This window comes from Astyanax mexicanus, chromosome 16, assembly GCF_023375975.1.
Source record: "Astyanax mexicanus isolate ESR-SI-001 chromosome 16, AstMex3_surface, whole genome shotgun sequence".
Taxonomy (NCBI): domain Eukaryota; kingdom Metazoa; phylum Chordata; class Actinopteri; order Characiformes; family Acestrorhamphidae; genus Astyanax; species Astyanax mexicanus.
Genome location: NC_064423.1, coordinates 1,715,478 through 1,777,622, shown reverse-complemented (window position 1 = coordinate 1,777,622; position 62,145 = coordinate 1,715,478). Strand labels below are relative to the sequence as shown.

The 62,145-nt window shown below is 40.0% G+C and overlaps 1 protein-coding gene and 1 long non-coding RNA gene across 2 annotated transcripts; both read right to left on the bottom strand.

The window, feature by feature from the left end:
- Window positions 1-3,503: 3,503 nt before the first annotated feature.
- On the bottom strand, window positions 3,504-28,928 carry LOC103029039 (NACHT, LRR and PYD domains-containing protein 1 homolog). Its single transcript, XM_049465757.1, has 20 exons — window positions 28,881-28,928; window positions 28,746-28,786; window positions 27,263-27,331; window positions 26,534-26,587; window positions 26,418-26,449; window positions 24,356-24,423; window positions 20,953-21,167; window positions 20,614-20,858; window positions 20,417-20,533; window positions 19,501-19,636; window positions 18,251-18,415; window positions 15,611-15,648; window positions 14,707-14,762; window positions 9,898-10,112; window positions 9,572-9,819; window positions 5,863-5,997; window positions 5,656-5,782; window positions 5,308-5,343; window positions 5,163-5,192; window positions 3,504-5,018 (listed from the first exon to the last, which is right to left on the bottom strand). Exons 4-20 carry the CDS (start codon window positions 26,559-26,561, stop codon window positions 4,765-4,767), a joined length of 2,145 nt encoding a protein of 714 aa, XP_049321714.1. The 5' UTR covers window positions 26,562-26,587; window positions 27,263-27,331; window positions 28,746-28,786; window positions 28,881-28,928; the 3' UTR covers window positions 3,504-4,764.
- A 960-nt stretch (window positions 28,929-29,888) lies between these two features.
- On the bottom strand, window positions 29,889-44,190 carry LOC125782250 (uncharacterized). Its single transcript, XR_007424861.1, has 4 exons — window positions 44,114-44,190; window positions 36,711-36,756; window positions 33,799-33,848; window positions 29,889-31,061 (listed from the first exon to the last, which is right to left on the bottom strand). It is a non-coding gene; the product is annotated as an uncharacterized LOC125782250 (long non-coding RNA).
- Between the last annotated feature and the right edge of the window lie 17,955 nt (window positions 44,191-62,145).

Here is a 62,145-nt window from a genome sequence, read left to right as displayed (position 1 = left end):
TAGAGGAGAACTCTGGTGTAAAATGGACTTTTGTTGTAGTAAAACATGATAAAAAGTTCTTATCTTTGATGAATAGCACACCTCCGCTCTCCCACAGCGTTCTGAGATCCAGAAATTTTAACAGTTTATCCAACAAACACCCTTCAGACTGAGTGATACGGGGCATAATTTACCCTGATAAATCACTTTTTACACCGTTATCCAGCTCAAAGTAGCTCCACACCTCCTTGCTAGAATCCAGAGAGCCCTGACATTTAAAACAAGGCATTAATAACTTAAAAAGTGCAGAAGAAGCTTATTAAAAACCACTGTTGACATCCCATAACGCTAGCTTCAGCTCCGTGCGCTTCCATGTTTGTATTTATAATGTCATAGACATATATATACATAGACTCCTGGCACCACCTGCTATGCTATGCGGGGTCTATGTATATAATGGTGTAAAAAGTGATTTATCAGGGTAAATTATGCCCTGTATCCCCCTGTCTGAAGTTTTTTTTTGGGATAAACTGTTAAAATTTCTGAATCTCTGAACGCTGTGAGAGAACGGAGGTGTGCTATTCATCAAAGGCAAGAACTTTTTATCATGTTTTACTACAACAAAAGTCAATTTTGAGTAAGTACACCCTTAAAAAAAGGTGATAAAACATGGTTGTGGGCTACTTAAAGAGGGCATTTGATCATTTACCACCCCTCACAAAAATACAGATTTTTGTCACTTTAATGTTTACTTTATAGGCCTGTGTTTTATCCAGGCTAAGGTCCAATCCCATTTCCTACCCCTTCTTAAGTTTGTGTCAAAATAAATAAATAAAGAACTTCTTCATTAGCAGGGCTCTGCACGCAACCCAGCCAGTCTGCTGTGATGCATAGGAGTGAAAAAGAGTGATTTATTATCTTCACCCTCCAAATAAGTCCCTGTTCACCCTATCCAGCCAATCCCTCTATTGAAACATCCTTTCACATGAACACGGAAAATAGAACGTTTGGGGTGGGTCACAGTCTTTATAGGCAAGTCAGATCTTTAACCAGCCCCCTATCTGTTTTAACCCTCCTGTTATTTTATGGGTCAATTTGACCCGTTTTAAAGTTCGAAGATCTAGGAAAAAAAGCTAAAAGTATTTTTTCAGTACGAAATGTCTTCTGCTTGCCTTAATTTGTGTAATCAACATATAATATAAAAATGGTTCATCTCACATATCTCACTGTAACCAGACCCTCCAAAAAGTAAAACAAAATTATTTGAACATGAATTTTTGTATGAAAAATGAGAGAATTATTCGAATTGAACCATTACCTGTTAGAGGTAAGGAACACCATTGCACTGAATATTGATAAAATAATAAGCAATGGAGAGTTAGTAATGAAATATTTACACTGCTTGTTAGGATTTTTTTTGGATGGTTAAACATGCACCAGGTCAATATGACCTGGAAACAGCATTGCTGTTCCTGACAACTGAACATAATAGGAGGGTTCATGGGGAAAGAACAAAATTCTCTTAAAATACCACTGAAGAACATATTTTAAATCATTTATCAATCTGACAAAATACTCAGGAACAGTTTGTAGCATTTTGCCCATAATGCACACATACATGGTGTTTGTTTTGGTAAGGCTTCTGCACTGTCAGTGCAGATCTGTCAGTGGCTGCTCTCCTTATAAATAGCGTATCTGTCTATATTGTAGAGGCAAGGGGTGAAACGGGATTGGCCATGAGTCACTAAGAGTGACCTTAGACCTGCCTGCCTTAGGCTCAGTGTTGCCAAATTATCACAAAATGCTTTAAAGCACAAACGTTTGTTTATATTCAATAAATAATATATTATAAATTTATTTATTATTTTAGCTTTAAAATGTAATAAAAATCATTAGTACAGAAATGTATCCAGGGTCTGCGTTAATAATCAATAATCAATAAGAAATAATCAGGATATATGCAGATATGTGGAAATATAATTTAAGACCAACTTAAATCCATTTTTACAATAACAAACTTTTTTCACAGTAAGCTTGCTATTTTTGTATTTTTAATACAAACCATTATTTAAATAAAAAAAAACACTGAACATGTAAAAAAAAGAATTATTCATATTCACTGAAAATTGGACCCTGAGAGTATGATTTAATGCAAAACAGGAGTAAGGCCTGAAAATAGCACCATCTGAACCATGAATAACACTGCTGGATACATCTAGCTCAGTCTACAGTTTAATCTGTAAGCTAACTCACATGTCAAAACTGAAAATGACTAAATATGGAAGTAAAACAGTGTCACCAGACTTTGACATTTAAAAGCACTTGAATTTTTAGCACTGAATTATTTTACATTGAATTACTGCATGTGATTTTTTTGCCTCTGAATTAAACACTTTAATTTTTCAGTATATCATTTTCACTTATTTTATTTTAATGTAAAAAAATTCAAAAGCAAAAATTCAAGTTTTAAAAATTCAATTAAAATAAATTCAGGTTGCTCAAATTCGACCTGTCAAATTCGACTGCTAAAATACAACGCTCAAAATTCGCTGTAAACATCCGGGACACACAGGATGAGCAATCGATTCAGTCTTCAATCGAGCCAACAACCAGCCAATCACATCACGCTCCGAAGATCACGTGACAGGTAGCGCCTCAGTACAGCAGAGCCGCTCAACGCGAGTCACAGCCCCCTCCGCTGCTGCTCTCCTTTATTTAATGAGAGGACCAGCCTGAGAGGGGTACAGTAAGTGTAATATAGCTCAATATATTTATTTAGACAGTGGCCAGTACACTAAGCAACATACTTTGCAGCAAAGTGTAAATAAGGTATTGCTAAACAAACCGCTAACTAGGTAGTATCGTGTCTATAATCGCACAGTCCCACAGCTAACTAGCAAGATAGATAGCTATAATTTAGCAAACTAAGTTACTATCTCAGATTCTACAGTAGTAATTATCTTCCACACAGTCTGGCTGTATTTATAAATAATTGATCTAGTGTTCGTGTTTGAAGCTCTTTCTGAAATGAACAGAGGAGCTTTATTTATTTATTTAGTTAGTTTAACAAGGTATATCTGGATATCTATCTTAATTTAATATGTTTACAAACCACAGAGCAAACCCTGGTTAAAGTGAGGATTTCTACACCGTTTAAGTGATATTACATGGCCACAGTGGTGAGGTAAATGCCCTGTTTTCAGCTGTTTTACACTCACCTTTTCGAGAGGAGCAGCGGAGGGGGCTGTGACTCGCATTGAGCGGCTCTGAGCCGTGAGGCGCTACCTGTCACATGATCTTCGGAGCGTGATGTGATTGGCTGGTTGTTGGCTCGATTGAAGACTGAATCGATTGCTCATCCTGTGTGTCCCGGATGTTTATAGCGAATTTTGAGCGTTGTATTTTAGCAGTCGAATTTGACAGGTCGAATTTGAGCAACCTGAATTTATTTTAATTGAATTTTTTAAACTTGAATTTTTACTTTTGAATTTTTTTACATTAAAATAAAATAAGTGAAAATGATATACTGAAAAATTAAAGTGTTTAATTCAGAGGCAAAAAAAACACATGCAATAATTCAATGTAAAATAATTCAGTGCTAAAAATTCAAGTGCTTTTAAATTTCAAAGTCTGGTGACACTGTTTTACTTCCATAGTTGTACTCTGAAAGTAAGCGGATAGTGTATTTTATAGAGCTGACTGTTCCGTTTGAAAACGAGGTAGATGGAGCTTATGAAAGGAAAAGGCTGAAGTATACAGACTTGGTGGCTGAGGTAAGAGAGCGTGGGTGGCAAGCCTATATTAGGCTGGTGGAGGTAGGTACTAGAGGCTTTGTTGCGAAGTCTGCCACAAGACTGCTGTCTGAATTCAGAATTAGAGGTCGTGTGTTGAGGACAGTAGTGAAGGAGTTGTCAGATGTAGCTGAAAGATCTAGTCAGTGGTTGTGGTTCAGAAGGGCTGAGGCTACGTGGGGAAGGGAATGAGTTTGTGTTTGCTTGGAAGGGGGTGGGTCTGGGACGCCAGACTTCACTGTTGAGCCTTCTGGAGGTGTCGTGGGCCTAATTCAGCGAAACACTGACGAAGGAAGGTGCCTGCCTGATGACCCCTGAGAAGAGCTTGCACTGAAGTTTGTGTTAGAGTTTGGATGAAGGGGATTGGTGTGGTCCTGCTCTTGTAATAATTTGTCTCATGAGTTTTGTAGACGTCTGAGTACTTGGCAGTTGAGGCACGGACCATGAACATAGTTCGCTATGCTTCTGGATTCTTGTCGAGCCAGTATCAGATGGTAGTGGTTGTTCTGCTCACGCAACTTATAATGTCATTTATTGTGTGTGATTGTGCTTAGGTAAGTGTGTTGTTGCCATAGGTTAAGGAAGTGAGCTTAGATTAAGGAGGGATTCTGTTTGTTCATTGGTTATTTTTCGGTAGGTCTGTTACTTGGCAGTTGAGGCAATGGACCATGAACATAGTGTTAGGCTGTGCTTCTGGATCCTTGTCGAGCCAGTATCAGATTGTGGTGGTTTTGCTATTGTTGTTAGTTGAGTGAGTAGTAGATCCTGGCTGAGCCCTATGCATAACCCCAGCTGTTAGGTGCAGGATTTGTCAATTTCCTGTATTATATTACTTGAGATATATATATATATATATATATATATATATATATATATATAAGCTATATATATAAGCTATATATATATACATATAAGATAGCCTGATCTCTGTGTGAACTGTGCTCTGCTGCATTTCTTCTTAGTTTAAAAGGCTGAATATTTACATACACAAGCACTAATCTGCTCCGGTCAGATCTGCAACAAGGTGAGGCTCGTGCCTTAGCAGACTCTCATAGAACTTCCTCTTTATCTCCTGCCCTCCACACAGGAAGGAGTAGATCTTCCTCATCTGCTTCTGTGGCGTTTTACATTCTGTGATGATGGAGTACTTCTCCTCTCCTATCAGTTCATTCAGATCATCTGCAATAGGGTTCACTAATGAGACCCCCTTGATGAGGGCGTTCCTGTGTGTGGTCACAAACCAAACAGCTGAAAATAGAAAGATTTACATATTTTAAATTCCATTACGTTCATCTTTTCTATACATCATGTTTTTTATATGATTTCTTACACTAAAAAAAAGAACTTCTGGTCATTATGACTGGAAATTAAATCTTAGGTTCATAAACTTACCATATTCTGTGGATGGACCACTTTGTCTGTCTATTATAATAACAAACACAAAAACACATCAGTCTGTTTACTGTGCAGTATGTTTTTATACAATATACAATAATTGGACATTTATCTGACTCTATATCAGTTTATTGACACTTACCATTGGATGTGAAACTGGATGATCTCCTGTATTCGTCTACAATCAAAATAACAGACAAATATTTACATTTGTATTAATAATAATAATAATAATAATAATACATTTTATTTTTATAGCGCTTTTCAGGATACTCAAAGACGCTTATTATTCTTTTACATCTGGACAAATATCTTTTATTATTTATGCAGAGCTGGTAAATGTAACAGCGGTAGGAAAATGGAAAAGTTCTACACTAGGACTCTTATTATTTACAGGGTGTTCTTGTTCTTCTTGCCCAGCTGGGCACCAACTACTCTACACCAACCAACAAAACCTGAACCTGTTTGTTATTGACTGGATTGGATTTACCTGTTCTAATGACACCATCCCATATGGACTCCTTCCTCTCGTTAATCAGATGCAGTTCAAAATCATCATCTGGGTTTTTGGTGTACACCTCACAGTACTTGATAGGAGAATATCTCAGCTTTAATCGCTAAAGGAAAAGCGACAAATGTGAATTTAACTTTCTGTATAAAAACACAACAACAGCTGTTCTGCTCATCAGAAACCTACCTTAGGTTTAATTGTGGAAGAAAAGTTTTCACTTTTAAATTTGGTTTCAATGTTGTACCAGCTCTTCATCGGCAGGGATCTTTCTGGACCTGGTTTCAGGATTTTTACAGCATCTTTCTCTTTCTTTTCCACCTCCTGCAGCAAGAACAGCAAAAACAGGTGCACTTTGTTAAATGATTTTAAAGGCACACTATGCAACCTTTAGTAGGTTTTCTAAGGGGCTCCCCCTACAGGCAGGAAATAAATGTTTACTGTTGTAAAGATGCGCTTGTGTTTCTGTGGTTTCTCCCTCTGGACATGTGTGAATATTTAGTGCACAGCAGATTGACTGGCGAGTGCAACATATATTTATGTTTACAATGCAATCAGAATAAATCTAAGCATTCTAGAGTTATCAGTAAACGCTAGTCTAGACAGACACTTGACATACACTAAATCTCGTACCGGTTTCTGATTTATGATGGTAAAACTCACTTTCAACTAAATCTGCGCCAAATAACAAGCTATGTAGTAAATTAAATACAAAAACCTGTACTCCATTTCACAAATTAAGTTTGCTAAATAACAAACGATGAAAAAGAAAGTTAGACTAGCTATTACTAAAACAACAATCTTTAGCCAGTTAGCTAGTCAGCTATTTATCTAAACCAGAGACTGTAAAAAAGATGGACGCCGTGTCTCCGTTCCCATTCACTCAATGAAAATGAAGCCAAAATCGATCCTGAAACCCTAGTCTGCGCAGTAGAGACCAGAGGAGGGAGACAGACTGTGAAGAGACAGCCTACTCATTTAAATAACCCCGCCCCTGAGGGCTGCCTCGAGGTCACAGGCTGCAGAGCGGAATGGAGCGGAGCTGACGGTCTGTTATTGGTCCCGCCCATAACCAGCCCTTTTACAATAACCACACCTTTTTTGAATAGAGCTGAATAACGTTTTAAAAACTAATTCTGTGGGGATATAAAAATTTAACAATATAAGCTGTTGCATTTAAATAATGGAGGTAGAATTACAGCATATTAGATTAAAATATATGATTGAAAATTTGTCTGTTTTGCCATTGAAACCTATGGGGATGGGTGGGGTTACACAGCTTTCTGAAACCAAACAGCAGGGGGCGCCCAAACTGTGGTGGCTTCACTTTTGAGAGACGATGCTATACACAGTCTATGATCTAAACAAACAAACATCTCCACTAGACACTTAGCTTTCCAGCAACAGACCACATCCATTAAAACAGTAGAACAAACACAATTTATTTACAATGACTACTATAGTGAAAGCACAACCATGCACAGAAAGAGAGAAATCAATCCAAGTGTTTCTTACAATCATTCTTCTCTCAAGTTTTAATTAGGAGAAGGCTTGGCCGAAGTTTACCAGTGTGCTAGTCTATTCTCTTTGACTGGTTTCTCACTGGCTCTGTCAATATATACCTACATGTCTTCAGCTATCGCTAGGACTGGGCAATATATAGAGATTTTAAAAATATCGATATATTTTCATATGCGATATAAGACGAGACAATATCGTTTATATCGATATAGACTACGCTGCGTTACAGTGAGCCCCGTCAGTTCTCCCACTGTGTCTCTGTACAGCCTCACCTAGCCCCGCCTCCCTCCCTCATTATACACACTACCCCTCACCTAGCCCCGCCTCCCTCACTAAACATACTACCCCTCACCTAGCCCCACCCCCCCACTAAACATACTACCCCTCACCTAGCCCCGCCTCCCTCCCTCATTATACACACTACCCCTCCCTTAGCCCCCGCCTCCCTCCCTCACTAAACACACTACCCCTCACCTAGCCCCACCTCCTCCCCTCACTAAACACACTCCCCCTCACCTAGCCCCGCCTCCCTCTAAACACACTCCCCCTCACCTAGCCCCGCCTCCCTCTAAACACACTACCCCCACCTAGCCACGCCTCCCTCACTCACTAAACACACTACCCCCACCTAGCCCCGCCTCCCTCACTCACTAAACACACTACCCCACCTAGCCCCGCCTCCCTCACTCACTAAACACACTACCCCTCACCTAGCCCCACCTCCTCCCCTCACTAAACACACTCCCCCTCACCTAGCCCCGCCTCCCTCTAAACACACTACCCCTCCCCTAGCCCTGCCTCTCTCCCTCACTAAACACACTCCCCCTCACCTAGCCCCGCCTCCCTCTAAACACACTACCCCTCACCTAGCCCCACCTCCTCCCCTCACTAAACACACTCCCCCTCACCTAGCCTCGCCTCCCTCTAAACACACTACCCCTTCCCTAGCCCTGCCTCTCTCCCTCACTAAACACACTACCCCTCACCTAGCCCTGCCTCTCTCCCTCACTAAACACACTACCCCTCACCTAGACCCGCCTCCCTCCCTCACTAAACACACTCCCCCTCACCTAGCCTCGCCTCCCTCTAAACACACTACCCCTTCCCTAGCCCTGCCTCCTCCCCTCACTAAACACACTACCCCTCCCCTAGCCCCGCCTCCCTCCCTCACTAAACACACTACCCCTCACCTAGCCTCGCCTCCCTCTAAACACACTACCCCTCACCTAGCCCCGCCTCCCTCCCTCACTAAACACACTACCCCTCACCTAGCCCTGCCTCCCTCCCTCACTAAACACACTACCCCTCACCTAGCCTCGCCTCCCTCTAAACACACTACCCCTTCCCTAGCCCTGCCTCTCTCCCTCACTAAACACACTACCCCTCACCTAGCCTCGCCTCCCTCTAAACACACTACCCCTTCCCTAGCCCTGCCTCTCTCCCTCACTAAACACACTACCCCTCACCTAGCCCTGCCTCCCTCACTCAGTAAACACACTACCCCTCACCTAGCCTCGCCTCCCTCTAAACACACTACCCCTCACCTTGCCCCGCCTCCCTCACTCAGTAAACACACTACCCCTCACCTAGCCCCGCCTCCCTCACTCAGTAAACACACTACTGATCTTTAGAGCAGACACACCCACTCTAACCTGAACTGACCAATCAGCTCCTTCACATGGGTAAGAGAATAGACCTGACACCATTTCAGCCCAGATTTACAGAAAACTCAAACTGCACTTTTAATTTACTTTTTTCAAAAGCACAATGTAATTTTTATATATCCCTTGTTTTAAGCCTACTTTAAGTGGAAAAGATGTAATTTGAGAAATTGTTTAATAATGTTTATAATTAGTATAATTTTAAATAACTTTCAGTTGTTGAAGCTACTCTAATATACAGGATACGGCACTGAATTATAAAAAGTACCAATATAAAATTTGAAACATGTAGCTTTGTCTCAAAAGTATTTTTTTGATATTACCTTATGGATGAAAAAAATATCGAGATATATATCCTATATCGCAATTCAGAAAAAAATATTGAGATATAGTTTTTGATCCATATCGCCCAGTCCTAGCTATCACCATTGTGATTAAAGAGCCAATAGAAACTAGCCTGCCTTTTACTCTCTGCGGGGTTGGAGAGTCGTGAGCAGATGGGCGCGGGCTAAGAGCTTCTGAACTAGCAAGAGTGATTTTTGCTCTACAGACCACAAGGGCAGCCGAGAAAACCTCCATTCACCCTGTAATTAATTATTTTATCATCTAAACGGTATGAAATAAATCCATTAACTGAAAAAAAATACATAGCATGCAAAAAATAAACTATTTATTTTTTTTACTGAATAACCATTTTTTGCGAACATGGATTTTACCTGGATTGAATTCAGATCACAGGTCACCAAATACACATGAAGGGTCAAGAGAGAGGTTAAGGTTTGGTAGATCAACACCTCACAGTGGACTTTCACAGGGAATCCACTTCTGATTAGGAAACCTTTAGGTGAGAAGGTGGGGTGGAGGAGCTTGGCATGGAAGCGGGTCAGCTCACACTTCTCCAAGAACATTCCATCATCCTGCACGTCTAGAACCCTGACCACGTCAGTTAGAGCGGGGCTCGACCCTGTGGATAAAAAGTGTTTTATCACAAATCAATCACGACTGAAACTGAGAAGAAGATCCTCCATATCTATGACCTCACCTAAACAGGCAAAATGTGGTAGATGAACCTCCACAATACGACCGGAGATGACGGTGATGTCCATTAAAGGCCCACAGGGTTCAAACTGCATCCTCCTGAGGTCTTCACTATGCGGCTTCCAGTCAGCAAAATTATACTTCAGGCTAACGTCACCCTCCGTGACCCAGCGGAGACCAGATACTGAACATTCATACCTCCCAGCAGACGAGCTGACCCTGAGATACACACCAATACAAACACCAGCTTTACAAAAACACTTTAAATACACAACTGATTTCTCAATTCAATGTTTTCTAATCCTATATTACTATTTTAGATTGGATAAACAAAGTTTCTGAAGTACAGATACTCCATATTACTACTAACATTAATGAATTTCAGTAGCTAGCCTATCTTAACAACAATATTGTTCATATGTAGCTATACAGTTTATACAATCGTCTGTATTTACATAGAGCCAGTACAACAAACCATTAAGAACTTTAAAACCCAAACAATCACTGAATTAACAGAAACATTGAGGATTAGGGAAAGAAAAAAGTGCTGATTCTCCTGTGTGTTTACTAATCAGTTACTCCTTTGTGCTAATTTACACGTAAAGAGACTTAAAGGAGAAATCTGGTGTGAAATGGACTTGTGGTGAACCATGATAATATAATAATAATAATAATAATAAATCAATTTTATATAGCGCTTTTCTTGGTACTCAAAGCCGCTTTACAGAAAATTTCACATGCACACGTACAATATGCACATGTGTCAATGTTCATATGCAAACTTGAAAAAGGTGGGTTTTGAGATGACGTTTGAAGGAGTGCAGGGACTCAGAGTTTCGAATGGTAAGGGGGAGGGAGTTCCATAGGGTGGGGGCAGCGACGGCAAAGGCCCTGTCCCCACGGGTCCGGTATTTGGTGGAGGTAGTTTGGGTGAGGAGGTTAGCGTCAGCAGAGCGGAGTTGACGGGCGGGGGAGTGGCGGTGAAGGAGGTCAGACAGGTATGGGGGGGCAAGGTTGTTAAGGGCTTTATAGGTGATAAGGAGGATCTTGAAATGTATGCGTTGTTTTATGGGAAGCCAATGGAGTTGACGGAGGACAGGGGTAATGTGCTGTCTAATGGGGGAACGGGTGAGCAATCGAGCAGCAGAGTTCTGGACATATTGGAGTTTTTGAAGAGCAGTAGAGGGGAGACCATACAGGATGCTATTGCAGTAGTCGAGTCTGGAGGTGATAAAGGCATGAATTAATGTCTCTGCAGCAGGAGTGGGAAGAGTGGGTCGCAGGCGTGCAATATTACGTAAGTGAAAGAAGGATGTTTTAACTATGTGGTTGATGTGTGATTTGAAGGAGAGTGTAGGGTCCAAATAGATTCCAAGGTTTCTGACAAGTGGGGAAGGAGTGACAGAGTGACCGTCAATACAGAGAGTGAAATTTTGACAGGTGGAGAGGCTGGATTTTGGACCAAAGATAATAATCTCCGTTTTATTACTGTTTAGTTTGAGAAAATTATGGTTCATCCAGTCTTTGATATCCATGAGGCAGCAAGTGAGGGTGGAGAGGATGGCAGGGGAGATGGTTTTAGTGGTGATGTAAAGCTGGATATCATCAGCGTAACAGTGGAATTTTAGCCCATGGCGGCGGATGATATGTCCAAGAGGAAGCATGTACAGAATGAAGAGAATGGGGCCCAAAACTGAACCTTGAGGAACACCGTGTAGAACAGGGGTAGTGTGGGATTTGTGTTGATTGATGGTGATGTAATGGAATCTGTCAGACAGATAGGATTTGAACCAGGAGAGGGCGGTGTTGGTGATGCCGATGGATTCTAGACGGTTTAGAAGAATGGAGTGATTTACCGTATCGAAGGCAGCACTGAGGTCAAGGAGGAGGAGGATGGTGAGAGAACCAGAATCAGAGGAAAGCAGGAGATCATTCGTAACTTTGAGTAGGGCCGTTTCAGTGCTGTGGTGGGTGCGAAAACCAGATTGGAAAGTTTCATACAGGTTATTTGAAAGAAGGTGGATCTTAAGTTGATTTGCAACGGCTCTTTCCAGTAGTTTTGACAGAAAAGTGAGGTTTGAGATAGGTCGGTAGTTGTTCGGATCCTCGGGGTCAAGACCAGGTTTTTTGAGGAGAGGAGTGATGGCTGCAAGTTTGAGAGGTAACGGGACTATCCCAGAGGTGAGGGAGGAGTTTATAATGTCAATAATGAGTGGAGCAAGGGGGGTGAGGCAGTCTTTGATAAGCTGAGATGGCATGGGGTCCAGGGGAGAAGTAGAGGATTTCATAATGGAAAGTATTTTGGAAAGGTCGACAGAGGTTATGGGTGAAAAAGTTGATAGCCGAGTGTCAGATGGAGAAGAAAAAAGCGTGGGCTCATGGTGTGGGGTAGTGGAGGTGGAGGATGCGAGCAGGTGGTGGATGGTTTCTACTTTTGAATTGAAAAATGTCAAAAGCGTATCACATTTCTCTGGGGTGATTGATGATGAGGTGTTGTCATGGGGTTTAAAGAGCTTGTTTATGGTAGAGAACAGGGAGTGTGGATTTGAGGAACCAGAGTGAATAATGTTAGAGTAGTGAGTTGAGCGGGCTTTGTTTAGGACTGATTTGTAATGTTGCATGTGATCTTTGTAAGCGAGGGTATAGACAGTGAGACCAGTTTTCTTGCATAATCGTTCTAGCTGTCGGAGTTGTTTCTTGAGTTTATGAAGTTCTGGGGTGAACCATGGGGCTGAGTGGGTAAAAGTGACTGTTTTGGTTTTCCAAGGAGCTAGTGTGTTGAGGGAGGTAGACAGAATGTTGTTGTAAGTGTTGACAAGGTCAGTGGGGGTTGGATTTTCAGGAAGGGTGGAGCAGGAAAGAGAGTTTGATATACAGGTAGAAAGAGCGACTGGGCAGATGGACTTGAAATTACGAAAATTGATTGTGCGATTTTGTTTTGGTTCGGGGGTGGGAATGTCAATGTCAAATGGCATTGGATATGGTAAGGTCAGAGCTGGAAATGTTATGGATATGGACGCCAGTAGAGCAGACCAGGTCTAAGATGTGTCCGCGAGTATGGGTGGGAAAATTTATGTGTTGAGTGAAACTGGAGCAATTTAGGAAGTCCATGAAGTCCATAGCATGTTTACAGTCCGGGGAGTCAATGTGCAGGTTAAAATCACCAAGAAGCAGAATAGATGATGAAATTGAAAAAAGTGCGGTGATGAACTCAGAGAGGTCAGATATGAAAGATGGGTTGGGTTTGGGGGGGCGGTAAATAATAGCACAAATGAGAGGTTTAGGTCCAGGAAGTTTAAAAGCCAGATGTTCGAATGATGGGGCTAAGGGGAGGGACAGCGCACGGGGTTTAAGGTTTTGATTAAAAATAGCAGCAATGCCACCCCCCCTGCCCTCAGTACGTGGGTTGTCAAGATAAGAGTATCCTGTAGGGGTAGTTTGATTTAGTGAGAAATAGTCCTGTGGTTTTTGCCAGGTTTCATTTAGGCAGAACAGGTCAAGTTTGTTGTCAGTAATGAATTCATTTAAGATAAGACTTTTATTGTTAAGGGATTGTGTGTTGAAGAGGGCGATTTTCAGGAGCTTTTGTTTTGAAGCAGTTGAAGAGGAAGTTAGGATAGTCCGGAGATTGAAAAGGTTCGCAGAGGAGGAGTTCTGATGACGTGTGTTGTTTTGATGACGTAGGGAGGAAGTGCGGAAGCCAGTGTGTAAGTATAACAAGTATAAACTTTGGTTTAATAGCCCACCTCCAGGATTTCAGTACTAGTGATAGGGGCATAGCGTTGCACATTAAAAGAAATGACGTATTTTAAAAAGAAATGACACCATTAACTCAAACTCAAAACTCAAAGTAGCTCCACACTTCATTGGTAGAATTCTGAGAGTCCTGACATTTCAAACTTTAAAAGTGCACAGGCAGTGCAATATTTTCCCCTATTCTACTTATTCTCAATATACTCAAAGGTTTGTACTCGTGATCATGTTTCATTACACTCCAAGTCTATTTTACACCAGGTTTCACCTTTAACATGGCTAACGTGCATTACCCTTATATGTAAAATGCAGTGAAGGTCATAAGAACTGTCTCAAAGCTCGAGTTTTAGAGGAGTTTGAAACTGATCTGCTGTTTGGTATTTTGCACTGAATTTTGTTTTCCCTGGAAGCGCAGCTGAATTATAAATCATAAATCATAAAATCATATAAATCATTTTATTACACAAATCTACGTTATTACATAATATGTCAGTCTTTGATATTTTAATTAAGTTTTTATTTGCTGATGTGTATTAAAATTTGCCATAGTTTTTCAATTTTTACTTTTATTTAGTTCTCATCTTGTTTTCATCATGAAAAATAGGTTGACAACCAATATTTTTCATCATTGAATGAAATTAACACTGCTGACTACCCAGTGATTCTGCCGCAGTTGGAAAAACAACATTACTAGGGATACTGTCCTTCCCAATTGGAGAAAAAAGTGGGATAAGATTAGATAAAGCCTGTTAATATTAATAACATTAACATCCACACAATGTGAGATTCTAATGTTAAACTGACAGGTTTTGTATTTATTTCTCAACTCAATATTTGAGAAATGTGTAATTTAATTTATCTTTACAATGTTGGGTTTTGCCATCAACTCAATTCTAGTTTCCAACTAAAACACAACCTTTGTAGAAGATTAGAGTCCAACATCTTTCTAATGTAAAGCTAACTGTCTGCTAGGGATTTTACTTGGGGGAGATTAACAAATAAACCTGAATTGTGCATATACATTTACACATATATTACTTACACTGTTTAAAATGCATACCTGTAGTGTAGATTTTCATCAGCTTCAGGTTCAATGTGTTTCCATTCAGCTGTATCCTGGACCAAAAACCATTAAACAAAAATAAGGTTTTCTGTTTTAAGGACGGTCTTGGTTAATGTCTGAATGTTCTGGTAATAGCTGACTGAAGGAGCTGTAAAATCCCATATGCTGAGTAAATTCATAAATTATAGAGTACTAAGTTTAACTTACAATACACTGTATTTAAACTACAGCTGTCAATTGATTGAGATTTTTTTTTATTTGCTTTGATTAATGGTAATAAATCACATTTTACCTTCTTAACACTGCAACCTTTAAATCATTTTAATGAGAAATAAAATAATCAATGTGAGATCAAAACAATGGGATTTTATTTATATTCAAATTTCTTTGTTTAATTGTATCTTTTTAACTTTGAACACAGATTGAAGTTTTTTTGTGCAGAAATAAGCTAAATTTCCAAAAAAATTAAACATTAATGGATAACATGAAAAAAAGGAAGAAGGAACGATTCTCCTTAAGGTTCAGCTCACTCTTCCTTTACATTCAGCCAGTTACTGAAACACACCAGTTTATTGTACTGGTAGAAGCTTAAATGGAAATAAACACTACCCCAGTGTCCAGCTCTCAGCTCAAACTACTTCTATTATTAAACTCAATAATAGAACTCAATCAACACATCAAACAGAGATTAAACAAGGAATTAAACAAGTAGGAGAGAGAATGTGTGTGTGTTTGTAAGAGAGAAAAAGATAGAGAGAAACACAGAGATGTATTACACTGAGAAAGACAGTGAGAGTTAGTTATGAGATTGCTCTGAAATTTAAAACATCTTAAATTTATAATCTAGATGATATTTCATTTACAAAGGTTTGAAAATTACAGACTGTGACTCAGAGCTTACCTGCACACTGGAGCAGGATCTACAGCTGCTTTTCCACCCTAGAATGTATAAATTCAAGGAGATTTTATTGTCATTCGCATCACATGTGGTGCATGAGGTGAAACGGAATTGTGACCTCACGATCCAGTTTACACCCAAGAGCAGTTGTTAAAATAGATATATAGATAAAACAAGATAACAAAATTAAAGAACACAATAAAAATTGAATATAACAAAATATATAAAGATTAATACACAAAAAAATTAATAGGGAGAGTAAGCAGGTAGCAGCAACAGAGTGCAAGTTTTGCTATAGCAGCATGATAATGTGAATTAAGAGCAGTCAGTACAAGATTACATTACATGGCATTTGGCAGATGGTTTTGTCCAAAGTGACTTACAATAGTCAAGTACAAAAGTAATAGAAGTTAAAGGTAAAAACATCTTTAGACAGGGCTTAAAGTAGGTCAAAGGGAAATAATGGGATAGAGGAGTGAAGGAGGGGAAGAAGGAAATGGGCTTAGAAGTAGTTAGTTAGTTAGAGGTGTTAGGAGAGTAAGAGCTCTTTGAAGAGCTCTGTCTTCAGGAGTTTATTAAAGATAGTGAGAGATTCTCCTGATCTGGTAGTAGAAAGTAGTTAGTTAGAGGTGTTAGGAGAGTAAGTGCTCTTTGAAGAGCTCAGTCTTCAGGAGTTTATTAAAGATAGCGAGAGATTCTCCTGATCTGATAGTAGAAGGTAGTTAGTTAGAGGTGTTAGGAGAGTAAGTGCTCTTTGAAGAGCTCTGTCTTCAGGAGTTTATTAAAGATAGTGAGAGATTCTCCTGATCTGGTAGTAGAAGGTAGTTAGTTAGAGGTGTTAGGAGAGTAAGTGCTCTTTGAAGAGCTCTGTCTTCAGGAGTTTATTAAAGATAGTGAGAGATTCTCCTGATCTGGTAGTAGAAGGTAGTTAGTTAGAGGTGTTAGGAGAGTAAGTGCTCTTTGAAGAGCTCTGTCTTCAGGAGTTTATTAAAGATAGTGAGAGATTCTCCTGATCTGGTAGTAGAAGGTAGTTAGTTAGAGGTGTTAGGAGAGTAAGTGCTCTTTAAAGAGCTCTGTCTTCAGGAGTTTATTAAAGATAGTGAGAGATTCTCCTGATCTGGTAGTAGAAGGTAGTTAGTTAGAGGTGTTAGGAGAGTAAGTGCTCTTTGAAGAGCTCTGTCTTCAGGAGTTTATTAAAGATAGTGAGAGATTCTCCTGATCTGGTAGTAGAAAGTAGTTAGTTAGAGGTGTTAGGAGAGTAAGTGCTCTTTGAAGAGCTCTGTCTTCAGGAGTTTATTAAAGATAGTGAGAGATTCTCCTGATCTGGTAGTAGAAAGTAGTTAGTTAGAGGTGTTAGGAGAGTAAGTGCTCTTTGAAGAGCTCTGTCTTCAGGAGTTTATTAAAGATAGCGAGAGATTCTCCTGATCTGGTAGTGGAGGGTAGTTTGTTCCACCATTGGGGAACTCTGTATGAGAACAGTCTGGATTGCTTTGTGTGAATGTTTGTTTGGTAAAGTGAGGCGACGTTCACTGTAGGAGCGCAGTGGCCGGGAGGTAGCGTAAGCCTTCAGGAGTGATCAGTGCAGGTAGGAAGGAGCTGTTCTGTCATCACCTTGTAGGCAATTGTAAGAGCTTTTAATTTGATGCGAGCATCAAGTGGTAGCCAATGGAGCTCAATGAACAGTGGGGTGACATGTGGCCGTTTTGGCTGGCAATAAAGTGTCTCAGTGCGGGTAAAGTGACAGTGTTTGTAAACAGTATTTGTCCTTGTGTGTCAGTGCAGTGTGTTGTTTAGGTGGAGTTTAAGAGTCTTACAGCTTCTGGAATGAAGCTGTTTCTGAGTCTGGTTGTTTTGCACTTCATGTTCTGCCGCCTCCGGCCTGAGGGGAGCGGGGCTGAAAGTGCGTGTGTTGGGGGGTGGGATCCAGGGCTGGACTGGTAATTTGGAGTATATATAATATAAAACACTAAGGCTTTAAATTAAGGCTTTGAGTAGTATTGGGTTTACTTTGCCCCACAAAATATATGAGGTAATCAAACTTTATTAGCAGAAAAACAGATAAATAATGTAAACAACAGATCCTAAAAAGAGATACGCCAGCAACTTTAACACGATTTCCTTTACAAAACTAAATATTTTAATAAATAATTTAAGCCATTAGAATCAGTAATAAAAATCAGCCACAATTCCCTTCTTTTTCGCAGCTAGAAACAGCGAGTTAGAGTGACAGTATTTGAACACACAGCATGTTTCTTTGGTGGTGCTGTTCTAGGGTTCAAAATTGCGCAACGGTAAACCGTATGAATCAGTATACTGCCCAGCACTACACTCACCTTCTTATATTTAATATGTTGATGATACATTATGCTTCTCTGTAACCTCACATACATGAATTACAAGTCTGTAGTGCTCCGCTAATAGGGGCCGGTCTAAACCAAAAATGCCAGGGCTGATTTTTTGTCGCAGTCCAGCCCTGGTGGGATCCTTCCTGATGCAGGCGGCCCTTTTCCTGTGTCTGGAGGTGTAGATGTCCGTGAGGTGCTGGGGAGGCTGACTCTGTGCAGCCTTCACCATTATTTCTACATTATCTTGTTCTGAAAGAGAGAGGCTGACTGCATTTTAAAATCAATACACAGTACTTACATTTGCCGAACTGTTCAGAAGCTTCCATTACTTTTTTCTGGTCAGCAGCTCTTTCTGACCTCGCCTCCGATTTTTCTTTGATCTTAACCACCGGTGTCTCGTATCCTTTTGACCGTTTCAGGACTGCAGGTGAGGATTCAGAAACTGCAGGGCCTTGGATTATGTCTGAAACATTTAAAATTTATATTTTCTGCAGGATTTGCTTATGCTACTTTATAACAATACATAGTAATGCTTTATTTTGCTTTTAAGTGCTTTATTAAATTAATGCTTACATAATGAAGAAAAGCATTATGTTTATAATATGATATTTTTCTGCTTATATATATATAAGATATATATATATATATCAGCCAAAAATAGTGCAAATACTTTTGGATATAAGTTAACTTAATGGATTAACAACTTATAAATCATGATATTAATGAACATATTATCTTTTTAAAAATGTAATTGTAACATAATCTCAAATATTACTATTTTAAAGTAACATCATCTGATTAATTTTGGAATAAAAACAAATGAAAAATATAATTTATATAACATATATATTTACACAAATCCATTCGGTGTCCAAATACCAAAAATATCCTGAAATAATTCCCTGTATACGACATTACACTTTGTGAAGATTTACATTGGTCAATTCATTATAAATTGATTAGACATGTAGCTTTTAAAACAGCTTAGACCAGCAAATATATATCATTTTCATCCACAGTCTAAAGTGGCCTGGTTTTGGATGGATTTTATTTATTGTTTCTTGTAAGGCAGTGTAAAATCTGAATTCAGATTCTTACAGCTATGCTTCAAAATCAAGCAGAAACCTTCCCTGAACAGATAAAACAGTGATTCCAACAAAAACAAAAACTCTTTTTAATACTGTTAAAAAAAGAATTTGTACAAATACTTTTGTATACATAAAAATAATCGCAAATTTGACTTGCCTAAATCTTGCCAATCTCTTAATGATGCTGCACAACCATCTGTGGTGAAACGGCCCTCACCCTCAGCTGATCAGATTATTAGATTATAACTCTTTAGGGTAATGGCCCATGACAAGCTAATTTACTTTTTTTATATTATCCACTCATTATTCAATTAAAATCTACAGGGGTGAAAAATATACATTTTTTTAAGTCTGCTGGATGTGGAGGTTCCAGCCATATAATAAATCTACTGTACTTTTCTGGCCACATAGAAACAGCAAACTGTGGAATTATTAGGAGTATTAAGGTGAGTAAATTTACCTGATTGTATGTAAGCTTGCCGCACTACAGTCTTCTTTTCAGACAATAATTGCAAATCAATGCTGTGCTTTGTGACCTCTTTAATATTCACCTTGAAAAAGTTTGGGGTTTTGCTGGTGTATCTCAGCTTCAGCTTCTGCAGAGAAAAAAATGATAAAACCTGCTATATAATATGACAGAAAGCAGAGATAAAATAAAGAGATAATTTTATTTCAGTTTCAAACTAAATAAAATCAAATCAAATTAATAACTTAAAAAGTGCACAAGAAGAAGCTTATTAAAAAACAATGTTTACATCCTATAACACTAACTTCAGCTCCGAGCGCCGCCATTACTATATATACACATAGACTCTGCATAGCCAGCCTCCTGGTGCCGTCTGCTACGTCAGGCGCAGGCTATGCAGAGTCTCTCTCTCTCTCTCTCTCTATATATATATATATATATGTCATTATCAACACAATGATGGTTATTAATGCCTCGTTTTAAATGTCAGGGCTCTCTGGATTCTAGTAAGGAGGTGTGGAGCTACTTTGAGCTGGATAACGCTGTAAAAAGTGATTTATCAGGGTAAATTATGCCCCGTATCACCCAGTCTGAAGGGTGTTTGGAGGATCTGTTAAAATTTCTGGATCTCTGAACGCTGTGTGAGAGCGGAGGTGTGCTATTCATCAAAGGTAAGAACTTTTTATCATATTTTACTACAATAAAAGTCTTCTATAACACCATAAATAAATTGTAGATTTTGTTTACACTGTAATTTAAAGGAACAGTTATTGTAACTGTATTTGTATTTGTATATTGTATTTGATCATGTAGTCTCTGATTTAGGATTTAGGATTCAGATTTAAGGACTTTAGCACTTCAGGAATGCTCCAATAAAAATGAGAGTTTTATAATGAAATGTTAAATTTACCTGAGGTGTGATTTGGGAGGAGCAGGATGTGCTGAGAGTGTAGTGTTGCTTCATCTGCAGACTGACATCTGGCCATGTACAGATCTTTACGCTGCCTTTCTCTCTTTTCTCTACAGACTTGAGAGAAAACACGTCTGATTACAGAGACAGAACTCTTCTCCCAGTGCAGCACAGCGCACTGATCATACCACCCTCACCTCTTTCATTTTCACATCCCCTGGAATCAGGTACACATGAAGGGTCTGGTGAGCAGTGGAAGAGAGGTAGATCAAAATGTCACAGTGGGCTTTCACAGGAACCCCACTACTGACCAGAACTCCCATCGGTATGAATGTATGGCAGAACTGAACTGCGTGGAATTGTGATATTAAACAGTCCTCTAAAGAGACTCCAGTGTCTTCTGCACACAGCATTCTGAAATCCCTCCACCTGTGCTGAGTATCTGTGGAGGGACATCAATCAGAACCTCTTTAAATGTCCTGTAGTTTTAGGTATCTAATAACTGTGACTTAATTAATGATTTTAGAAGACTTTACCTAAACAGATGAAGTGTGGAAGATGGACAGCAGCAAGTTGTCCTGAGATGACTCTGAGGTCCATTAATGGCCCACAAGGAACAAAACCCTTCTTTTCCAATAAATCACTATAAAGATCCCAGTCTCCCAAACTATATTCCAATTCAACGTTACAGAAGCTCTGCCAACGAAGACCAGTGACTCTGCACTCGTGACTCCCACGTGTAACCGAGATCCTGAAAAAAGAAGCATAAAAAACATGCAGAATTCTCAAAATAACACCAAAAACTGATTATTTCAAAGCATCATTTAAAAATAATGTATTAAAAAAATTATGTTTTATGTTTTGTTTTGTTCAGATTTAGATTCAATTTAGATTAGTCTCTCTATAATAGCATACTAAGATAAAATAATAGTATTATTAAAATATTCGGATTACTTTAAGTTGCAAATAGATTACTTGCTTTTTAAATATACAAAATACAAAAACACATAAAACTAGAGCTGCAACTAATGACTAATTTAGTAGTCGGCTAATCTGCCAAATATTTTTTTCCGTTAGTCGGTTAGTTGTGATTACTTTTCGTCATGCCTTTCATTTGTTCTTCCTACTGGTGAGGACAGCTAAACATTTAGGCCCCAAGATCAGTTTTGTAACCCCTCCTGTCTCATTTGTAACTCCACCCTCCTCATTACCTCCACAGGTGTCCCTAGTGTGTGCCTGTGTATGAGAACCTCATGTGCTCCTTTGTTCTCGGTCACGCTTTATGTAACAGGGAGGAGGCAGGATGCAAGCGCAAGTCTGTTTTATTTTCCATATCGGAAAAAGTAAACATAAAACAAAACACTATGTAATAATATAAAGAAAAGGTAAGTGAAACAAAACACTATGAAACAGAGGAAAAACTAAAAGACTGAAACAAACAAGCAAAAATAACAAACAAAGAAACAAACTAAATAAAGACAAAAAACACAGCAGGTCTGAGGCAAAACAAAACAGATAAACAAGATCCAGACAGAGTAACAGGACACGGTCAAACAAAAAGCACGACACAGAACAAAGGAGCACATGAGGTATTTATACACAGGCACACACTAGGGACACCTGTGGAGGTAATAAGGGGGGCGGAGTTACAAATGAGGAGGGGTTACAGATGACAAGGCGGGGCTAAGGCGGAGACAAGACCAAAACACAACAGTAGCACATGGCTGGGAAACATGACAGGTAAACAATAACAGGACAGGAGCAGGAAGGAACCAAAAAAAAGGAAAGACACTGAACAGACACAGGCTAAGGTGTGACAGTTATTTTCAGGAGATTCTAGGATAATTGTTTTCATTTTTTACTTTTTTTGTATTTTTTTCCAAGGAGATTCCTTCCTGAAATGATTGTTTGTCTAAGAAAATAAAGTTTGTTTTTCTGCAGTTACTTTAACAAACAACTTCATTTCAAACAGGTTTCTTTATGGAAGTGAGGATATGTAAGATTTAGATTTTTTCAGTTGTTACAAAAATCAATTACAATAACAATATCAACTAAAATATGTGTATACCTCTGCTCTCAGTAAACAACGGAAAGAAAGATATATTCAGATAATCAGCTAATCATACAGCTATGGCCCAATGTGCTTGGCAGAGGCGGTTCTTTAATTAGGCAAACCTAGGGCCTCGACCAAATCTGTCCTCCATAGGGGCCCCCAAATCTGACCATCCCAGCTACAGTAAATACACCAGAAACAATGTTAATTGGTTACTTATGTAAAGTAAAGAAAAAACATATTTCTATTTAAAAAAAAACCCAGAAATTTCAGTAGAATACCGAATTAATGTCTAAATACTAATTGTCCAAACTCACATACCCCCCTCCGTTGCTTGCATTGAACTAGTCCATAATATGATGACGTAGCTGTAGATGTAATGATGTAATGCTGCAGACCGGAGCCCCAGTGGGCGTGGCTAAAGGGCGGAGCATTCAGCTTCATCGCTGTTCAGAAGCTTAAATCGCGCTACGTTTAACCGGTAGCACCGCAGTTTCTGCCTTCTTTTGACAGATCTGTTAAGGTGATTGGCTGCAGTAAAAAATGATGGACAGCTTGGTCTGTCTGTGGATTGGCTTAATAAAAAGAGATTGACAACAAAAGTGTAGTATCTGATTGGCTGCAGTCGAAAATGATTGACACATGCTCCGCCTTTAAGCCACGCCCACTGGGGCTCCGGTCTGCAGCATTACCCTTCTCGAAACAGCGGGAACTGTACGCGACTAGAGTGAACTACAGCTGTCACAGTGAAAATGAAGGGGAGTTATGAAAGTGGTTCTGCTAAACGAAAGAAACGGGCAGAGAGCAAATGAATCGCAGATGCACTGCCAAAATTCACCTCCTTTTTTACACCTCCTGGACCGATCAGTGTTTTTGGGGTTGATTCCGATCACCGAACGCCTTTCACCACGATTGGCAGATCGCCGATACCGATATTGGTCGGGGCCAAATGCCACATTAATGCCACACAGGTGCCAATCAAACCTGATACAGATTCCCCTAATTACATCCATGCCAAAGCATACACTGGTAATCTACGCTGATAGTAAGTAAACACAAGTGTTACTGACCAAAATAAACGCTTTTTAGGAGAAATATAAGTTATGTGTAAATATTTTTACAGTTTTAATGACCTTTATAAACATCACTGTGACAGCGCTAGTCGCAGTTTCACCGCAGCAAAGTACGAGCACGTGAATCACTTATCTAACCAGCCTTTACTGATTTCTGCCCCCAATAACCCTTTCAATAACCTCTAATAGCCTTTAATAGTCTTCAGTAGCCTTCAACAGTCTAACCTTGCAGCCGTGGTGTGTTCACTAAACTCCGTAGTTATAAACATCCTGAGGTTAGCAGCGCGCTAACTGACCTGTTTATAATGTAATCCCAGCAGTGACTCCGTGACGGCTGCTCTAAACTGCTGCTGTTAGCTGCTTGGGCTGAAAGATGAACTGTAGAGAGCTGTATTATCCGGTTAGTGGGGTTAAAACCTTTATTTCATACACTAAACAACTCAAACATTTTAAAAACGCTCCAGACTGGCTCAGCTAGAGCCCTGTAGCCTAGGGCCCCAAAATGTCTAGATCCGCCCCTGGTGCTTGGGCAACTGCCCTTTTGCCGTCCTTGGCTGATATTGCCCTTCCGAGGGAGAGGAAAAAGATTTTCTTTATAATTCGTAAGTTTCGTAAAACAAAGTTTTCAGAGTCAATCATTCAGATTCAGATTCAGCCCTTTCTTCGTCCCTGATGTTACATATAATCTAACCAGTAATGTCAGTAATAAACACTTTAGATTGTAGCACTTTGACTGTAGATTCTGTAATAATGGTCATGTTTTAACTTTTAAGTTTTTAAATCAAAAGTAATTGAAATGTACAGCAGCAGTACCTGTACTTTACAGTTTCATCTACTGCAGTGACTCTAGTTGGTTCAAAAGGCTGCCAGTGTTCATGGTCCTAAACAGAAAAAAATAAAAATAAATAAATCTGATTTAAAAAGGTAACATTTGGATCATTTAAAAATTAGGTGATAGAAATCACAAAATATTTATTAATACACACAACTCCATTCGCTACCATTCAAAAGTATAAGTTGTTTTTATTTGTTGCAGATAAATATACAAATGCTTAAAATTATTTTAGTATGTGAGGAAAACAATTGGTAAGAAACATCAAGGTACCTCAAGGCATATTGCATATTGTTAATCAATTAAGAATTTCATCAACAACCTTAAATTATACATAATGTGCTAAATAATTCCACAATGTTGAATGGTAAGACTACACAATATACACATTATAACAACAAATGCATACAATTGGTACTTTGAACTGACCTAATTTAATGTACAGTATCAGTGAAAAGTTCATGTTTTACAGTAAAAAGTCCTGCACTCATTACATAAATGTCTGTGGGTTTTAAAGAAGTGTTTACAGCAGGGGTGTCCAAACTATGGCCCACGGGGTATTAGGGGCCCATTTTCTTTTTTGGAGCGGCCCACAAAGTATTTTAGAAATAGAATGAAAGTTGGCCCGCTGTTAAGCAGGTTTTAATAATGTGAGATTCAAAGTTTGAACACTAGGTCTCAGAAACAGGCCAAAGAGTCGGAGAGGGTGCGCATTTCTAGCGCAGAAAAACTGGGCAAAAGAGTCTAAAATCGGAGAGGGTGCGCATTCCTTGTGCATTAAATGGGCCAAAGAGTCTAAAAACGGAGAGGGTGCGCATTTCTAGCGCAGAAAAATGGGCCAAAGAGTCTAAAAACGGAGAGGGTGCGCATTTCTAGCGCAGAAAAACGGGGCAAAAGAGTCTAAAAGCGGAGAGAGTGCGCATTTCTAGCGCAGAAAAACGGGCCAAAGAGTCTAAAAACGGAGAGGGTGCGCATTTCTAGCGCAGAAAAATGGGCCAAAGAGTCTAAAAACGGAGAGGGTGCGCATTTCTAGCGCAGAAAAACGGGGCAAAAGAGTCTAAAAGCGGAGAGGGTGCGCATTTCTAGCGCAGAAAAACAGGGCAAAAGAGTCTAAAAACGGAGAGGGTGCGCATATCTAGCGCAGAAAAACTGGGCAAAAGAGTCTTAAATTGGAGAGGGTGCGCATTTCTAGCGCAGAAAAACGTGCCAAAGAGTCTAAAAACGGAGAGGGTGCGCATTTCTAGCGCAGAAAAATGGGCCAAAGAGTCTAAAAACGGAGAGGGTGCGCATTTCTAGCGCAGAAAAACGGGCAAAAGAGTCTAAAAGCGGAGAGAGTGCGCATTTCTAGCACAGAAAAACGGAGCAAAAGAGTCTAAAAGTAGCCGTAATTAAGGAGTTTAATATTAAGAGACATCATAAAATGAAACATCAATTTGAAAAATCTTAGTTTACACAACACTGTCAGAGATAAGTCAAGTAAAATGGGGTAAATGAAAATAATCAGGAAAAATGTATTATTTAAAGTGGTATATTTCATTATTTGTTTTATTACAGAGTCTGTGGCCCGTGACTTCAAATATATTTCTCCTTCTGGCCCCCAACAAAAAAAAGTTTGGACACCCCTGGTTTACAGGGTACACGCTTGTGCTGTAACCTGTAATATTCAGGTTACATTAAAAAACTGGATGTGGAAAAAAAGCATTTGAGCTTGTTGTAGTCAGGTCGTATTAATCAGTGGTGTTAACAGATAATAATTAATCTAAAGTAGAGTTTCTGGTATCTTTGCTCAGCTCATCTAGATGAGCAAATTTCTCACTTTAATTCATTTATTTCTTTTTTATTGCTTTTAATTTTGCTTTTAATTGCTTTTACTTTTCTAAAAAATATAAAAGTAAATAATTTTCTAGTAATTCTACTACTGCATGACTCACAATAACTATAGCCTAAACATGACACTCTGGTGACGTAACCTGCAGTCAACACACGTGACCGTTAACAACTTTGTTTATGAATTGCAGCCAGTGACTGACATTCAAAACTTACCACAAAAACTGAACAGAATTCACAAGTACGCCCTGGTGAAATAAAAAGAATTATGTAAATAAAAATAAACAGGTCTAGTTCTATATTATGGAATATTATTTCCAGCTTGAACTTACAAGAAGATGTCCACAGAGAGCTTGACATGGAGTAAGGGTTAAAATTTGGTGGATCTGGAATACATACATCTACAAATTACTCCACAGATCAGGGACAAATTACTATCATTACACAGCATTTACAACATTTACCTCAGGTTTAGATCTAAAGATAAAGTTTCCATTAGGTAATCTGAATGTCTAATCCAGCGGCGTTGTCTGGGTATGTAGAGATCCAGGGCTCAGCCCAGTTTATCATTTATTTTACAATAAGTAATCATCTGTAGCTGATACGGTGCATCGGATTCTTTTTCATACATAATGAATGTGATTATTGCTAGACTAGACAATTTTAGATTTTAAATTAGTAAATTACGTTTACAAGAAACTTATTAATTTGTATGTATTTAGGTGTATTAACTTCATCATTTTGTTTAAACAAAGACTAAATGGCCGCATGTAGTGAAATGTACATGAAAAACATTTTAAATTGTTATTTTATAGAAGAAACACAATTGGATTTGACCTGATCTATAACATAATCCTTAACATACTTCCATAACATAATGTAACAGTACATTTTAGTTGAACTAGTACTGCGCACATTTAAATTTATTGTTTCCAAGCTTTTTTCTGACAGTGAATTTCAGTAGGAAGTATGGAAAGTTTACTTTCTGCAGGGCTGGCTGCATTCAAGTGTAAAAAGTGTGAACATTTTAATTATCAACATTATTATCTGACTTATCTCACATGAATGTGCTGCTGCGCACAGATAAAAGGGTGTTTTTCCTGGCTTCGTCTGAAAATGATCCTCTGCACCTAAAAAATAGGCAGTCCATCAGTACACACTACACTCTAAAAAACTGTACCCTCAAAGGTACAATATTGGTCTTTACAGGGTCTGATTTGTTCCCTCTGAAGTACAAAGTCATTCCTAACAGCAATAAGTACAAATTTGTACCATTTAAGGTACATTCAGTATTCTGTATCACTGTACTAATAAACAAAATATATTTTAATTACACATTTTTTATTTGAAAGCCAGACAATTTTGGATCATCAAGTATTTGAGCCATATTCAGTTGATGATAATGTTTATAATCTATATTGGCACAAAAACCAAGGGTACAAAAAAGGACTTTCACTGAAAGGTACTTTTTTTGTACCTCAATATAAGGTACAGCCCAATGACAAGCTTTGTACCCTTTTAAGTACAAATCTGTACTTATTTTTTCTCAGTGTGTATAAATAGGTGCTATAAACAGTTATTAAAAATAAGTAGTTAAAAATAAACAAATAAAAAGTATATGAACATTTAAAAGGAAAAACTAAATGAATAAACAAACAACAAAATAATAAAGATGAAGTAAATCAGGTACCAGTGGAGGGGAGGTGGTTATAAATGAAAAGTTTTAAATGATTAACGGACACAAGCGAGCTGAGTTTTAGTCTTTTCTGTATTAAACTGCCAAGGTATTTATAATCTGGAGCTCAGAGTTTCAGTGTTGGATCTCACCATGTTAGTAATATTTACAGTATGAAAATCCGCATTAATAGATCTGGAAAACAGTCTAGACTTTTAAACTACCGTAGTTTGTGCTTATGAAGATAAATCTTTAAAGCAGTAAATGTGTTTTTCTGCTGCATGAACTGGGTCAGCTGAGCAAATATAAAAGTGTCTCATCTACATAAAGGTGTATTTTACAGTCTGTGATAGTCAGCTATTTCGTTTACAAGGCTGTATCCTTCTCTGAAATCAGACTAATAATTAGAAAGGAAGAAAAAAAAGGTTTACGCTGTTTATTCACTAAAGATTCTAATATTTAGTTTAGATATTTAGATAGTTTCGAGGTTGGTCTGACTGATTACATTAGATATTTTCCACACCCTGGAAATTCTGAAAAAATAAATAGGGGTCCAGTTTATCTCCTGGAGGACTGGAGTGAGAGGACACCACCACTTTCAGAATCTGTATCTGGATTAATATCAGTTTGGTTCAAAAGCAAATTTGTATTTTGATTATCAAAAATATGACAACCTGCAGTGAAATGTGTCTTAAAAGCCTTGCAGACTTAAGAAATCAACTGATCATCAACTAAAACACTGGTTGGTAACAAAGGGGACTTTACTTTTATTGTTTTCTATCTGCAGAATGTGTTTGTGAAACTGAAAACAATTTATTGTAGAATGTTTGCAAAAACAATTAAAAATCAATATATTAAAAAGAACTTACCGCTTGCTGATTGCTTTACAAATGGACCAGACCAGATTCCTCTAAAATGGACAAACAAACATAAGAGTTGAGCTATCTGCTTAAACTGGACAGAAACTTAATGACGTGTCTAAACTGTTAGTGGAGTTTTATTACCGTTGAGATGAACCTTTAGCCGGCAATATGACTGTACTCAGACTCTTTACTTCTCATAAAAAAAAAAGAAATTAACATGTTAACAAATTAACACTTTTTTGTATCACCAGGACAGTTTACACAATACACATATATATGTAAACATAAATACAGAACATTGTTTTCATTGATAAACTCAAAGGTACAGAATATCTGTGAGTTTTATTTAACCCTTGTGTGGTATTCATATGTTTGTTACTCGTTTACTTTGTTACTTGTATTTAATTCAGCAAAATTAAGCAATTTTACATTAAAATGCTTTACACATGCTTGCTTCACCTAAATTGCAAGCAATATAAACAGCTTACATGGTTAATATTTGCCCTTTACCTTTCTTATGTTACATTTCTTTCAAAAAGTGCTACTCTTTTTTATTAGTTTTTTAATAAAATGTAAAAGAAAATGAATTAAACTCAAGATATGAGTAGAACATTTGTTTAGTTTCAAATTTACAAATGAAGTAATGTTTATTAGCCCTTGGCCAAACAGACTGTATGTAATATAAATGTGTGTGTGTGTGTGGGGGGGGGGGGGGGGGGGTGTACAGTGTGTGTTTATGGAAAATGTGTTTTGATATATGTTTCTCACAAAAAATGAGCCAATGCCAATGAGTTTGAGTTAGAAAAAAAAAAATTTAGTATCATTTGATGAAAAATGAAAACGGGTCCCACAGACCCGAACACCACACAAGGGTTAAGGTGATTTGAATGTTTATTTAAGTCCATCAGTACAAGATTAGATTACAGAAAAGTAAGAGGCCTGAACACTGAGATTTGTTTTCTGGTTAATCAATCAACCAATAAATTATTAAATTTAAATAAAATAAAAATAAACACAGCACTTAAATAGAACTCATATAGGGGACATTCCAGGATTTTGGTACATTTCCTGTCCCACCACTTACATTTCAAATGTACATATCCAAAATATCTAAATTACTATTTTTTTGTGAATAATGTACTTGTTATAAGACAAACTGTAAAATATGGGGTAAAAATAAGCTCCTTAGATATTATTCAAAACACCGAATACCTTTGGACCACCTCAAAAAATGGCCGTTTTCTCTTGTCCCACACATTGGGTGACCAACTCCTTTGGCAAATTTAACAATTAAAATAAGCTCTAAATAAATGACTTCCTCTTGTATATTGTTGATCTGCATCTCCTTTACTTATGAAAACAACTTCTTTGGTCTACACTGTTTTGCATGTTACAGTTTTTATGCTATTAAGTTGTGTCCCACAACATGTGCTCAACCCTGTTACCATAAGGAATTTTACCTGCAGAGAAAGAGTTAAAAATATTTGTCTACTGGCACAAAGGAAGTGACATCACAAGGACATTTTCTGCCCACATGGCGAGACCAAGAGTAAGTGCTCTAACAATTTTCAAGTTTTTTTTCCAAATATTTTTGTCCAAGTTGTGTGTGTCACTCAGTGAACTCAACCCTGTTACTCATATTGTAAGACTAATAATGAGTATAGTCAAAATTTACTTTATATACTTATATAACCATGTTTGTCCTTGATCTTGTATACATAGCTAAATTTTACAGTTAGCATCTGTTCCTGGGGTAAACCACAACTTAGCCTAGATTTACAACCCTGTTACTCGCAACCCTGTTACTGTAAGTTACCAAATATATTACATTATCTAATTTAAAAAGACTGATTTGATACCTGAGCTTGACAAATCAAAATTTTTGATAGTCTATTACCTGTATTTAATAAATATATGATTAATAATTATCAAATTGAAGATCAAATTTTCAGAAGTGACCACCCCTGAAATGTACCAAAATCCTGGAATGTCCCATATGTAATTGTAATAGTTTTAACGTTGCAGAGTATGTTACTGAAACTGAAAACCACAATTCAACAATGTAATGTATCAACTCTTAAAATAACTTAACAAATATTCAATATATTAAAAAGAAATTACCCCTTGCTGACAAGAACTCTTTTGGATCAGGCCGGGGTCCTCTAAAATAAAATAAAACAAATAAGTTATAATTCCTATTTGAGCAAAACACATAAAATATGTCTGAGCAGTCAGTGGTGTTTTTATTTCACTGTTTAAACGGCGCTGCGTGATATATAGCTCTCCTGTCCAGACTTTTGTCCTCCTCGTTGCCCTTCATTGCTTCTCAGGTGGCAAGAAAGAAAGAAAGAGAGAAAGAAAGAAAGAAAGAAAGAAAGAAAGAAAAAAAGAAAGTAAGTAAGGGGTAGTTTAAGATTATAAAATTGCATGTCACAGTTATCTCAACATTATCCAACAAAATAAATGTGTAAATATCAATATTTCTTACATTTTAAATAGCCTGGGTTCAAACTTACCCACCAAAGAACACAAAAATGTATTTTCGTGTAAAAAGTGTCGACTGCTGCTTTCTGACAGTGAACTTCAGTATGAGTAAAGTTTATATTCTGCAAAAACTAAATTTAAAGATCTAAAAGAGGCAAATACTTTTTCCAGCATCATCCCCAACGGAATATTATATATTATATAAACAAAAAACACCTAAACTCTAAACTGTAGAACATTATTTACTGCTTTTCCTCACACAAACGTAGTTTCCACACAAATGGTGTTTGTGGCTTTTTCTGAATATCGTCCTCTGAATCTGAAATCTGGGATAGAGGAGTGAAGGAGGGGAAGAAGGAAATGGGGTTAAAAGTAGTTAGTGTGTTAGAGGTGTTAGGAGAGTAAGTGCTCTTTGAAGAGCTCTGTCTTCAGGAGTTTATTAAAGATAGTGAGAGATTCTCCTGATCTGGTAGTGGAAGGTAGTTAGTTAGAGGTGTTAGGAGAGTAGGTGCTCTTTGAAGAGCTCTGTCTTCAGGAGTTTATTAAAGATAGTGAGAGATTCTCCTGATCTGGTAGTGGAAGGTAGTTTGTTTCACCATTAGGGAACTCTGTATGAGAACAGTCTGGATTGCTTTGTGTGAATGTGTGTTTGGTAAAGTGAGGCGACGTTCATTGGAGGAGCGCAGCGGCTAGGAGGTAGCGTAAGCCTTCAGGAGTGAGTGCAGGTAGGAAGGAGCTGTACTGTCATCACCTTGTAGGCGATTGTAAGAGTTTTGAATTTGATGCGAGCATCAACTGGTAGCTAGTGGAGCTCAATGAACAGCGGGGTGACATGTGCCCGTTTTGGCTGGTTTTGGCTGGTTACCCAACAAAATAAATGTGTATATATTAATATTTCTTACATTTTAAACAGCCTGGCTTCAAACTTACCCACCAAAGAACACAATGTGTATAAAATGAGCACAGAACATTAAAAATGTATTTTCTTGTAAAATTGTTGTGTCGACTGCTTCGTTCTGACAGTGAACTTCAGTATGAGTAAAGTTTATATTCTGCAGGGTTTTAGTCTAAAAATAAATTTAAAGATCTAAAAAAGGGAAATACTTTTTTCCCAAATCATCCCCAACTGAATATTATATATTATATAAACAAAAAACACCTAAACCCTAAACTGTAGAACATTATTTACTGCTTTTACTCACACAAACGTAGTTTCCACACAGTTTACTCTGCTGACTCATGACTGTACTGCAAAGTACAGCTCAAACCACATCATCAAGTTCGCTGATGACACAACTGTAGTTCTCCTCATCAGCAAGAACGACGAGTCAGCATACAGAGAGGAGGTGCAGCGGCTGACGGACTGGTGCTGAACCAACAACCTATCTCTAAACGTGGATAAAACCAAGGAGATGGTTGTTGACTTCAGGAGAGCTCCAGGTGTCCACCACCCGCTGAACATCAACGGCTCTGCTGTGGAAATTGTGGATAACACCAAGTTCCTCGGTGTTCACATTGCAGAGAACCTCACCTGGTCCCTCAACACCAGCTCCATAACCAAGAAAGCCCAGCAGCGCCTCTACTTCCTGCAGAGACTGAGGAAAGCACATCTCCCACCTCCTATCCTGAGCACCTGCATTACCGTCTGTTTGGGAATTGCAACACCTCAGACCGCAAGACCCTACAGCGGATAGTGAGGACAGCTGAGAAGATCATCGGAGTCTCTCTTCCCTCCATCACCGAGATCTACATCACACGCTGCATCCGCAAAGCCACCAGCATTGTGGACGACCCCACCCATCCCTCACACGGACTCTTCGCTCTGATGCCGTCCGGCAGAAGATACAGGAGCATCCGAGCCTCCACTACTAGACTCTGCAACAGCTTCATCCACCAGGCAGTCAGACTCCTCAACGCACAGAGACAGAGCTGAACCCCCACCCCACCCACCACACACCCAACACACTCACACAAAACTGAACTGAACCCCCCAACACCCCCCTTTACACACACAAAGACTGAACTTCACCCACACACACACACAGACACAGACAAAAACTATTAACTCTCTACCTCAGTAACTGCTGTGATTATATATGTTCTATATGTTACAGTATGTTACACATCTCTGCACCTAATTCTCACTATACACATTATTATACCGTATCGGTACTGCGCTGTCCTGTCTTTTAAATTGTCTCGTTTTTTGTATTTATTGTATTTATTGTTATTTAGTGTTATAGTTTTATGCTGCACTGTCGTCACTCCTGCACTTTTTTGTTGTTTATTGCTTGTTGTTCCATGTTGAACTGTGCTGGCTCCGGAGGAACGTAATTTCACTACACTGGGTAACGAGTGTTCACTACCTGTATTCAGCTGTAATGACAATAAAAGCCTCTTGACCTGACTTGATGGTGTTTGTGGCTTTTTCTGAATATCATCCTCTGAATCTGAATCTGGATCTAAATACACACATTTACAAGATATTATACTGAACAGTGACAACACTCTACATCATTTGATTCAGTCTATCAGTACATGTATAGATTTTTATATCACTTTAATAGAAATATACCTAGGTATTTGATGTCATCGGACCAGGTATGCACTCCACTGTCCCTGAAACTTCTTACATTTAAAAGAACTGGGTTCAAACTGACCGCCCAAAGAACACAATGAGTACAATAAAGATTTATAAAGACATATAAAGATTTATTTTCGTGTAAAAAGTGTCGACTGCTGCTTTCTGACAGTGAACTTCAGTATGAGTAAAGTTTTTTTTCTGCAGGGTTTTAGTCTAAAACTAAATTCAAAGATCTAAAAAAAAAGGGACATACTTTTTCCAGCATCATCCCCAACTGATTATTATATATTATATAAACAAAAAAAACCTAAACCCTAAACTGTAGAACATTATTTACTGATTTTAATAATTTGGAACAGTTTTATCATTTATTCCAAGATGTTTTCTAATGTGTTTTAGATGTGACCAAATGTAATTGTAAGGTGTATATTATGATGATATTACATTAAAAACAGTTAATGTTTATACACTTGTATGCAAATGATATGCAAATTAAACCATTTAAACATTTTCTGATACATCATTTCAAATCAAAGCTATAATTCAGATTTATGAGCTCAGAAACTTACATAAACACACACTGTTTCTTGTGCATATTTTAGTGATACTGGCAGGACAAAGATCTTTAATCTTCCAATTTGCTCACCTTTCACGTATATAATGATGAAAACACAAATTTGCATTTCACAATGTATAACATATGCTGTTTCTATATCTGATAAAGTAGCCTGAAGATCTGCATATTGTCAAATCAGTGTCCTGCTCAAAAACATGTTAAAGCCTCATGAAAAAAGACATAAACAAATAATTATAAACTTGTTCAAGCTATATTTTCTGATTTTTTTTCCTAAAAAGATTCATATATAGATGATATGTAAGTATCATACAAGTAATAAAGATGTAACCCTCATTGCATCATAACTTTGATTTAATATGGCTTTAATAACACACAGTCATCATGACTGCGTATAATAAAGGAAAATAAAAAGGAACAATTGTGCTAAAGAAAACCCTCAGTCGCATGTTAATAAGCATAGAAAATGAATGCAGGTAATTTTTGACCCATGGTGCGCATTAGAGGGGTAGTGATGCAAAAAGGATTTTTTAAACTTTTAAATTTTAAAGAATTAACTATGATCAAAAACTAGTTAATTGAAGAATAGTTTGAATGATTAAATTAATTTATTGAAAATATATAGAAAATTAAAACTCACTGGGTCACTTTTGGCCCATGTTGTGCATCAAAGGGTTAACATCAAAAGTAGATCTATCTAGTTTAATGCTTGTGTAGACATGCCACAAATCCTACATATACAGTGATAAACTGCTAGAATTTAATTGCCATATATTTATTTGAACAATTTTGTGTACAGCTGCCAACATCAACGAAGATCAGCTGGCACACCTGTCTCGTGATGACATCAGAGATCTGTTACCAGGTCCAGAACATTTTTTCAGAAGGCCATATGGCGTGTGGGTCATCAAGAGGAAAAGGTACATATCATGCCCTTATTTATAGTGTAAGGAATCATGATTAAATCATGATTAATCACACAATCGTCTCCTTATGACTACGTTTTTATTAATAGATATATATATATATGTAGAATTAAAAGATGTGGTTTAAATGTAATTAAAATAATTGTTGTAAGATTGGTAAAATTAAATTATATCTATATTACTGTGGTCATTTGCTTAAAAAAACATATTCTGTGACATCAACACATTAAATTGACAGCACTAGTTTATAATTGAAGTTATGTGATTTGAACATTAATAGTATCTGTTTACTTATCTGTGTGTGTGTGTTTTTTTTTTTTTAAAGCAACATCCAATGTCTGACCTAGGCAGCTCTGATGCGGAGTCTAGCACTTCGTGTTCCAGTGGCCCTAGTACCTATAACACTCCTGGAAGAAGCCCATCCAAAGTCATGAAAATGCCTGGCCTTGAGTATGTGCTCTATACTGATTCTGAGTTGGAGCAAGCTAGAAAGTATTACTTTCAGCAGCAACTCCTCGGAAAAGAACAAGAATGTTCCCTGTCCAAAGAACTTCGCTGTCGGCTCATTCGGAATACTGTGACCAACATGATCTGTTACGCGTGCTACAGTGAAGGACTTCACTTACCCATCAAAGCGGGACATGATTGCGATTTCCAAACGGTTGGTGGAGTACTTCCCAATGTTGCGTGACCGCTCTGTCCTTTGTAAAAATGAATGGGTGAGTAATGATTTTGTTAGTAATGCATCCATATTTTTTTTGTTTTGTTACTACTGTCAGCATTGTTTGAGATACTGAGGCTTAAACTGTAGTGTTTAACTATGCCCTGTCAGGAAACAATTTCTAGACTGCTGATGAAAAGATTGCAGAATGTGAGAACTCCTCGGAAGTCCCGTTGAACAGTGAACTTCAGTATGAGTAAAGTTTTTTTTTCTGCAGGGTTTTAGTCTAAAACTAAATTCAAAGATCTAAAAAAAGGGACATACTTTTTCCAGCATCATCCCCAACTGATTATTATATATTATATAAACAAAAAAAACCTAAACCCTAAACTGTAGAACATCACACAAACGTAGTTTCCGCAAAATTGGTGTTTGTGGCATTTTCTGAATATCTGGATCTAAATACACACATTTACAAGATATTATACTGAACAGTAACAGCACTCTACATCATTTGATTTAGTCTATCAGTAAATGTATAGATTTTTATATCACTTTAATAGAAATATACCTATGTATATGATGTCATCGGACCAGGTATGCACTCCACTGTCCCTGAAACTGACAAACAAATACAAGGACTGAAGTTCTTGAAGACTCTTTATAAAATACCAAATTAATCTGTCTGGTTAAACTGGAAGAAATCGGGACATTTATTAAGCAGTTATTGAAATTTTATTACCTCAGATCAGCACCTTCATACTGAGCCCTGTCGTCCCCCCAAGGATCTTCTCAATGATCAAGAAGGAAAGAAAGATGAGTATCTTATTTACAGCAGTTATTTCAGTATAACATTATTTTCACTGATAATCTCATACAGGTACAGTATGTCTACAAGGTCTATATTTAGGGTGAGCTAAATATTTAATTCAATATATTACAGAAATAGAAGATGTCTGACTTATTAGAAGAACGCTGACTTATTTTTTAATTTTTAAGTTTTTTTTGGTTAATCAATGAATCAATGAATTTATTATTTAATTATAATGAAAATAAAAACAGTATTTATTTATCTTAAATAAAAACAATATAGGACAATAAGCAGTAAATTAATAATTAAAAATAAATCGTTATAATATTTAGAATTTTGAACCCTTTTGAAGGTTCTATATTTCTGTATAAACATTACCTAAAAAATCATCAGATTTTCATAAGTAGATAAAGAGAACCCAGCTAAACAAATGAGAAAAATATTGTACTTGGTCATTTATTTATTGAGTAACATGATCCAGTATTACATATTTGTGAGTGGCAAAAGTATGTAACCCTCTAGAAATAGCAGTTAATTTGAAGGTGAAATTAAAGTCAGGTGTTTTCAATCAATGGGATGGCATTTAGACCATTAAACAGCCAATGGCCAAGTTTCTAAACCAATAAAACAGTAACTTGGCTAACTGAATGTGATTTAAAACACATTTTAATCATGTTTTTAACTGTTTAGGGATGGTTTATTAACATAAAAAGGTCAATATAAAGTCAATATAAGGCAATTTCTTTTAAATGCAATGGGAAAAGAAACTGTATTTAGTTAATTGGATTTGCTATATAGATTTTATAGTAAAACATGCATTACAGACAGAAAAATTGCATTCCTGTATTTTTTTCATCGCTGGAGATAATTCAGGTCTGAATGGGGTTAAAGGACAGGGATCTATCAAAGTCTGCTCTTTACAGCACACATTTGTGGAAGTGTATTATGGCATAAACAAAGGAGAAAAAGAGTTGATGCTCATCAGGCTGAAAAAGGTAAGAAATCCATTTCTACAGATCAGCTCTTCACCAATCTACAGTCAGACAGACTGAAATTCAAGACTGTTGTTGCCCCTCCCCAGTACCATAGTTTGGGCCCGTTTTTCTGCATCTGAGCAGTGATGGAATAATGAACTATGCATCATATCAGAGAATTATAAAGGATATCTCTCCATGTCAGGATATCTCTCCATGAACTGAATCTCAAGAGAAGGTGGGTCATGCAGCATAACAATGACCCTAAGCACACGAGTCGTTCTACCTGAAGCGAGCAGTTAATGTTTGTGTCACACCAAATACTGAAAGCAATGGTTCACATTAGCGGTGTCACAATTTCGATATTTTATCAAAATCAATCGAAATTATGTCATGGCCTCGAGCCTCGAAGTCAAAAAGAGGATCGATGATCCCTCCCTCTAAGCTACACAAATGGTGCAGCACACTGTCGCGACGCTGCAGCTCTTTCTACAATTAATGTGAACATTCTCAAAGAACATTTCTTAAAGAAAAACTTCAAAATATAAAAATAACAGTTGTTTTGTCTAGCCTCAAATATGTTAATAGTTTTGGTACCTTAAGGAGCATCTTTCTCTCAGATAAAGTTAATAATATATCTTTATTAAAGAAAAAAACTTCTCATTCTCAGAGACCGAAAAAGTTTTAAAGTCTTATTTTTCATGTTTATCTGTTATAGTAGGATAGAGTTCAGTTTGTTAAGGCTCTATTTGTTCTATTATTTTGTATATGACTGTTCCTGTATTTTTTTTATTATTTATTTTGTTATGTTGCACATTGCTGTTTTAATAGTGCACACTGCTGCTACCAAAAAAAGCCACTAGATGGCATTACATATATATATTAATTAATTAAATCGTCTCGTCTGACGTCAGTTCCGGGTGAGAGGATCGCTGGCGTCTCTGTGTGACTGCCGCTTCTCCCCGTGTCTCCTGTTTTTTTTTTGTTTTGTTTTGTTTTGTTTTGTTTTTGACTGTACTCTACTCTGCACGCCGGCTGGAGCTGGCCGCACCGCCGCGACTGTACTCTACTCTGCACGCCGGCTGGAGCTGGCCGCACCGCCGCGACTGTACTCCACTCGGCACGCCGGCTGGAGCTGGCCGCACCACCGCGACTGTACACTACTCTGCACGCCGCTGGAGCTGGCTGCACCGCCGCGACTGTACACTACTCTGCACGCCGGCTGGAGCTGGCCGCACCGCCGCGACTGTACTCTACTTTGCACTCCGGCTGGAGCTGGCCGCACCGCCGCGACTGTACTCCACTCTGCACGCCGCTGAAGGTGGCCGCACCGCCGCGACTGTACTCCACTCTGCACGCCGCTGAAGGTGGCCGCACCGCCGCGACTGGTACTCTACTCTGCACGCCGCTGAAGGTGGCCGCACCGCCGCGACTGGTACTCTACTCTGCACGCCGCTGGAGGTGGCCGCACCGCCGCGACTGTACTCTACTCTGCACGCCGCTGGAGGTGGCTGCACCGCCGCGACTGTACACTACTCTGCACGCCGCTGGAGGTGGCTGCACCGCCGCGACTGTACTCTACTCTGCACGCCGCTGGAGGTGGCTGCACCGCCGCGACTGTACTCTACTCTGCACGCCGCTGGAGGTGGCTGCACCGCCGCGACTGTACTCTACTCTGCACGCCGCTGGAGGTGGCCGCACCGCCGCGACTATACTCTACTCTGCACGCCGGCTGGAGCTGGCCGCACCGCCGCGACTGTACTCTACTCTGCACGCCGGCTGGAGCTGGCCGCTGATTGAATTTACCTGCTGAATTGCTGTGATCCTGCACTGCCCGACAACTGAGTGAGTAGGACTGCTCGCGCTACCGCTTATTATACTACTCTCCTATTCTATGATGCTGTCATTACTAGCCTTAACTTTGCTGTTAGGTGCCCCAGTTTTTCCTGGCTATGTGGACACTCTCCATTGCTCACAGTCTCTTTACTGCTCTCACCTCTTTTCCTACACGGCTAATGAATTGCGCAAATTTAGCAATTTCTACCACCTCCCTAAAGCAGCTGCTATTTCTGCCAGTAGAGCTGGAATTTTGCGCCGTCGCCGTTATGTCCACCGTGGTTCAGGACAGCACCGCAATAAAACTGTCCACCACTCCGTTGGCACCAATATACCCTCATTCTGTACCACATCTCGCCCAACAGTACTCTCTGTACCTCGGAGCGCTAACCTGCGCAACCTGCGCTGTCTACCTCCCACCTCTACTGGTACCGCTTTTGGGTTGCTTAACGTTCGATCTCTGTCTAACAAATCATCTTTGTTGCAGGAGCTTATACTGGACAATTGTATTGACATATTTTTCCTAACTGAAACGTGGCAACCAGCTGGTGACTTCTTTGCTCTAAATCAGGCAACCCCACCTAATTTCAATTATATCTGCAAACCTCGTTCTTCCGGAAGAGGAGGTGGTCTTGCTGTGATTTTTAATACTAAAGTCAACATCTCTGAAGTTAGTCTTACATCTGCCACTTCCTTTGAATATATCGCTCTTAAATTACCGAGCTCTATTATTGCACTATTAATTTACCGTCCCCAAAACCTAATGTTTCCTTCCTTTCCGAATTATCTGAGTTACTCACACTTACCTGTTCAATTTCACCCCGCCTCCTCCTAGTCGGTGATTTTAACATCCATGTTAACTCTCCAGACTCTAGCTTCACTAAGGACTTTTTAGCAGTTCTTGAATGCTTTCATGTTGCACAGCATGTAAATTTCCCCACCCATGACAAAGGTCACACCCTTGACTTGGTCTGTTCTTCCTCCTTGTCTGTTATTAATCCACATCCTCTACTGTTCCCACTCTCTGATCATAAGTTGATACTGTTTACTGCTCCTCTGTCTGTGCCACGCCACTCTACTCAAAATAAGAGTATTTCCTTCTGTAAAACTCTGTCTGTTGATCCTCTTCTCCACATCCAGTCTATTTCTTCTGCCTTTCCTGTTGACGCTGCTCCTTCTTCTCCCGAAGTTCATGCTATGTTGTTAAATGAGGCTCTCTCTGAAGCTTTAAATGCACTAGCTCCTCTAAAAACCAAAACTGTGTCCTTTTCCACCCCTGCTCCCTGGTATACCCGTGAGCTTCGTAGTATGAAGCAGGTTGGTCGCCGTCTGGAGCGACTTTATAAGAAGTCAAAGCTCACCGTTCATGGTGAGGCTTATAAACAACATACATCTAAATACAGAGACGCCTTACATACAGCTAAGTCAACTTATCTTTCCAGCCTCACCAATAAACATCATAGCACTAACTCCCGTCATCTTTTTTCAACAGTCACCAAGCTCTTTAAACCCCCTGATGAGACTGTAGCTGCTTCCTCTGAACTTTGCAACACATTCTTACATTTCTTTGAATCCAACATTGCAACTATTAATAGCTCTCTGACAACTGCTACTTCTGCTACCCCTCTTCAATCTTCTCCTTCTACTCTTCCCTCTGGCTCTAAATCATTCACTTCCTCCCTTTCTGCCTTTAACACTGTCAACTCTTCCTTCATTGCTAATATCATAACAACTTCCAAGAACACAACCTGTTCTCTTGATCCACATCCTACATCCTTAACTAAAGCCAGTCTACCTGTCCTGGTCCCTCACCTCACCATCCTTATTAATCAATCTCTGCTCCTCTGCCAGGTTCCTTCAATCTATAAGATTGCCGCAGTAACTCCTATCCTTAAAAAAACAGGCCTCGACAGATCTGATCTAAATAATTATCGTCCTATCTCTAACCTTCCCTTTCTGTCTAAAGTTCTTGAACGTACTGTTGTCAGCCAGCTACAGGAGTACCTTTCTCTTAATAGTCTTTTTGAACCCTTCCAGTCTGGTTTTCGTCCATTCCACAGCACAGAAACAGCTCTAATCAAGGTCACTAATGATCTCCTTGTGTCTGCAGATGCTGGTGCTTTAAACATTCTGTTACTTCTTGACTTAGGTGCCGCCTTTGACACAGTGAGTCATTCCATTCTCCTGTCTAGGCTGCACGAACTGGGAATTGATGGTACTGCCCGCGATTGGTTTACATCCTACCTGACCAATAGGCAGCAGTTTATCACCCTCTCTGGTCACACTTCCTCTACCTCTGTGGTCTCTCAAGGTGTCCCTCAAGGATCTGTCCTTGGACCTCTCCTCTTCATTGTTTATATCCTTCCCCTTGGGCACATACTTCGTCGTTACAACCTGCATTTTCACTGCTATGCTGATGACACACAGATTTACCTTAACACCAAATCACTTAAAAACCCACCCCTTTCTCACTTAGAGGCCTGCTTGTCTGAAATCAAGAGTTGGATGAATCAGAACTTTCTTATGTTAAATAGCTCCAAAACTGAACTCATTCTCATTGGATCCAAGTCTATCCTTAAGAAAACTCCCACTCTTACCCTGCGTTCACACTGGAACGTGACGAGTCGCTTGTGTCGCCCAGCGTTTGTCGCTTGTGGGCGTGTCAAGCTCAACGCCCGCATTTATCATGGTCCAGCCTCCGACAAGAAAAAAGGCACAAAAAAGGAATCACTTGGCCACTTTATTCTCCAGCTATAACTCCCAAACTTGCTGGACTCTTGTGCGTTTCTGTGATTTAACTGCGCTGGAAACGCAGCCGTTCCCACAGACTGATGTGGGTCCACCCCGTTCAACAGAAAGAACCGGGAAAGAAACTAGAAATTCAGAGAGCAGGAGCTTGAGGACGTCGAACCGCCTTGTTTGTGATTGGTCCAAAGAAAAGGTAGGAGCCAATCGGGTTAGAATGTCGCTTCACTGCGTCATAACTCATTTGCATAAAGTTGAGAAAAATTCATCTCCGTGTCGCTTGTCGCTCTGTCGCTTTGTCGCTTGTCACCTCTCGCGTGTCGCGGCGACAAATCACGCCCTGCCATAGGAAATGAATGGTCGCTTTGTCGCTTTCCAGTGTGAACGCAGGGTCACTCTTTGTATCGATGGTGTAGCCATATCTCCCTCCTCACTTGTCCGTAATCTAGGACAATTTCATTTTTCCACCTGCGCAATATTGCTAAAATCAGATCAGCTCTCTCTCAGTCAGCTGCTGAAATCCTTATTCATGCTTTCATTTCCAGCCGTCTAGACTACTGTAACTCTCTCCTTTTAGGTATCAACTCTTCCTCCATTCACAAACTTCAAATGGTTCAGAACTCTGCCGCCCGTCTTCTCACACACACTCGTGCACATCACCACATCACCCCTGTCCTCCAGCGTCTCCATTGGCTTCCTGTGCAATATCGCATTCAGTTCAAAATTCTTCTGCTCACCTATAAAGCCCTGAATAACCTCACCCCTTCTTACCTGTCTGATCTTCTTTCTCCCTATACACCCTCTCGCTCTCTCAGGTCATCCTCAGCTGGACTTCTCACCATCCCTCCATCTACCCTCCGAGGCTTTGGTGACAGAGCCTTCTCAACATCTGCCCCTAGACTTTGGAACTCTCTCCCATTAGTGGTTAAACAAACCACCTCACTCTCCATATTCAAATCTAATCTGAAATCTTATCTCTTCTCACTTGCCTACAACCTCCCTCATGCTTTCAATGTCTGACTGCCATTGTACAGTGTTCACTCTGTAAATCGCTCTCTTATCTCAGTCTGTTTGTTCTTCTATTTAATCTGTCCACATACTCTCTTGTATTCTTGTGTTTTTGTTGCTCTTGTTGATTGTAGTGTGTGTTCTATGTACCCTGTACTGTAAGCGTCTTTGGGTTCTTGATAAAGCGCTATATAAAAATAAAGAATTATTATTAATTATTATTTAAATTTGATCATTAGTGTCTAATGTGGTGTATTACAGATCACTTGTATCACTTTGCATCAGTTATATCAAGCCCACCTTTTGAAATAAGATATTGTAAATTTGATTAATCAAACCAATGACTGACCATAGACTAATCTAAAACTGGCATAGGCCTCTCTGCTGTAAAAAAGGAAAAATAAAATCAAGAATTGAATCGAATCGTGACCCTAAAATCGTAAATAAAATCGAATCGAGGATTTAGAGAATCGTGACATCCCAAGTTCACATACATTTGCCACTCACAAATATGTAATATTGGATCATATTCCTCAATAAATAAATTAGCCAGTATAATATTTTTGTCTAATGTGTTTAACTGCGTTCTCTTTATCTACTTTTTGGACTTTTAGGTGAAAATCTGATGTCGTTTTATATTAGTTTTCATATTTATGCAGAAACATAGAAAATTCTAAAGGGTTCACAAACTTTCGAGCACCACTGTATGCTTGTGCAAACTTTGCCACTGCATGAAAACAACCAAAAAATAAACAAAATGTATTTACTCACTTGACAAGTAATGATCCTTTGATGACTCTGCTTCCATTACCAGTTGAGGCCAGGTTACACTACGATGGAAAAATAAATATCTTATTTTTTACAGACTTGTAGCAATTAAAAATGTTTCTGTTTAAACTGGACAGAGTCTTAGCGACATGTCTAAACAGATAGTGGAACTTTTTTACCTTTGAAATACTATTGAACCTTTAGGCTGCAATGTTTTTGTCCGGTCCACATTTTCTCCCAGACTCTTGTCCTCCTCCTTGCACTTTTTTTCTTCTCATGTTGTCAAGAAACAAAGAGAGAAAAAAAATCATATATGAATGATAAATATCATTCATATATGCCCAAGTACAGTAGACACAATACACATGTATTAATACTAGTGGTGTCAATCAATTAAAACATTTCATGGGAATACTCTCAACTATATTCTGTGATTAACTGCGATTAATCGCACTTGTTCTTCTTAAGGTGCAAGTTTTTATCGTGGATATTTAAATGTAAATAAAATAATAAATGTCGGAAATGTAAAATTGTTTTTATATTAATTAAATTTAACCAACAGGGGGGCTGGAATAAAAAAATATGATAAATTGGATAGAGGAAACTTTTTTTACTTTATTGTACACATCTCAGCTTGTTTGTAAGGATTTCTGAATTAGAACTTCATTTGCTGCATATAAAAATCTCAGTATTCTACCTGCTCCATGTGCTTCGTGTTTCACCTGCCCTAAAGCTCACTATAGTCTATTAACTTGCATTAAAAAAAGAATAACATGTTACTGATTCCAAATGAATCGCTCGTGATAGCGCTTTAATGTTAACAGCCCTAATTAATACAGGACATTATATTATTTGTGTAAACTCATACAGGTAAAGTATGTCTTAGCTTCTGTTCTCAGATGGTCTTTCTGTGTTAATGCCCAGCAGCAGCTGATCAAACTGACTGACTGTCTGACTTTAACCTAGTGTTCCTCCTGTTGTCCTCAAATGTACTAATATACCAATATTACTCTTTATTCCCAGCAATTTAAACATCCAGAAAATGATTAGAATCAAATGTGTGAATGCCTCCAAATGGTCCAGCAGGCTAAGCGCTGCCACTTATTCAGCAATCGGCAGTTTAAATCCTGTTCATATAGTTTGCCATCAGCTGCCAGAGCCCTGAGACAGTTGACAATTGGCCTTGCTCTCTCTGGGTGGGTAGATGACATCCTCTCCCCAGAAAATGGGAAACAAATTAGAAATAAAATTCTATATTAAAAAAAGGATTATGCCTTAGGTATTTTATGTTTGTACCTGTTGAACAGGTACAGTGTTTGTAGGTTAGGTCCTACAGTTGAGGGTAATTGTTTAAGATGATAAAATTGCATGTCACAGTTATCTCAATATTATCCAACAAAAGGTTTGTAAAATATCAATATTTCTTAAATTTTAAAACAGACTGGAGTCAAAAAGGCAAAAACGAAAGAAATTTGTAGGGGGGCAAATACTACAGTTCTACATGGAGTATGTAGACAAATACACATGCAATTTTATATCTCTAGCTTCAGTTCCCTTAAGTTTACAATTTATAACACTGCACATAAACTGAGAGAGTCAAATACCACAGAAGAAGATCATTAGTGTACATTTCTTTTTGTAGAAGAAACCAGTTTAAATTCACCTGCCACATTATAAGCAGCCAAAGAACACAAGTACTACAACATATGGGAATACAGTTTTACTTTAAAGACAGGGAGACCTTAAATGAAATAAACTAGTTAAAAATGGGGAAAAAATCAGACACAGACGTCACTGTGTTCAAATAATAACCTGTTTTTTAATTGTGAGCAAAGTAAAATCCTAAAGCACTCAGATCCACTTACAGATGAGAAAATGAAAAATTATGTTCTCACCTGTTTCCGGTAACGTGGACATCTCCCTCCCTCTCTCTCTCTCTCTCTCTCTCTCTCTTTCTTTCCCTCTGTCCACTGTTCAGAATCAGGACTCCACTGTGGGATTAGCAAATGAATCACACCCAATTCATTCTCATATCTCATAAAACTTCTAATGATAAAGTCATTTGGTGATTTACAATAGGGGATGGAATGTAATAATGTAATATTGTTATATCACTCCACTGTGAGGCTCACATCAGACTGGGGCTGCATCTAGAAACCTCTGCTACTCCTCCTCCCTTTCTACTCCTCCTCCCTTTCTACTACTCCTCCCTTTCTACTACTCCTTCTCTCCTTCTCCCTTTCTACTCCTCCTTCTCCTCCTCTCCTTCTCCCTTTCTTCTCCTCCTCTCCTTCTCCCTTTCTACATCTCCTCCTCCTCTCCTTCTCCCTTTCTACTCCTCCTCCTCCTCCTCTCCCTTTCTACTCCTCTTTCTCCTCCTCTCCTTCTCCCTTTCTACTTCTCCTCCTCCTCTCCTTCTCCTTTTCTACATCTCCTCCTCCTCTCCTTCTCCCTTTCTACTTCTCCTCCTCCTCCTCCTCCTCTCCTTCTCCCTTTCTAATCCTCCTTCTCCTCCTCTCCTTCTCCCTTTGTACTTCTCCTCCTCCTCCTCTCCTTCTGCCTTTCTACTTCTCCTCCTCCTTTCCTTCTCCCTTTCTATATCTCCACCTACTCTCCTTCTCCCTTTCTACTCCTCCTCCTCTCCTTCTCCCTTTCTACTCCTCCTTCTCCTCCTCTCCTTCTCCCTTTCTACTTCTCCTCCTCCTCCTCTCCTTCTCCCTTTCTACATCTCCTCCTCCTCGTCCTCTCCTTCTCCCTTTCTACTCCTCCTTCTCCTACTCTTCTTCTCCCTTTCTCCTCCTCTTTCTCCTTCTTTGCTTCTCCCTTTCTACTCCTCCTTCTCCTCCTCTCCTTCTCCCTTTCTACTCCTCGTCCTCTCCTTGTCCCTTTCTACTCCTCCTTCTCCTCCTCTCCTTCTCCCTTTCTCCTCCTTCTCCTACTCTTCTTCTCCCTTTCTCCTCCTCTTTCTCCTTCTTTCCTTCTCCCTTTCTACTCCTCCTTCTCCTCCTCTCCTTCTCCCTTTCTACTCCTCGTCCTCTCCTTGTCCCATTCTACTCCTCCTTCTCCTCCTCTCCTTCTCCCTTTCTTCTCCTCCCCTCCTTCTCCCTTTCTACATCTCCTCCTCCTCCTCTCCTTCTTCCTTTCTACTCCTCCTGCTCCTCTCCTTCTCCCTTTCTACTCCTCCTTCTTCTCCTCTCTTACTCCCTTTCTACTCCTCCTTCTCCTCCTCTCCTTCTCCCTTTCTTCTCCTCCTCTCCTTCTCCCTTTCTACATCTCCTCCTCCTCTTCTTCTCCGATTCTACTCATCCTCCTCCTCTCCTTCTCCCTTTCTACTCCTCCTCCTCCTCCTCTCCTTCTCCCTTTCTACTCCTCCTTCTCCTCCTCTCCTTCTCCCTTTCTACTTCTCCTCCTCCTCCTCTCCTTCTCCCTTTCTACATCTCCTCCTCCTACTCCTCTCCTTCTCCCTTTCTACTTCTCCTCCTCCTCTCCTTCTCTCTTTCTACATCTCCTCCTCCTCTCCTTCTCCCTTTCTACTCATCCTCCTCCTCCTCCTCTCCTTCTCCCTTTCTACTCCTCCTCCTCTCCTTCTCCCTTTCTCCTCCTCTTTCTCCTTCTTTCCTTCTCCCTTTCTACTCCTCCTTCTCCTCCTCTCCTTGTCCCTTTCTACTCCTCCTTCTCCTCCTCTCCTTTTCCCTTTCTTCTCCTCCCCTCCTTCTCCCTCTCTACATCTCCTCCTCCTCTTCTTCTCCGATTCTACTCATCCTCCTCCTCTCCTTCTCCCTTTCTACTCCTCCTCATCCTCCTCTCCTTCTCCCTTTCTACTCCTCCTTCTCCTCCTCTCCTTCTCCCTTTCTACTTCTCCTCCTCCTCCTCCTCTCCTTCTCCCTTTCTACATCTCCTCCTCCTACTCCTCTCCTTCTCCCTTTCTACTTCTCCTCCTCCTCTCCTTCTCTCTTTCTACATCTCCTCCTCCTCTCCTTCTCCCTTTCTACTCATCCTCCTCCTCCTCCTCTCCTTCTCCCTTTCTACTCCTCCTCCTCTCCTTCTCCCTTTCTCCTCCTCTTTCTCCTTCTTTCCTTCTCCCTTTCTACTCCTCCTTCTCCTCCTCTCCTTGTCCCTTTCTACTCCTCCTTCTCCTCCTCTCCTTTTCCCTTTCTTCTCCTCCCCTCCTTCTCCCTTTCTACATCTCCTCCTCCTCTCCTTCTTCCTTTCTACTTCTCCTCCTCCTCTCCTTCTCCCTTTCTACACCTCCTTCTCCTCCTCTCCTTCTCCCTTTCTACTCCTCTCCTTCTCCCTTTCTTCTCCTCCTCTCCTTCTCCCTTTCTACATTTCCTCCTCCTCTCCTTCTTCCTTTCTACTCCTCCTCTCCTTCTCCTTTTCTACTCCTTCTCCTCTCCTTCTCCCTTTCTACTCCTCCTTCTCCTCCTCTCCTTCTCCCTCTCTACTTCTCCTCCTCCTCCTCCTCTCCTTCTCCCTTTCTACATCTCCTCCTCCTCTCCTTCTCCCTTTCTAATCCTCCTTCTCCTCCTCTCCTTCTCCCTTTCTACTCCTCCTTCTCCTCCTCTCCTTCTCCCTTTCTACTCCTCCATCTCCTCCTCCTCTCCTTGTCCCTTTCTACTCCTCCTCCTTCTCCCTTTCTAATCCTCCTCCTCTCCTTCTCCCTTTCTCCTCCTCTTTCTCCTTCTTTCCTTCTCCCTTTCTACTCCTCCTTCTCCTCCTCTCCTTGTCCCTTTCTACTCCTCCTCTCCTGTTCCCTTTCTTCTCCTCCCCTCCTTCTCCCTTTCTACATCTCCTCCTCCTCTCCTTCTTCCTTTCTACTTCTCCTCCTCCTCTCCTTCTCCCTTTCTACTCCTCCTTCTCCTCCTCCCTCTCTACTTCTCCTCCTCCTCCTCTCCTTCTCCCTTTCTACATCTCCTCCTCCTCTCCTTCTCCCTTTCTAATCCTCCTTCTCCTCCTCTCCTTCTCCCTTTCTACTCCTCCTTCTCCTCCTCTCCTTCTCCCTTTCTACTCCTCCATCTCCTCCTCCTCTCCTTGTCCCTTTCTACTCCTCCTCCTTCTCCCTTTCTACTCCTCCTCCTCTCCTTCTCCCTTTCTCCTCCTCTTTCTCCTTCTTTCCTTCTCCCTTTCTAAGCCTCCTCCTCTCCTTCTCCCTTTCTCCTCCTCTTTCTCCTTCTTTCCTTCTCCCTTTCTACTCCTCCTTCTCCTCCTCTCCTTGTCCCTTTCTACTCCTCCTTCTCCTCCTCTCCTTTTCCCTTTCTTCTCCTCCCCTCCTTCTCCCTTTCTACATCTCCTCCTCCTCTCCTTCTTCCTTTCTACTTCTCCTCCTCCTCTCCTTCTCCCTTTCTACTCCTCCTTCTCCTCCTCCCTCTCTACTTCTCCTCCTCCTCCTCTCCTTCTCCCTTTCTACATCTCCTCCTCCTCTCCTTCTCCCTTTCTACTCCTCCTTCTCCTCCTCTCCTTGTCCCTTTCTACTCCTCCTTCTCCTCCTCTCCTTTTCCCTTTCTTCTCCTCCCCTCCTTCTCCCTTTCTACATCTCCTCCTCCTCTCCTTCTTCCTTTCTACTTCTCCTCCTCCTCTCCTTCTCCCTTTCTACTCCTCCTTCTCCTCCTCTCCTTCTCCATTTCTACTCCTCTCCTTCTCCCTTTCTTCTCCTCTTCTCCTTCTCCCTTTCTACATTTCCTCCTCCTCTCCTTCTTCCTTTCTACTCCTCCTCCTCTCCTTCTCCTTTTCTACTCCTTCTCCTCTCCTTCTCCCTTTCTACTCCTCCTTCTCCTCCTCTCCTTCTCCCTCTCTACTTCTCCTCCTCAACCTCCTCCTCTCCTTCTCCCTTTCTAATCCTCCTTCTCCTCCTCTCCTTCTCCCTTTCTACTCCTCCTTCTCCTCCTCTCCTTCTCCCTTTCTACTTCTCCTCCTCCTCTCCTTCTCCCTTTCTACTCCTCCCTCTTCTTCTTTCCTTCTCCCTTTCTACTCCTCCTTCTCCTCCTCTCCTTCTTCCTTTCTACTCCTCCTTCTTCTTCTTTCCTTCTCCCTTTCTACATCTCCTCCTCCTCTCCTTCTTCCTTTCTACTCCTCCTCCTCCTCTCCTTCTCCCTTTCTACTCCTCCTTCTCCTCCTCTCTTACTCCCTTTCTACTCCTCCTTCTCCTCCTCTCCTTCTCCCTTTCTCCTCCTCTTTCTCCTTCTTTCCTTCTCCCTTTCTACTCCTCCTTCTCCTCCTCTCCTTGTCCCTTTCTACTCCTTCTCCTCCTCTCCTTTTCCCTTTCTTCTCCTCCCCTCCTTCTCCCTTTCTACATCTCCTCCTCCTCTCCTTCTTCCTTTCTACTCCTCCTCCTCCTCCTCTCCTTCTCCCTTTCTACTCCTCCTCCTCCTCCTCTCCTTCTCCCTTTCTACTCCTCCTTCTCCTCCTCTCCTTCTCCCTTTCTACCCCTCCTCTCCTTCTCCCTTTCTTCTCCTCCTCTCCTTCTTCCTTTCTACTCCTCCTCCTCCTCTCCTTCTCCCCTTCTACTCCTTCTCCTCTCCTTCTCCCTTTCTACTCCTCCTTCTCATCCTCTCCTTCTCCCTCTCTACTTCTCCTCCTCCTCCTCTCCTTCTCCCTTTCTACTTCTCCTCCTCCTCTCCTTCTCCCTTTCTACTCTACCCTCTTCTTCTTTCCTTCTCCCTTTCTACTCCTCCTTCTACTCCTCTCCTTCTTCCTTTCTACTCCTTCTTCTTCTTCTTTCCTTCTCCCTTTCTACTCCTCCTTCTCCTCCTCTCCTTCTCCCTTTCTCCTCCTCTTTCTCCTTCTTTCCTTCTCCCTTTCTACTTCTCCTTCTCCTCCTTTCCTTGTCCCTTTCTACTCCTCCTTTTCCTACTCTCCTTCTCCCTTTCTTCTCCTCCTCTCCTTCTCCCTTTCTACTCCTCCTCCTCAACCTCTCCTTCTCCAATTTTACTTCTCCTCCTCCTCTCCTTCTCCCTTTCTACTTCTCCTCCTCCTCCTCTCCTTCTCCCTTTCTAATCCTCATTCTCCTCCTCTCCTTCTCCCTTTCTACTACTTCTCCTTCTTTCCTTCTCCCTTTCTACTCCTCCTCTCCTTCTCCCTTTCTCCTCCTCTTTCTCCTTCTTTCCTTCTCCCTTTCTAATCCTCATTCTCCTTCTCCTCTCCTTCTCCCTTTCTACTACTTCTCCTTCTTTCCTTCTCCCTTTCTTCTTCTCCTCTTCCTCCTCTCCTTCTCCCTTTCTAATCCTCCTTCTCCTCCTCTCCTTCTCCCATTCTACTCCTCCTCCTCCTCTCTTTCTCCCTTTCTACTTTTCCTTCACCTCCTCTCCTTCTCCCTTTCTACATCTCCTCCTCCTCTCCTTCTCCCTTTCTACTTCTCCTCCTCCTCCTCTCCTTCTTCCTTTCTACATCTCCTCCTCTCCTTCTCCCTTTCTACTCCTCCTCCTCCTCTCCTTCTCCCTTTCTACATCTCCTCTTCCTCTCCTTCTCCCTTTCTACTTCTCCTCCTCCTCTCCTTCTCCCTTTCTTCTCCTCCTTCTCCTCCTCTCCTTCTCCCTTTCTAATCCTCCTTCTCCTGCTCTCCTTCTCCCTTTCTAATCCTCCTTCTCCTCCTCTCCTTCTCCCTTTCTACTCCTCCACCTCCTCTCCTTCTCCCTTTCTAATCCTCCTTCTCCTCCTCTCCTTCTCCCTTTCTACTCCTCCTCTCCTTCTCCCTTTCTACTTCTCTTTCTCCTCCTCTCCTTCTCCCTTTCTACTTCTCCTCCACCTCCTCTCCTTCTCCCTTTCTACTCCTCCTTCTTCTCCCTTTCTACTCCTCCACCTCTCCTTCTCCCTTTCTAATCCTCCTTCTCCTCCTCTCCTTCTCCCTTTCTACTCCTCCTCTCCTTCTCCCTTCCTACTTCTCCTTCTCCTCCTCTCCTTCTCCCTTTCTACATCTCCTCCTCTCCTTGTCCCTTTCTACTTCTCCTCCACCTCCTCTCCTTCTCCCTTTCTACTTCTCCCCCTCCTCCTCTCCTTCTCCCTTTCTACTTCTCCTCCTCCTCCTCTCCTTTCCCCTTTCTACCTCTCCTTCTCCCTTTCTACATCTCCTCCTCTCCTTCTCCCTTTCTACTTCTCCTCCTCCTCCTCTCTTCTCCCTTTCTACTTCTCCTCCTCCTCTCCTTCTCCCTTTCTACTTCTCTTTCTCCTTCTCTCCTTCTCCCTTTCTACTCCTCCTCCTCTCCTTCTCCCTTTCTACATCTCCTCCTCTTCTCCTTCTCCCTTTCTACTTCTCCTCCTCCTCTCCTTCTCCCTTTCTACTCCTCCTTCTCCTCCTCTCCTTCTCCCTTTCTAATCCTCCTTCTCCTCCTCTCCTTCTCCCTTTCTAATCCTCCTTCTCCTCCTCTCCTTCTCCCTTTCTACTCCTCCTCTCCTTCTCCCTTTCTACTTCTCTTTCTCCTCCTCTCCTTCTCCCTTTCTACTTCTCCTCCACCTCCTCTCCTTCTCCCTTTCTACTCCTTCTTCTCCTCCTCTCCTTCTTCTCCCTTTCTACTCCTCCACCTCCTCTCCTTCTCCCTTTCTAATCCTCCTTCTCCTCCTCTCCTTCTCCCTTTCTACTCCTCCTCTCCTTCTCCCTTTCTACTTCTCCTTCTCCTCCTCTCCTTCTCCCTTTCTACATCTCCTCCTCCTCTCCTTGTCCCTTTCTACTTCTCCTCCACCTCCTCTCCTTCTCCCTTTCTACTTCTCCTCCTCCTCCTCTCCTTCTCCCTTTCTACTTCTCCTCCTCCTCCTCTCCTTCTCCCTTTCTACTTCTCCTCCTCCTCCTCTCCTTTTCCCTTTCTACTTCTCCTTCTCCTCCTCTCCTTCTCCCTTTCTACATCTCCTCCTCCTCTCCTTCTCCCTTTCTACTCCTCTTTCCCTTCCTCCCCTTCTCCCTTTCTACTCCTCCTCTCCTTCTCCATTTCTACATCTCCTTTTTATCAGAGTTGATCAGAGACACAGCACAGGTTGAACAACTGGGAGGTAAAGACAGGCCAGACTGAGATGGTTTGGACATGTCCAGAGGAGGGACAGTGGGTATATTGGTAGAAAAATTTTAGACATGCAGCTGCTAGGAAAAAGACAAAGAGGAGATATATGGACGCAGTTAGAGAGGACATGGAGTTAGCTGGTGTGAGGACAGAGGTCATAAAAGACAGAGGGAGATGCAGGAAGATGACTCACTGTGGCAACCCCTGAAAAGGGAAAAGCCGAAAGAAAAAGAAGAAGAATTCTCAGGCTCAGGTCTCAGGCTGTGACTGAAACAGCTTCCTGTTTATGGCACCATTAAGTATGTCGGCCATTTTTCTCTGCTTGTCTGAATGGTAAAATGGGACTGGAACGTGATTTTGAGGCACTACAAACTCCTAAAATTCATCATGATTTATAATTTATAACATTGCTGCTTATGCTGCCTTCAAGTTCTTCTCTGAAATTCCTACTTACGAGTTTGTAGGTCGTAATTACGACTTGACATGCGTTTGAGTGTTTTTTTTGGTCGGATGGAAATATATGCTATTAGCAAAATGCTTTTGTTTCTATGCTTATTATCATTAAAATCAGGAGGTTTATTTATTGTATCTACTCCAAGAGAATAAAGTAAATAAGACAGGTATTAAGTGAGGGATGTTTTTATCCCATTAGAACCATAATTCCTACTAGACTTTTTTGTTTTTTCATGTATTGTTAGCGGTTATCAGTTGGTTAATAATAACCTGCAAGTGTTTGTGTTAAGTACTTTACAATACGACCTTTCAGCATCAATTTACTGAATTTATTTATATATTTAATTTATTGACCTCTTGTTACTGACATGCCACCAACAGGAAAACTCTGGCTATATCTAAAAACCATGTCACTGGCTAAAACGTGTCAAATCCAACAAAATGCAGAGAAAACCGCCCAAATAATCCAGTACCTGGCCTATAGACCTGTTCGCAATTTGGTGTTGGGGAAATTTCTCATTTGAACTGAGCTAGTGGGTCCCTAGACATGAAAAATCCCTGAGGTGCTCGTCCGCCATAGTGCTACAAATTCGGCAATGGTCAAATCAAATATGGCTGCCATCGGCAATAATGAAATCCAACTTATTTGTTTCTGAATGTATATACACTTATAATACCTCTATTTAGACTAATTATGGATATATATGGAATTCATTTCTGATATTGTGGAATTCGTAGCATTATGGCGGACGAGCACCTCAGGGATTTTTTATGTCTAGGGACCCACTAACTCAGTTTAAGTGAGAAATTCCCCCAACACCAAATTGCGAACAGATCTATAGGTCATTTACTGGATTAAAAAACAAAATAGCTTATGTTCAGCATATCAACAGTATTACAGGGTTGATTGCAACATAATCTTAAATAAAATACCTTGAACACCTTAAATATCAGCAATCATAAAAAAACGGTATTTAAAATGATTTTATCTGCATGTGTGTGTTATATATGTGTTTAATGTATTGTATAATAGGACACATACACCAAAGAAAAGTAATTACATTACAAAAAAATAAACTTGCAAAATCTACATAATCACAAACACAGCTTATTAAAATTCCCATCAGCAGGACTAAAAGCTCTTGTCTCTGCAAGGTTAGCGTAATCTAACTACAACACAAAATAGTTAAATTTTCAAACTTCTAACACTTTAGTTTTATCCTCCCTCCCGTCAAATCACATCGTTTCCTCCAGACAATTTCTCAACTTGACTCGACTCGACATTTAGCATGGAATCCAATCCAATCTGGCAACACTGCGAGCAGGTGTACGCAGGTAACGTTAATTTCACAGGTTTGTCCGTGTAGTTCATTGTATAATATAATAATGTGATGGTTATGTTTGTAAAGAGTGTAAATATAACAGTCAGAGAGATGAATGACTCCATGATCAGCTCAGAGCTTCACTATAACTTTAAACTTTGTGTTTATAGAGTTTTAAACACAGTTCAGTTAATGATGACCTCTACTTAGTGAACTATATAACCTCACCGCCCATTGCGCAACACTAATGAGGGAGCAAGGAGTCACTTCGGACGCACCCCAGTCCGCTGTGAGCCTCACAGTGGAGCTCTGCGGTCAGGCCCTGCTCATCTGTTTCAGCTGAAGAAACTCAGTAAATTCAGGCTGATAATATTAAACTAGATAAGATTAGATGATACTCACCTTTCTCCTGTTCCCCAAAAGCAACAACTCAAACTATTTGCATCTTGAAAATGAGGGTTAAAAAGCAGAATTCGATCTTACAGATCTGTGAAGAAGAAATCTCACTTTCACTTGTGCTGATACTTCCTGAACTAGTGAGGGGTCAGTCACGAAAGATTCAGATCTAAGAGTTGGCTCTTTGAACTGAACGACGGGAGCCGGATCCTTAGAATGAACCGATTCTTTTTTTTTGCCGCAGGTGATCGGTGTGTTTACACTGAGCGAGAGCGGAATGGGAAGAGGATGCTCTTTTTTGAGCGCTGGATAAACATGGTTTATTAGTTACAGTTATACAGTGTGAATCTCGTTCAATTAAGAGGTGTAATTATATATAAGGTGTTTTCTTAATGTACATTTTTATGCTGTCTTCTATTGTGATTTATATGTATCATCTTGAAACTTTAAATAAGTTTAAAAAAAAATGATCAACATTGAGAAATATTAACAAGAAGTTAGTGAAAGCTCATCAAAAATTCTTCTTACAGTTTTTCGGCATTTTTTTAATTTCAAAAGTGAAGTAAAGTCCAGTAAGCAGATATCAAATGTTGGTATTGAAGTCAAGTATTTATGGTGAATGTAGTATTTTTTTCAATAAGATAATAATATTATTAATAATATACTCTATATCAAGATCCGTGTATAAAAAAAATCTACTAACATTATATTACCAAGGTTCATATTTACATAGATTTTAGTTTTCTTTAAAAAGAAAGAAGTCTTTCCAGAATTTAGATACAATGTAACATAGAAAAGATGTGATACTGATTCACGTTCTGATTGACAAATGGAGCATTTAGCTCAATCTACCCCATAGCAACACCTGTCCTGTGTTTGTTTTACTGTACAGTTGTGGTCAAAAGTTTACATACACTTGTAAAAAAACATAATGTTATGGCTGTCTTGAGTTTTCAATAAGTTCTACAACTCTTATTTTTCTGTGATAGAGTGATCGGAACACATACATGTTTGTCACAAAAAACAGTCATAAAATTTGGTTCTTTCATAAATTTATTATGGGTCTGCTGAAAATGTCACCAAATCTGCTGGGTCAAAAATATACATACAGCAACATTAGTATTTGGTTACATGTCCCTTGGCCATTTTCACGGCAACTAGGCGCTTTTGGTAGCCATCCACAAGCTCCTGGCAAGCTTCAGGTCGAATGTTTGACCACTCTTCTTGACAGAATTGGTGCAGTTCAGCTAAATGTGATGGTTTTCTTGCATGAACCCGTTTCTTTAGCACTGTCCACATGTTCTCAATGGGGTTTAAGTCAGGACTTTGGGAAGGCCATTCTAAAACCTTAATTCTAGCCTGGTTTAGCCATTCCTTTACCACTTTTGATGTGTGTTTTGGGTCATTGTCTTGTTGGAACACCCAACTGCGCCCAAGACCCAACCTTCGGGCTGATGGTTTTAAGTTTTCCTGCAGAATTTGGAGGTAATCCTCCTTCTTCATTATCCCATTTACTTTCTGCAAAGAACCAGTTCCACTGGCAGCAAAATATCCCCAGAGCATAATACTAACACCACCATGCTTGACAGTAGGCATGGTGTTCCTGGGATTAAAGGCCTCACCTTTTCTCCTCCAAACATATTGCTGGGTGTTGTGGCCAAACAGCTCAATTTTTGTTTCGTCTGACCAGAGAACTTTCCTCCAGAAGGTTTTATCTTTGTCCATGTGATCAGCAGCAAACTTCAGCCGAGTCTTAAGGTGCCTTTTCTGGAGCAAGGGCTTCTTTCTTGCACGGCAGCCTCTCAGTCCATGGCGATGTAAAACACGCTTGACTGTGGAGACTGACACCTGTGTTCCATCAGCTTCCAAATCCTTGCAGACCTGCTTCTTGGTGATTCTTGGTTGACTCTTGACCATCCTGACCAATCTCCTCTCGGCAGCATGTGATAGCTTGCGTTTTCTTCCTGATCGTGGCAGTGACACAACTGTTCCATGCACTTTATACTTGCGTATAATTGTCTGCACAGTTGCTCTTGGGACCTGTAGCTGCTTTGAAATGGCTCCAAGTGACTTCCCTGACTTGTTCAAGTCAATAATTCGCTTTTTCAGATCCACACTGAGTTCCTTTGACTTTCCCATTGTAGCTTTTGTAGCTGAGTCTAATCACTGGGTCAAATGAGCCCTATTTAAATGGGCTCATGAGAAGTCAACAGCTGTAGTCAATCAGAATCACTTACAAGAAGTGAAGAGGCCATGACATGAAGCTAATTTGATTGACACAACTCGCTACATCACCAAAATTGACAAATTTTGTTGCTGTATGTATATTTTTGACCCAGCAGATTTGGTGACATTTTCAGCAGACCCATAATAAATTTATGAAAGAACCAAATTTTATGACTGTTTTTTGTGACAAACATGTATGTGTTCCGATCACTCTATCACAGAAAAATAAGAGTTGTAGAACTTATTGAAAACTCAAGACAGCCATAACATTATGTTTTTTTACAAGTGTATGTAAACTTTTGACCACAACTGTATATAGCGGCACATTTACAAATAGAATACACATTGAGAGATTGAACCTGTTCGTTTACTTGAGATGGGCCTTTGTTTTTGTATTTCATAATTTATTTTGTATAAATAAACCATATAAATAATACATATTTCATATAATGTATGTTTTAAACACTAGCAATTCATTTTACACATAATTTGGTAATAAATTGAAAGCAACCAAAAAAATCTAAGGAGCCACTTGGGAGCCGAAAGTGCCGGATCTTCTTAATGAGCCGAGTCAGAAGAACCGGCTCACAAGAAAGAGCCGGAATTTCCATCACTACAATAGAGCGCCCCACTATGGACTGATAACTACAGGAAAACCGTAAAATATTGTAGACCGTTTTAGAGGAATATTCATGAGCGTTGGAAGTGACGTAGCTGTTCCTAGGACACTTCCGTTTAGCGGCGAACAGCGTTCAGAACAGTGGACGTAACTTTTTAATTTAACATGAATGCAAACTTCACCTAATCTGAGAGTCACAAACATTGAAAATCAGGTCAAATTGTTCTTTAAACAAGTAAACTATGGAGACAAATTACATAAGTATAAATAAATACACATATAAATGTATAAATATATAAATTAATTAATTAATGTTGAAATAAAATAAATAAATAAATAAATATAAATATAAATACATGCAAAAATAAATAAATTAATAAATACATTTCTTATTTATATATTTATCTATTCATTTATATGTGCATTAACTATACTCTCAAACATGGGGATCGCAGATAATGTGCTGTCATGGTTCAGATCATACCTCACTGGGCGCTCGTTCAAGGTGTTGTGGCAAGGACAGCTGTCCTCAGCCCGCTCCTTATCCACTGGGGTTCCCCAAGGTTCGGTACTGGGACCCCTTCTCTTCTCCATATACACCACCTCTCTTGGTCAGGTTATCCGCTCACACGGATTTTCCTACCATTGCTTTGCTGATGACACCCAGCTATACCTGTCGTTCTCACCTGAAGATCACTCAATCTCTGCACGGATATCGCAGTGTCTCTCTGACATATCCTCATGGATGAAGGAGCATCACCTTCAATTAAATCTCTCAAAGACTGAACTTCTGGTTATACCAGCAAAACCATCTTTTCAAAACAACTTCTCTATAAGTATCGACTCTCTCTCTCTCACCGACAAAGGTTGCTAGGAACCTGGGTGTTCTGGTTGATGACCAACTCTCCTTCACGCACCATGTGGCCTCAGTTGCTCGGTCCTGCCGCTTTGCGCTCTATAACATCCGAAAAATTAGACCGTTCCTGACGCAACAGGCCACCCAACTCCTGGTGCAAGCGGTCGTCATCTCACGCCTCGACTACTGCAATGCCCTGCTAACTGGCCTCCCGGCCTGTGTAGTAAAACCACTCCACAACCAGCCAAAACGGGCACGTCACCCCGCTGCTCATTGAGCTCCATTGGCTACCAGTTGATGCTCGCATCAAATTCAAAACTCTTACAATCGCCTACAAGGTGATGTCAGAACAGGCTCCTTCCTACCTGCACTCACTCCTGAAGGCTTAGGCTACCTCCCGGCCGCTGCGCTCCTCCAATGAACGTCGCCTCGCTTTGCCAAACATTCACACAAAGCAATCCAGACTGTTCTCATACAGAGTTCCCCAATGGTGGAACAAACTACCTTCTACTACCAGATCAGGAGAATCTCTCGCTATCTTTAAGAAACTCCTGAAGACAGAGCTCTTCAAAGAGCACTTACTCTCTTAACACCTCTAACACACTAACTACTTCTAACCTCATCTCCTTCTTCCTCTCCTTCACTCCTCTATCCTATTATTCCCCTTTGTCCTCCTTTTATCCCTATCCAAAGATGTTTTTCCTTTAAACTTATTTTACATTGTACTGAACTATTGTAAGTCGCTTTGGACAAAAGCGTCTGCCAAATGTAATGTAATGTAATGTAATGTAATGTAATTTCAACATTTATTTATTTATACTTATGTAATTTTTGGTCCTCCATAGTAAACACGCCTGCTTTCGTTTTTCACACTGCTGACCTGTCTGTAGTTACAGTGTCCGCTCACAACTTCTCCCTCCTTCTTATCTATAAATCATGTAGAGGACGTGTTGGATAGCGTTTGACTTGCTCCAACCTCACCATACACTATAGTGATGCTTCTCTACTACAGGACCAAATATTCCCAACTTTTCCACTGGAAAACTAATTATATGTGCCCAAACTGCGGTGCGCTTTCAGTGCCTCCGTTTCAACAAGGTAGTGATCACATCTGGGTAGGTCACCTCTGGCAAGCGTTTTAAATCAGAGGAAAAAACTTCCCTCATAAATCCTTATCAAAAGGATCAGGAGAAGAGGTTTGATCACTTTTTACTAATTTCTGACCATATGTTTGCTCTGTTTTCGGGAGACTTGCGAAATATGCGCTCTTATTTTGACAGCTGTATACTTGAAAATAGCGCCACCGGAAGCGTCGAAAGAACAGACATACGCAATTGTTTTCCTCATTGAAACGGTCTATAAACAACCTAAAATAACACATTTAATATTAACATTTAATAGGCAGTCATATCTAAATATGTAAAACAATTTAAAATACATTATTGAGGACTGGCGACGCTAAAGAAAAGTAAATGTAAGTATAGCATGTGTTTATATGTTCCTCCACCAACTGACTAAACTGCGTACCTACTTATAACATAATTAATTTACTGCAACGCTGCATATACCCATATTTATGTTCTATCATGCATTTTCCTTCTTACATAAATAACTGCCCAGATAGCCACCGAGTGCTGGCCCAGTACTGGGCCTTAGCTGGTTTCTGACTGTCCTCAAAGGTGGCCCAGAACCGGCCACCGGACTCGGCCCAGTGTATTTTTGAACGTAGGACCAAGTCTGGGCCTTATTCGGTTTCTGACTCCTCGAAGCTGGCTGAGAGTCGGTCACCGGACTCGGCCCAGTGTCTTTTTGAACGCAGGACCAAGTCTGGGCCTAATTCGGTTTCTGACTCCTCAAAGCTGGCTGAGATTCGGTCACCGGACTCGGCCCAGTGTCTTTTTGAACGTAGGACCAGGACTGGGCCTACACTGGTTTCTGACTGTTCTTGAAGCTGGCTGAGATCCTGCCACCGAACTTGGTCCAGTGCCCAACACAAGTTAAGCAAAACTTTTGTAACTGAAGGTACTTTGTCTTTTACTGTTGGTGAATTTGTTTTCTAAGAACTAGGAGGTTCAGGAACCTACAATGTTATTCCTACTACTACAAGCTACAAGCTATTTGTACATAAAATTTATGTAAATAACCACTTCGTACATCAGTACATCAATATGATTATTATATATTATTATAGGAAACACTAATAAGGAATTCACCATTGGTTTAAATAGAGTATTCTGTTTACTCAATTAGTGTTAATGAGAGAAAAACTTTGTCTGGAAGCTCAAAGAAAGACATAAAACAAAGATTTATATTAAATTTACGTTTAATTCATAAAGTTTACATATTTAAAAAATAAAGGGAAAAAAAGAAAACAGAAACAGATTACAATTTGCAAATTCTTTTTAACTCATTCAATTGAATACACTACAAAGACAAGAAATTTAATGTTGCAAATATTCACTCATTTTGAATTTGATGCCTGTAACATGTTCCAAAAGTTAAGACAGGGGTAACAACATTATGCATGCATTATGAAGACCAAATACGAGAACGGAGACCCCGGACTGTTTCTTTAACTAGCTGAGCTCTGCGGTACAGTTAAAAAGCTCCCCACGACAGTGCTCTTACTGCCTCTCCCTATTAGGCTACAGAGGGGCATGTAGTGTTGTGTTACAGTGTTTGTTGTTGCGCCGCTAAAGTATGGAGGATGAAGAAAAAGAAATCCAACCGATTTGAAAGAATCAGGAAAAAATTGAATTGTGACCCCAAGAATCAATTTTGAATCGAATTTTGGGATTCCCAAAGATTCACAGCCCTACTTTGTACTATGAAAAACATTGGTTTAATAGGTTCGCCCAAACAAAGGTTTGGCACCTGTGGACTTCTTGTTACTTTTTACCGTATTTATTTTTATTTGTATCTGTTTTAATACGTGGTACCTTTGCCAAGTAAAACTCAATATTAACTCAACTTAATATTGAGATGATTGGTTTTAAGAAATTTGCATCGGCCTAAAACATTTTCACAGTACTGTACATATACACACATACTGTATAGGTTTTTGTGTGTGTGTGTTTGAGCTGTACTATGGAGGACCAAAAATGACATAAGTATAAATAAATAAATGCAAATATAAATGTAGAAATAATAAATATATACATGAATAAATGAATAAATAA

Excerpts from the sequence above, each read along its gene's own strand:
- LOC103029039 (XM_049465757.1), bottom strand. The coding sequence starts at position 26,561 with ATGTCAAGCTCTCTGTGGACATCTTCTT. Across the intron at positions 19,637-20,416 it reads CCTCCCAAATCACACCTCAG|AAGCTGAAGCTGAGATACAC; the intron begins GTAAATTTAACA and ends TTTTCTCTGCAG. Across the intron at positions 5,019-5,162 it reads TGGTCCATCCACAGAATATG|CTGTTTGGTTTGTGACCACA; the intron begins GTAAGTTTATGA and ends TTCTATTTTCAG.